The sequence below is a fragment of the Rhinoderma darwinii genome, chromosome 12, assembly GCF_050947455.1.
Source record: "Rhinoderma darwinii isolate aRhiDar2 chromosome 12, aRhiDar2.hap1, whole genome shotgun sequence".
Lineage (NCBI taxonomy): Eukaryota > Metazoa > Chordata > Amphibia > Anura > Rhinodermatidae > Rhinoderma > Rhinoderma darwinii.
In genome coordinates this window covers 8800685-8872773 of record NC_134698.1, presented here as the reverse complement: position 1 = coordinate 8872773, position 72089 = coordinate 8800685, and the positions used below count along the sequence as shown (strand labels likewise).

The following is a 72089-nucleotide window of genomic DNA, read 5'->3' as shown; positions in this document are numbered from 1 at the left end:
CACTGTGGTTGCCACTGTTATGGGGGATTTGTAGCTAGTTCTGTTACATGGGCATAAAAACCGCTTCTTATATTGCAATGTGACAAAGTTGCAGGCAGCTCCTGCATTCGTTTCTGATTGTCAATTACTGGGTCATGAAACTTTTTGCTTGTTTGCTTTCCGGGAAAGATTGGAAGTTAGAAGAAAAGAGTTCAGCGCCGAGAATTATAAACAGGAAACATCTCCCTGGGCTGGATTCAAGGGAGCTTCCTGGGTTATAGGACATAGAGGTAATTATTATATATAATGCACTGCAACAAACCTGCAGCTGTGTGAGCACCGCTAAGGACAATACATGTGTGATTTGATTGTGCAAAGACTTTTAACCCCTTAGTGACCAGCCCATTTTAGCCCTTAATGACCAAGCTATTTTATTCGTTTTTCTATAGTCGCATTCAAAGAGCTATAACCTTTTTATTTTTTCGTCTACATAGCTGTATGAGGGCTTGTTTTTTGCGGGATTAGTTGCACTTTTTAATAGCACCATTTTTGGGTACATATAATTTTTATATTAACTTTTATTAACCTTTTTGGGGGGGATTATAAAAAAAACTGAAATTCCGCCATTGTTCTATGCGTTTTTAAATTGACGCCGTTCACTGTGCGACGTAATTAACATGTCACCTTTATTCTATGGGTCGGTACGATTACGGCGATACCACATATGTAGAGGTTTTTTTATGTTTTACGACTTTTGCACAATAAAAACACTTTTGAACTAAAATTATTTGTTTTTGCATCGTCGCTTTCCAAGAGCCGTAACTTTTTTATTTTTCCATCAATGTAGTGATTTTTTGGGCTTGTTTTCTGCGGGACGAGACGTAGTTTTGAATGGTACTGTTTTGGGGTGCATGGGACTTATTCATTCATTTTCATTATGACTTTTTTGGGGGGCAATGGAAAAAAATTGCAATTTCGCCATGGTTTTTTTTCGTTTTTTTTTTACGGTGTTCACTTTGCGGTTTAAATGACATATTAACTTTATTAATGGAGTCATTACGGTCGCGGCGATACCACATATGTGTACTTTTTTTTTTTTTTTTACACTTTTACTAAATAAAACCACTTTTTATGGAAAAAAATTGTTTTATTTATTTTTTTACTGTACTTTTTATTAATAATCTTTATTTCACTTTGATTACTTATTTTATTAGTCCCACTAGGGGACTTTACTGTGCGATACTTCGTATACCAGAGCATTATTGCCTGTCAGTGTAAATCTGACAGGCAATCTGTTAGGACGTGCCTCCGGCGCGTCCTAACAGGCATATGTCCAGGGCAGACCTGGGGGCTTTTATCAGGCCCCCGGCTGCCATGACACCCCATCGGAGACCCGCGATTGCATTCGCGGGCCGCCGATGGGTGACAGAGGGAGCTCACTCCCTCTGTAAACAAAGTTAAATGCCGCGGTCGCTATTGACAGCGGCATTTAATGGGTTAAACGGCCGCGATCGAAGTAAACTTCGATCGCGGGCGTTGGAGCAGGAGCTCAGCTGTCATCAGACAGCAGAGCCCCGGCTCCTGCCTGCACGGGAGACCCGTGCAGGACTTAGACTAGGCTGACGTGAAAAGGCGTCAGCCTAGCCTAAAGCCCATTAGTGACCGACGTAAAAAGGCGTATTAGTGGTCACTAAGGGGTTAATATTTTATCTGGCCATTTATTAGTTATCCTAAGTGGCATCAGTAACGTATCTAAATAGAGGCAGGGCATGTGTCTGGGCTTGGTGGGAGTCCAGCACTAAACTGCGCCCCCTGTACTCCATGCCAATGTAATAGTGGCTACCTGCAGGTGCCACTAGAGGGAGCTCACTGCATCCAGATTTATACAGTTGCCTGAGTTCTGAGCTAGATGTATACATGTACATGCAAGTAGCTCCCCCTAGTGGTGAGTGAATCAAGACGGAAATCTATTATTTATGAAGTCAGATAAAAACAGAGCTCCCCTACACGGATTTATTATGAATTTTGGACCTAAATATATATTTTTTGAACATTAACTTAAATAAAAGACAGAGCCCTCAATTGGAGACAGGTTCATTCTAAGTTTTGTTATGAGGCCCCATGATTTCCTGTAAGCCCTCAATGGCGTATAAATTTGCGTTGCCACTGACCGTAACTTTACATAACCATTTTTTAAACACTTTATTTGACTTTGGGCTGTCGTACATGGCAAACCTGGAGGCCGTTGCTGGACCCCATAGCTACCCTGGTAACCCATCGGTACCCTGCGATCGCATCTTGGTTTAAACGTGAAATTTGAGTTATCTGTGATCCCGGCCATTGCAGCGGGGTTTCAGTTGTATGTCACTGGGATGACGTTTTATCCCATGTGACCGCTGCACTCTGTGATTGGCTGCAGCGGTCACATGGGATGAAATGTCATCCCAGGAGGCTGGCCTGGACGAAGAAGCACAAAATTTAGGGTAAGATTTTTGTTTTTCTAAATTGCGATTTTTGCGGTCGGAATCGCAGCTTTTCCCCAAAAGAAATCTCAACATGCTATTTGTTGCGGCTTTTACCTCCCTATTAAATTCAATGGGGAAAACCCACAACATAAAAGCAGCGATTCCGCAAATACAATGACTTCTGAGCATTTTTTTTTCCACTTATCAAAATTTGTTCAAATCTCATCCACTCTGCTGTTACCGTATTATGCTGCGATTTTCCGCAACTAAATCCGTAGCGGAAAATCCGCAGTATTTACGCTACGTGTGAACTGGCCCTTAATGACTTTCTTTCTTTTATGGCTTATTGACATGTCATAAAAGTCCTTCCACTTTAAGTTGTTAGAAATAATAAACTGGCAAATATTGATAGCAATATATTACTATTGCTATCATTATTATTATTATGTGACTGTTACCATGGAAACGTCCCCGAATACCTCTATTAATTGTATCAGTGAAATATGTTGTGTCTTTGAAGTATAATTCGTCCCACCAGGTTATCTCAGGGCGAAAGAGAGAAACCACACTTTCGCTTTTCCTTTCCCTTTAGAAGTTGTTTGTTTTCCTATAACTATTAAAACATGGCTCCCGCCCCGGCCTTGACTGATAGTCGACAAAACAAAACCATGAGGGATACGGCATACTACAGATACATACGTAGTGTTGATAATCCTGGAAAATTCCACAGCATTGTGGCCGATTACTACAAAATAAGACAGTCAGCCAAACAAAAACACGTCAGAGGCTGTTACCAGTGCCGATCAATCGGATTGTCTCGATTTTCCTAAAATTAATCCTCGTTTCTGATGTGGCCTGTGTGCAGTAATAACAGGATAATATACAATACATTGGTGACAACTTCATCATATGGCTACTGTAATGGCTACCATTAGTGGTTGTCACCCAGTATTGATTACCCTTTTAGGAAAACAAGAAAACCCCAAAACAGGTTAAGGGAACACAAAGTATAGAAAATACAGAAAGAAAAAAATCCCAATATTTTCTCTCTCAGTGTACTCCTCACTTTTCATCCTGTTCTGTCTCATACCAAAATTAAAACTGTGAGAAATGTATAAAGAATCCTTCTGTGTGTGTCCCATGAGATCAGTCAGTTCCCCCGTCTTTCTGTCAAAGCTCAGATCAGACCTGTCTCTGGATTTAAGGCAACTGGCTGCAGTAGGAGCCCACCCCCACTTCTCTGTTTGCCATAGTCCCTCTAACATTTCTACGAGAGCACAATGTAGTGAGGTCCCGGGATATAAACCCCTGACTGCAGTATGTGTAAAACCAGTATCAATTTTTATTGTTAATTTCAGCATAGGAATTGCTTGTAGAACTTTCTCTTTCCACATCGGACATCTACATTAGTTACTTTTCATTTCCTTATTTATTAATTAAATTTTTATTTAAAACTGCTCTACTGTTGAGGTTGATTACATTTTATGGGGAAAATGCAGTGCCAAATTCTCCATTAGGCACTACAGGCTGGTGCGTAGGAGAGGCTGCTCCTCGGGGGCAGGGCCAGATTACATTTCATGCAGAGGAAGTTGGTGCAGTAGTGTCCATTCCATACTTTTATACCTGTGATGTAGCCCTGTTGGCTCTTAGACAATAACATACATTTATTTAAAATAATAATATTTTTTTTTTTTTATATATACGTGTAAGGGGTGTGGCTAATTGTGTGATGTCACTAGTGGGAGGACCCATTCTGTTTACTGCCTCCTATATCCGGTACTGTTTGACATATTTTCTCTGTGCAGAGTTCATCCTCTAGGTGGTAATCCTGGAAGGTCCGCTTCTTTATTGCAGCCATTAGCCAGACCAGTATGGAACCCCTTTATAATGTACCTTCAGTTTTATATGGAAATGTCTATAATGTAGGACTCACCCAGTGATGTTTTTTATTAATATACTTTATAAACTTTTCCTGCCTTCTTCCTGGAATAATGAAGCAAGAGCCCCCCAGTGTACAGTATGAGAGACTCTGCTGCAAAACTCCTATTAGAATCTATAAAAGCCACAAAGCGAGACTCCTGTACTGATTCTAGCAGATCATATGGGGCTTTAGCAGCTAAATATATTGGTGGATACATTTGGAAAGAGGGATTGCTTTGTGAGACAACAATTTTCAATGATAATATTCTGTCTGCCTAAAGCCACCACTAGGGGAAGCATAGAGGTTTTCTGCAGATGAATTTATTTGTAAATTCAGTAGGATCGGTACAAATTCATATACGGTTGGCTCCCCCTAGTGGTGGCTAAAGGCATTTAGAATTGGATAATTTACCTCTATGGCTATACAGGGGATAAGGAGTTTAGGGAACCTGAACCATTGGAAGTGAGGATTATAACAAGTACCAGTGTGTGGATATATTGACAAAATAAAGGAGACGACACAAGGTTATAATTAAAATTATTTATTTCTAACAATTACTACTATCATTACTATTATTATATTATTCTTATTATTACTATTATTATATTACTATTATTATTACTATTATTATACTATTCTTACTATCATTACTATTATTATTATACTGTTATTTTTATTACTATTATTACTATTATTATTCTTTTTATTACTATCATTACTATCATTACTATTATTACTATTATTACTATTCTTATTATTACTATCATTACTCTAGTCCTATGCCCTACCATTAAAGCTGTTGATGCAGAAGAAGGCGAAAACCCCTGGTCACATTCTGCCAATTCGTGCCACAGGGGGAAAATTCCTTCTTGACCCCGGGAAAAGGCGATCGGTCCGAGAACCCTGGATCAAACTCGCTGCTAAATATTATAATTTACTTTACTATTATTGTAATGCTGATTCTGATGATACTATACTATTATAATTGCTATTCTCATTACTATTAATATTATTAGTTTTATTATTATACTAATGCTATTTCTAAATATTATTCTATTATAATGATATATTAATTACTGTTAAATTCTTATTGCTATTGTTACTTTTATTTCTATTTTATTTTGCTAAAACTATCAACTACTTCCCTAATCCTAAAGCTGTTGGTCCAGAAGAAGGCGAAAACCCCGGGCACATTCGGCCAATTCGTGTCACAGGGGGAAAATTCCTTCCTGACCCCGGGAAAAGGCGATCAGTCCAAGAACCCTGGATCAAACCCGCTGCTAAATATTATAAGTTATATTATTACTGCTATTTATTATTTTATACTATATTACTCTGCATGATATTATTATGAGAATCCTACACTATTGGTAATTATTTTTAGTTATTATTATTATTTTTTATACTTACCAGTTGTTGTTGTTGTGGCTGTTGATGGTATTACAGCTTGGATGGTGCCGCACCACACATCACCGGCACATTGGTCTGAGGAGGATGGTCCAGATGATGTTCCTCTTTCCTCGGAGGTTGCTGTGGATGTAGCGGAGGGGGGAATGCTGGCGGATCCTACATCTTCTTCCTGCCTGATGTTGAACTTTTCTCATCTTCATGGTGACTTTTTCTGTGGTTTCTTTTCCCTCTTCCACGATTTTCTCTTCCTCCTCCTCATTGTCTTCAACCTCCTCAGTGTCTACTTCCATGCTTTCCACTTCATCCTCACTGTTGTCTTCCTCCTCATGTTCTTCCTCCTCATCGTTGTCTTCCTCATGTCCATCTTCCTCCCGGTCCTCTGCCTCTTCTGGCTCTGTCTTGTCTACCTCCACCTTCAGATATTCGGTCAGCTGGCCATCCATCATTGGTGTAGTCTTGGGTTCTTCTTCGTCCCATGACCAAGGCAGGTATTTCCTCTGTGCTGCCCGGTTGGTCGGCATGAGGCGCTAAGAAAAATAAAGATTCAGTCAATTGTCTATTGAGACGTTCCTATAAAACCTTCACATCTATAGAGAGAACATGGAGGAATCTGTTATATAGAGAACACAATAGGCGGTATGATCAGTGACCTCCATCTTGAATATCGGTGACGGCAGGTATTGCGTGCAGAAGATGAGACGCTGAAGATCTCTCTCCTCTTCGGTCCTGGGGTAAGCTACAGAGAGAACTCAACCAGATAATGAGATCAGTCATAAAATGTCAAGAAAGTGTCAAATCTATAAAATGACAGTAAAATTCCTTTAATCCGCCATCAATGGGACCTGTTATGTGCTGGATTATCAGATATAACAAAAAAATACTTACTTAAGAAGGGTAAAAGTCCATAAACGCTTTCCTGACGGCGGTAGATGTCCTAAAGAGAAGAGAATCCAGTAAGTGGCCGCTCATCACTCATCAGGAATGGAGCAGAGGACAATAGGACAAGGGGTCAGATACCAAATGGGCAGCCGGTGATTTGTGGACTTGTTACCTGTCCGGGGCTCGTACTCAATAAGCGGCTACTTGTCTGAGTGGACAGCCGGCCACATGGACGTCTCCTGCTGGATCAGAGTCTGCTGCTACATGTCCATCACAGGGAAGGAAACAACAAGACAATGAAGACACTGACCTCCAGTGAAACTGCTGCCCGCTGCCATCCTGTACACGTCCTGAACTGCAAAATCACAAGCTGGGACCCAAAAAAGAGACTTAGTCACAGATCTGATAAAGACACGAACACTGCAGCTTTCTACATGTGTTGATTTATAACTCTCCTGCTCTACTGTATCTGGTTATTAACGGAGGAAAATATCCTGGTATTGAAGTGGTTAAACGTCTCCCATTGAACTAAATAATATATAAAACTCCTCAGCTCCCCCTATTGGTGACTGCAGGCGGACAGAATCGAATCATGTAACTCTATGTCTATGCAGGGGATTTGGAGCTTTGTATTCGAAAATCATAAAGAAATATTTGGTAATTGAATGACAGCCGCCCAGCTTCATGTTATTTTATAATGTCGAGGCTGTTTTGTTAAACGTAAGGTGAAAATACCAAATCCTCATCAGATTCCTAATAATGTGAGTGAAGGATCATGGGAGATGAGATAAATCAGCGTCAGTTATATGACATTGTGGGATGTGAGAACTCACCCACGTCCATCTTCACTCCTCGTTGTCTTGTAACTGTTTGAGGACCACTGACTGTTTTTTTTTACAAATTCAAATCCAGCGATCCCATTGGCTGCTGACCAGTGACAAAATTTAAAGGGACATGTCGCTCTTATATCAGTAGATCTCATGTAATATCTGTGTTATACTTCTGCCTATGACATGAGGCTGTGGGGATAATCTGCGGGGACCGCCTTATACTTCTCTTCACTGGGATTGACATTTCATATTCAATATCAGATCAGCACATTATATTATTACACTATCAATGTGCCATGAAGGATTTTATATCTATAATTACAGTGTTTTTTTAACCCCTCCCTGACTAGGTTTTGGGCCTCAATTATCATATACCGAGATTCTCATCCCATTACATGTTTATTCTACAGGATCATGAGGGGCAGATGGGGGGCAAACAAGCCCAAAGACCTTCAGTCCCGGGTGATTAGGGGTGTGGTGGGGTCAACCAGTATCAGAAGGGGCCCTATTTCTCTCTTTGCTATGGGGCCTCATCAGTTCTTCAAAAAACAAAGATATTTAAACTTTGTGCGTCAGTAGATGTAAATGATTTATGACGCATCCTCCTCCTCTGTGGTGCTGCGTAATACGGCTGATTTACCAGTCAGGAACATCAGGAACTTGGTAAAGCTGGGTGACAACCTCTGTAACCGGAGTAATGGCAGCCTTAACCCCTTCTGGTTTATCCGATATATATATAAGACAAAAAATAGGCAGCACTCCGTTCAGATAGAGGTGAAAAAAGAGGGTACTTTTATTGTCCCATAAACAGTGGCAACGTTTCAGCTCCTTCCACTGGAGCCTTTCTCAAGCTTGAGAAAGGCTCCAGTGGAAGGAGCTGAAACGTTGCCACTGTTTATGGGACAATAAAAGTACCCTCTTTTTTCACCTCTATCTGAACGGAGTGCTGCCTATTTTTTGTCTTATATACCATTGGGACTGTGGTCTTATCCCGTTGGCTTGCACCCATAGCATACCGGTGCGGCTGGATCCATTTGTTTTTATATATATATAGACGGCACACATCGGGTGGGAGAGAATGATGTCGGCAGTAAGATACACTTCAGTGTAACGAGCGGGATCCCGCTCAAGCGCGATCCCACTCGTTTAACCCCCGAGATGCCGTGGTCAATAGCGACCACGGTATATAAGTGTTTAGAAACAGGGGGCGGTCTCCTTTAACGTTGCAACGCCCCCCCCCCCCCCCCGCAACACCATCACGGGGTGCCGTTAGTTGGCATGGCAGCGGCAGGGCTTCATAGGAGACTGTTAGTATAAAGATATGCTGCAATACATTAGTATTGCAGTATATCATGCAAGCGATTCAACAGTCGCTGGTTCAAGTCCCCTAGGGGGATTCGTAAAAAAAAGTTAAATGCAGTAAAATAAAGTTTATATATATATGGAAAAGGTTTTTTTTAACTTTCTTTTTACTTTTAATATATATACATACACTACCGTTCAATAGTTTAGGGTCACTTAGAAATTTCCTTATTTTTGAAAGAAAAGCACAGTTTTTTTTCAATGAAGATAACATTAAATTAATCAGAAATACACTCTATACATTGTTAATGTGCTAAATGACTATTCTAGCTGCAAACGTCTGGTTTTTAATGCAATATCTACATAGGTGTATAGAGGCCCATTTCCAGCAACCATCACTCCAGTCTTCTAATGGTACATTGTGTTTGCTAACTGTGTTAGAAGGCTAATGGATGATTAGAAAACACTTGAAAACCCTTGTGCAATTATGTTAGCACCGCTGTAAACAGTTTTGCTGTTTAGAGGAGCTATAAAACTGACCTTCCTTTGAGCTAGTTGAGAATCTGGAGCATTACATTTGTGGGTTCGATTAAACTCTTAAAATGGCTAGAAAAAGAGAGCTTTCATGTGAAACTCGACAGTCTATTCTTGTTCTTAGAAATGAAGGCTATTCCATGCGAGAAATTTCCGAGAAACTGAAGATTTCCTACAACGGTGTGTACTACTCCCTTCAGAGGACAGCACAAACAGGCTCTAACCAGAGTAGAAAGAGAAGTGGGAGGCCCCGCTTCACAACTGAGCAACAAGACAAGTACATTACAGTCTCTAGTTTGAGAAATAGACGCCTCACAGGTCCTCAACTGGCAGCTTCATTAAATAGTACCCGCAAAACGCCAGTGTCAACGTCTACAGTGAAGAGGCGACTCCGGCATGCTGGCCTTCAGGGCAAAGTGGCAAAGAAAAAGCCATATCTGAGACTGGCTAATAAAAGGAAAAGATTAATATGGGCAAAAGCACACAGACATTGGACAGAGGAAGATTGGAAAAGAGTGTTATGGACAGACGAATCGAAGTTTGAGGTGTTTAGATCACACAGAAGAACATTTGTGAGACGGAGAACAACTGAAAAGATGCTGGAAGAGTGCCTGACGCCATCTGTCAAGCATGGTGGAGGTAATGTGAGGGTCTGGGGTTGCTTTGGTGCTGGTAAAGTGGGAGATTTGTACAAGGTGAAAGGGATTTTGAATAAGGAAGGCTATCACTCCATTTTGCAACGCCATGCCATACCCTGTGGACAGCGCTTGATTGGAGCCAATTTCATCCTACAACAGGACAATGACCCAAAGCACACCTCCAAATTATGCAAGAACTTTTTAGGGAAGAAGCCGGCAGCTGGTATTCTATCTGTAATGGAGTGGCCAGCGCAGTCACCAGATCTCAACCCCATAGAGCTGTTGTGGGAGCAGCTTGACCGTCTGGTACGCAAGAAGTGTCCATCAAGCCTATCCAACTTGTGGGAGGGGCTTCTGGAAGCATGGGGGGAAATGTCTCCCGATTACCTCAGCAAATTAACAGCTAGAATGCCAAAGGTCTGCAATGCTGGAATTGCTGCAAATGGAGCATTCCAAGACCAAAGCAAAGTCTGAAGGAGAAAATTATTATTTGTAATAAAAATCATTATTTCTAACCTTGTCAATGTCTTGACTATATTTTCTAGTCATTTTGCAACTCATTTGATAAATATAAGTGTGAGTTTTCATGGAAAACACAAAATTGTCTGGGTGACCCCAAACTTTTGAACGGTATATATTTATTAAAAGTTTTAAAAAAAAACAAAACTCCCATTTTCCCCCAATGAAAAAAAATGAAAAATTAACATAACTGGTATAGCCGTACCCGAAAAAGTCTGAATTGTTACAATATATCATTATTTAACCTGCACGCTGAACGCCGTAAAAAATGTAATCGCCAAATTCGCTGTTTTTTTTGGTCACACCATCAATAACAAGTGATCACAAATTCTCAGGTACCCCAAAATTAGTACCAATAGAATCTACAGCTCGCCCCGCTAAAATAAGCCCTCATACCGCTCAATCCATGGAAATTAAAAGTTATGGCTCTGAGAAATCGGCGACAAAACCCAAATTTTATTTTTAACAATCAGTTTTTTAGTAAAACATAAAAAAAATATTCATTTGGTATTGCTGTAATCGTATTGACTCGCAGAATAAAGGGAACATGTCGTTTTTACCGCAGGGTGAACACCGTAAAAACGAAATCCCTCCAAACATTGAGGAATAGCTGTGGTTTTTTTGCCCATTTCACCCACAAAGAATTTTTTTCAAGTTTCCCACTACATTATATGGTACAATAAATGGTGTTGTGAAAAACTTGTCCCGCATGCAACAATACGGTAATATAGACGGAAAAATAAAAAAGTTATGGCTTTTGGATGGTGGGGCGGAAAAAACGTATGTAAAAATCCAAAAAATAGCTTCCGAGGGAAGGGGTTAATGATGGACACGCAACTTTTTCATTCCCCTGAATGACAAGTCTGCCTACTTATATAGTCATCCAGTCCCTGCTCTTATATTTCTGCACAATCAGAAACGTGTGCCCTTCAGGATCCTTTGAAAGCTGGGTGACTTTCGGAAGGAAAGTGCTTTAAATAGAATCCTGTACGTTAATATATAGCAGATGTGATAATGGTCTCCTTATTTGTAGAGAACACGTTTCCCTCCTTCTTGTACTTCCCCTGTAAAACAACACAGGTGGGGGATGTGCACGTGCAGGGAGATCCGGCTCGATCTAGATCTTGGGTCAGTACATAAGGAGGAGGGGTAGATGAGCTATAGGAGCCGCCACATCCTATACATCCTATACATCCTCAGCACACAATGTTCTGTACGTTAACCCTCACACACACTTCCTATCACAGGACGACAAGGCCTGTATTACATGTGCACCAAAATATCACAAATGATCACAGTCAATCCTGATCATAGGAGTAAATGATAAACGATCAGACCTGAAATAACGATCACAGATTTATTTGCTTCAGTTCCGACCCACGTTCTTATATTTTTTACGATAGGGTTGCTGGTCATTAAAGGGACAATTGTGCGATGGTTGTAATGATTTTCCTTGCAGAAAACTGTCCCGGTCATTACTCTTACATATATGTATATTGCTGCTTGTGTATTCTCTCACATGATAATAGTTGGTGGACTCTGAAAACACCCGGGGGTATCATAGGGCACTTGTTAACCGGGGCAGGGGGTGATGTTGCTTACATAAGTGTTGGGTACTTAGTAGCTCCGCATGAAGAGTGGTGCACAAACTTTTTCCCCGTAGACATGTGATTGTCGTCCTTCACTTTCTCCGTATTTTCCATGTAGCTCAGACCAGCATGAAGGCTTCATCCAGAATTAACATTGAGTTTGCTGCTCCTCTCTTTTTCACCACATACATCTCATAACAGCTACAGATTTCCCCCATAACAGCCTTAATGTCCCTTATGCCAGCCACAATGCCCCAATGACTGCTACTATGCCCCTTATGCCAGCCACAATTCGCCAATGACAGCCACAATGTCCCAATGACAGTAACAATGCCCCTTATGCCAGCCACAATGTCCCTTATGACAGCCACAATGTCCCAATGACAGCCACAATATCCCAATGACAGCCACAATATCCCAATGACAGCCACAATGCCCCTTATGCCAGCACAATGACCCTTATGCCAGCCACAATCCCCCTTACACCAGCCACAATGCCCCAACGACACCCAAATTCTAACTTATCCCAGCCATAATGATAGCCACAATTCCCCAATGACAGCCACAATGTCCTTACACCAGTAGAAATGCCCCCACGATAGCCACAAAGTCCCCATGCCAGCCACAATGCCTCCTATGCTAGCCCCAGTGCCCCACCCCCTCTGTTACCTAAGCTCAGCCCATGCTTGCCTGCTGCTGGCGGCCTTCCCTTTACATCCGAGGCTCATGTCCGCACATCAGACACAGTAACGGACATCGGCACTGAAAAAACGGGGCCGAGACCTCACGGACGTGGCTGATTTCCCTGCTAGTTTTTATTTGTATACCTGTCCTAAAGACTCGAATACAATTGAAAGTGGCGATCAATGATCAGGACCGGAGCACCAGGCAAAAGATCGGTGATAGCAGCTAGGCTTTAAAGGGGCTGTCCACTGAGGACAATATCTATCCTAATGCATTATAAGGGCATATTGATATCACCATAGAGGGAGGGAAACTGCTTGGAGACCCCCTTTATTAGGCCTCATTCAGACAGCAGTAATTTGCTAAGTATTTGTAAAACTAAATAACATAAAAGGAGTACAAATCTTTGCATTATATATTTTTTATTATACTTCTGGTTTTGGCTTCCAAGTATGGATGCAAAATACTGACCTAATAATACATGTGAACGAGGCCTTATTACGTGTGGAGTGCTGCTCTGGAGAACTCCACATTATAGAAGAGGACGATGCATGTTGGGGATCTGGTATAAATTTTAGGGATATATATATATATATATATATATATATATATATACACACATACACACACACACACACACACTTTGCATGTTTGTGTCTTTCGTCCTAGTGATGTTACGTCCAATCTTCTATGACATTTTATCAACCCAGTTCCTAGAAGGAATTCCACTTAGTTCCTATCCCACATATAGACGACAAACATGTCTGCATAGCTGGAAGCCCTACAGTACGTGACGTGTGACTGCATATTTCCAGACACCCATTCACATGATAGAACATGTGTAGCATATTTTATACCCGAAGACGTGATTTCAAACACATAGGGGAAAGATAACAATATTCCTAGGCTAGTTTTCTGGCGTAGAGATGTCGCAAACCGCCCAAAAGTCGCAGGAATTGTGACTTTTGGGTTGTTTTTCCGCTCTCGTCAGAAACTGCCGAAATTTATAGTGGAAATCTGTTAAGAAGTGAGCGGTCCCTTCTTAGGGTATGTTCACACGCACTAATTACGGACGTAATTCGAGCGTTTTTGCCCCGAATTACGTCCGAAAATAGCGCCTCAATAGCGCTGACAAACATTTGCCCATTGAAAGCAATGGGCAGACGTTTGTCTGTTCACACGAGGCGTAATTTACGCGCCGCTGTCAAATGACGGCGCGTAAATAGACGCCCGCGTCAAAGAAGTGACCTGTCCAATGACTCCAATGAATAGCAGCGCCAATTACGTCCGTAATGGACGCGGCGTTCAAGCGCCTGCACATGCCGTTACGGCTGAAATTACGGGGATGTTTTCAGGCTGAAACATCCCCGTAATTTCATCCGTTACGGACGCCCTCGTGTGAACATACCCTTACTCTAGCTTGTTTGTTTTTTTCCGCCGTAGTGATCTGGAGCGCCCTTATAACAGCAGTCTGGCTGTGTAGTCTGGAGAGCCCCCTATAACAGCAGTCTGGCTGTGTAGTCTGGACCTCCCCTATAACAGCAGTCTGGCTGTGTAGTCTGGACTTCCCCTATAACTGCAGTCTGGCTGTGTAGTCTGGACCTCCCCCTATTACAGCAGTCTGGCTGTGTAGTCTGGACCTCCCCCTATTACAGCAGTCTGGCTGTGTAGTCTGGACCTCCCCTATAACTGCAGTCTGGCTGTGTAGTCTGGGCCTCCCCCTATAACAGCAGTCTAGCTGTGTAGTCTGGACCTCCCCCTATAACAGCATTCTGGCTATGTAGTCCGCAGTGCCCCCTATTACAGCAGTCTGGATGTGTAGTCCACAGTGCCCCCGTATAACATCAGTCTGGCTGTGTAGTCTGGAGTGCCCCCTATAACAGCAGTCTGGCTGTGTAGTCCGCAGTGCCCCCTATTACAGCAGTCTGGATGTGGAGTCCACAGTGCCCCCGTATAACATCAGTCTGGCTGTGTAGTCTGGAGTGCCCCCTATAACTGCAGTCTGGCTGTGTAGTCTGGAGTGCCCCCATATAACATCAGTCTGGCTGTGTAGTCTGGAGTGCCCGCTATAACAGCAGTCTGGCTGTGTAGCCTGGAGTGCCCCCTATGAGGGTATGTTCACACGCAGAGTCAAAAACATCTAAAAATACGGAGCTGTTTTCAAGAGAAAACAGCTCCTGATTTTCAGATGTTTTTTGTGCCACTCGCGATTTTCGCAGCGTTTCTTACGGCCGCTTTTGGCGCTTTTTTCAATAGAGTCTATGGAAAACGGCTCCAAAAACGTCCCAAGACGTGTCCTGCGTTCTGCTTCCGATTTTTTGGATGTTTTTCGGACGTTTACAGCCAGAAAAACGGCCGAAAATAGGCCGTGTAAAAATACCCTTACAGCAGTCTGGCTATGTAGTCTGGAGTGCCCCCTATAACTGAAGTCTGGCTGTGTAGTCTGGACCTCCCCCTATAACTGAAGTCTGGCTGTGTAGCCTGGACCTCCCCCTATAACAGCATTCTGGCTGTGTAGTCTGGACCTCCCACTATAACAGCATTCTGGCTGTGTAGTCTGGACCTCCCCCTATTACAGCATTCTGGCTGTGTAGTCTGGACCTCCCTCTATAACTGCAGTCTGGCTGTGTAGTCTGGACCTCCCCCTATAACAGCAGTCTGGCTGTGTAGTCTGGACCTCCCCCTATAACAGCAGTCTGGCTGTGTAGTCTGGACCTCCCCCTATAACAGCAGTCTGGCTGTGTAGTCCACAGTGCCCCCATATAACATCAGTCTGGCTGTGTAGTCTGGAGTGCCCCCTATAACAGCAGTCTGGCTGTGTAGTCTAGAGTGCCCCCTATAACAGCAGGCTTGCCATATATACTGAACTGCCTTCTACCACTCTAGAGGACAACCCATTGAAGTATTTCATCATATAGCATCCTATAGTTAGGGCACACATCACAAACTTATACTTAAGGCCTTATTCACACGAACGTGTCTGTTTTGCGCACGCAAAAAACGCTGCGTTTTGCGCACGCAAAAGTTCAGTGCGACATGTGTATATGGTGTGTGGCTGCATGATTTTCGTGTAGCCGGCATCATTATGACACTCCCTTTTTATGTGACGACACAGTAAAGAAGGAGGTGCTTTTATGTTTCCCTTCTCTTCTTTACCAGCTGTAGCGCGAATCACTCGCGTCACCCGGAAGTGCTTCCGTGTGCCGTGCGCGATTTGCACGCACCCATTGACTTCAATGGATGCGTGCCGCGCGAAACACGGGCAAGTATAGAACATGTCGTGAGTTTTACTCAGCGCACATACGCTGCGTGAAATTCATTGACAGTCTGAACGGCTCCATTCATTAACATAGGTCTGTGCGACGAGCGTGAAAATCACGCGCGTATCACGGACGTATAACACGTTCGTGTGAATAAGGCCTAAAGGTGTTCCACATGATTAAATAAACTTGGCTGCTTTCTTCCAAAAACAGTGCCCCACCTGTTCACAGGATGTGTGTGGTATTGCAGCTCAGCCTCATTCACGTCAATAAAGCTGTGCTGCAATACCCGGCACATCCCATAAGCAGGTGTGTCGCTGTTACGGGAAGAAAGCCGCCATGTTTTTTTCTGATCCTTTACAACCTTACAAAGTAGAGGATCTGTAACAATCTCATTTGATGAATTATTAATGAATATTTTATGTTTTGTTGCTAAATATCTGGTGATCTGAGAAAAGGTCGCAGTGGGGTGACCGGAGATTTGAACCATTAGCTACTCTCTGGCATCCTGCCAGCCCTGGACTTGGCACAGCCCTCAGCCCTGTAGTAGATCCATTGTGAGCGTGCGAGCGGAGCCGTATCAATGACATGTTTGTTGTTTTTCAGCCTGAAGCACAAGACGTTCCCTCTGCAGCGCAGATTACCTGAGCAAACTTTCTTTGTAGTCAGGGAAGGAGCGCCCTGACCATTCTCTATCTAAGGATCTGGATATGAGTCGTGCAATTCCTAGAAGACGCAACATATTTCAGGCCGATTACCCTGTGCCGCAGCTTTGTCATGGCACAAGAGTGACGCGGATCATTGTGTGTCCTAATATCACGTCCGGATATTCTTCTGCTGTACGTGGAAATTGTTTTTTTTCATTTCTCAAAAAGTTGGCGCAAAAATAGGGCAGCGCGTGGCCAATCAAATGCCAATTTATTTAGCAAAAACTTGGTAAAATGACTTTCATTCATATATGGTACTTGTGGACTTTGAAGCCACGATCTAAATTTGGTAGATCGGTCAGTATTATGAGAAAAAAATAAATGGTGGACTGTGTTGGGGCGCTTTTGCCATAGATCGATATACAGTGAAGGAAATAAGTATTTGATCCCTTGCTGATTTTGTACGTTTGCCCACTGTCAAAGACATGAACAGTCTAGAATTTTTAGGCTAGGTTAATTTTACCAGTGAGAGATAGATTATATAAAAAAGAAAAACAGAAAATCACATTGTCAAAATTCTATATATTTATTTGCATTGTGCACAGAGAAATAAGTATTTGATCCCCTACCAACCATTAAGAGTTCAGCCTCCTCCAGACCAGTAAGGGTATGTGCACACGAGGGAATTACGTCCGTAATTGACGGACGTATTTCGGCCGCAAGTACCGGACCGAACACAGTGCAGGGAGCCGGGCTCCTAGCATCATACTTATGTACGACGCTAGGAGTCCCTGCCTCGCTGCAGGACAACTGTCCCGTACTGTAATCATGTTTTCAGTACGGGACAGTTGTCCTGCAGCGAGGCAGGGACTCCTAGCGTCGTACATAAGTATGATGCTAGGAGCCCGGCTCCCTGCACTGTGTTCGGTCCGGGACTTGCGGCCGAAATACGTCCGTCAATTACGGACGTAATTCCCCCGTGTGCACATACCCTTACACGCTCCAAATCAACTTGGTGCCTGCATTAAAGACAGCTGTCTTACATGGTCACCTGTATAAAAGACTCCTGTCCACGGACTCAATGAATCAGTCTGACTCTAACCTCTACAACATGGGCAAGACCAAAGAGCTTTCTAAGGATGTCAGGGACAAGATCATAGACCTGCACAAGGCTGGAATGGGCTACAAAACCATAAGTAAGACGCTGGGTGAGAAGGAGACAACTGTTGGTGCAATAGTAAGAACATGGAAGACATACAAAATGACTGTCAATCGACATCGATCTGGGGCTCCATGCAAAATCTCACCTCGTGGGGTATCCTTGATCCTGAGGAAGGTGAGAGCTCAGCCGAAAACTACACGGGGGGAACTTGTTAATGATCTCAAGGCAGCTGGGACCACAGTCACCAAGAAAACCATTGGTAACACATTACGCCGTAATGGATTAAAATCCTGCAGTGCCCGCAAGGTCCCCCTGCTCAAGAAGGCACATGTACAGGCCCGTCTGAAGTTTGCAAATGAACATCTGGATGATTCTGAGAGTGATTGGGAGAAGGTGCTGTGGTCAGATGAGACTAAAATTGAGCCGTGTTTGGAGGAAGAGAAATGCTGCCTATGACCCAAAGAACACTGTCCCCACTGTCAAGCATGGAGGTGGAAACATTATGTTTTGGGGGTGTTGCTCTGCTAAGGGCACAGGACTACTTCACCGCATCAATGGGAGAATGGATGGAGCCATGTACTGTCAAATCCTGAGTGACAACCTCCTTCCCTCCACCAGGACATTAAAAATGGCTCGTGGCTGGGTCTTCCAGCACGACAATGACCCGAAACATACAGCCAAGGCAACAAAGGAGTGGCTCAAAAAGAAGCACATTAAGGTCATGGAGTGGCCTAGCCAGTCTCCAGACCTTAATCCCATCGAAAACTTATGGAGGGAGCTGAAGATCCGAGTTGCCAAGCGACAGCCTCGAAATCTTAATGATTTACAGATGATCTGCAAAGAGGAGTGGGCCAAAATTCCATCTAACATGTGTGCAAACCTCATCATCAACTACAAAAAACGTCTGACTGCTGTGCTTGCCAACAAGGGTTTTGCCACCAAGTATTAAGTCTTGTTTGCCAAAGGGATCAAATACTTATTTCTCTGTGCACAATGCAAATAAATATATATAATTTTGACAATGTGATTTTCTGTTGTTTTTTTATATAATCTATCTCTCACTGGTAAAATTGACCTAGCCTAAAAATTGTAGACTGTTCATGTCTTTGACAGTGGGCAAACTTACAAAATCAGCAAGGGATCAAATACTTATTTCCTTCACTGTATATGCCACACTATATTGAGCACCCAAGATTTATCCATACAACAGAGAGGCTGCCCCCACGAAGCATGGCATCATCGTCATATGACGCACCTCGGGGGTTGGCCGTGAGAAAAGTGAGATGCAGCGAGGAAGGCCCAGGAGGTAAGTGTTGGGCTGGGCCCTGGAGGAGTAAGGGCTGGCACACACTGATAAAAGAAACAAATAAGACGAATTTGCACCGGGTACTGTATTTCAACCTTTGGTGGTTGTGGGTGTGCTATGGGCGCACTCATGAAACTATTATACTGGGCTCACCACTGTGTAAAAACAGCCCTGGGGCAATTAATCTATAAAAAAAATAAACCGAAATTCAGCGCAATTAACAGACGTCATCTTGCGCATTTCGGTTTTTACAAATTTTTTCTTCCAATTTAAAACTGTATCTGCATCTTCAGGATGCAGATACAGTTAAATCCAGTGGTAGAGCAGGGAGCCGTAAAGTCCCTGCTCTACCATTCACTATGTACCGCCGGACGCGAGTCAGTGACGTCATCGCACCTGTCTGCGCCGCAGACCAGAGGGATCTCCTCCATTCGTCATTGGAACGGGGTTAGGTGAGTATATATATTATTATTATCAGACATTATTGGGGCTGTGTGGGGGCATTATACTGTGTGGGAGGCAGTTATATGGGGGGGATTATACTGTGTGGGAGGCAGTTATATGGGGGGGATTATACTGTGTGGAGGGCAGTTATATGGGGAGATTATACTGTGTGGAGGGCAGTTATGGGGGGAATTATACTGTGTGGAGGACAGTTATGGGGGCATTATACTGTGTGGAGGACAGTTATGGGGGCCATTATACTGTGTGGAGGACAGTTATGGGGGCATTATACTGTGTGGAGGGCAGTTATATGGGGAGATTATACTGTGTGGAGGGCAGTTATGGGGGGAATTATACTGTGTGGAGGACAGTTATGGGGGCCATTATACTGTGTGGAGGACAGTTATGGGGGCATTATACTGTGTGGAGGGCAGTTATAGGGGCATTATACTGTGTGGAGGACAGTTATGGGGCCATTATACTGTGTGGAGGACAGTTATGGGGGCATTATATACTGTGTGGAGGGCAGATATAGGGGCATTATACTGTGTGGAGGACAGTTATGGGGGGCATTATACTGTGTGGAGGACAGTTATGGGGGCATTATACTGTGTGGAGGACAGTTATGGGTGCATTTTGTAGGGCAGTATCAGTGGAAATATTATATACAGTAGTATACAACAGGCTCAGGGGATAAATATTAATTCAATGGCGTAGCATGCAAATAGGGGTGTGGCCTAAATAATCGTAATCGAGGTCACATGTTCACTTAATTGTGATTTTGATTTAGGTCATAAATCGCCCAGCGCTGCCTGGGGCCCACAATCTAAATTCCATTATACATGTATACCCAGTTAGCCTAAAGTAGGCCATGCAGATAAGAGAGCAGCCGACAACTATGTCCCCCGACCTCCCCATAAACACGTGGAACGGCTAAGCTCGCATGCTTATGTCTATGGGGAGAGGGACACAAGCCGCAGTCAGATACCTCTTGCAACGTCTTATCTCCCGGCAGAACAAAGGATTGAGTGTCTGGAAATCCATCATGACAATCCTCGCTTCCCCCGACATGTGCCATCAAAAAGCAGTCAGGGAGTTCCCTACACACATTAGATTGTGGGCGTCTATAAACTACCTGGGGGGACCCTGAAGAACAATGATGAGCAAGCTCCATGGTTAGATTGGAACTCGGGAACCCAGAGCTGGAAAGCAGTAGTGAAATTCATTGTGATCTATCCAGGCAGGGGTGACACAGAATGTCTTCCCTGCCAACCTGAGAGAGGAAAAATGAAATGGGAAGTGTAAAAATTAATAAAAGTAAAACAAATGAATACAATTATTGGAAGTACAATAAAACTGTGTGGATTACCCAGGAGATATGCAGACGGACCTGGGGGGCCCCAAAAGGCCACATAAGAACACACATGCATTATAAATGGTGCATGCTAGGTGAAGGGCCTCGTTTCAGATTTTGCATTGGCGCCGAGAAGCTTCACCAGTACATTTCCCATACCTATCACGAGGAAATTGTTCCTAGTGTACATTATTCTATATAATTGGGTCTTACAGCCTGCGCCAGCCACAAGTGCCCCCATAACAGCGATAGTCATAGTTGCCCCCATAACGGTGACAGCCCACAGATGCCCCCATCACAGCGGCAGAATCATACTAGCGACAGCCCACAAATTTCCTCCCCTACACCTCTCCTACCATTCCTGGTCCTCGGCTGCACCGCATCACCTGTCTCCTTGTGGAGCGCCCCCTTCAGATTCAGCATGTGTGCGCCAGGCTTACGCAGGAGTATGATGTCACAACGTAATGACATCACGCTCCCACGTAGACTCGATGAACGGCTTCTCAAACTTAAGGTGGAGTCATTTTTAAGGGGGATTGTCATCACACTGGAAGTAGGGAGATCGCCATAATATTACCTGCGCTGGTATTTATGAATGACCCCCTCCCCCATTAGTTAAAATCAAATAAATCTTTGAAGCTTTGCGTGTATTCTCTTGAATATATACAACTTGTCTAGTCCAGACTATTTTTCATATTTTGTTGAGTAGGACGCCATCTGCTGGACAATATTACATAAACACAATGGTTCAAGCCTGGGAAATCTTTAATAACAATGAATATAATTACACAAACTTCATGTTTTTTTTTTTTGTTTTGTTTTTTTTACTACATTAGGCTTTCTTGTGAGCGTTTAGTTTCAGAAATCTATGGCCAGGCTCAAAAACTTTATAGTAAGGTATAACTGGTGAGAATCCCAGCTCATTATCTGGAGATTAGCAAAAAGGATGTTTTTTTCCCCCAGAAACAGCGCCACTCTTATCAATGGGTTGTGTCTGGTATTGCATACTAGTGTATTAGACGGAGCTGCAATACCAGACATGGCCCATGGACAAGAGTGGCGCTGTTTCGGGGAAAAAAATCAGATCTTTTTTTTTTTTTTTAAATCTCAGACAACACCTTTAGGCTGGATTCACACATGCAGTTCTGATGCAGTTTTTGGAAGCAAAAAGAGAGACGTATAAGGCCTCCTGCACACGGGACGGAAATGCTGCGGCAGCAAAGTGGATGAGATATAACGAATCCCGTCCACACGCTGCAGCATTTCTGTCCTGTCATTTAGGCAGGTTTATGGATACTGAAGGGTCACAGAGATCATGTGATTGGGCCGCCATTACCGCTCCAGCAGGGCTTGTCACTCAGCTTTTCCAGAGTCCTGCAAATAAAATCTGCCTAGTTATCCAGGACCATGGGATGTATCACTGTATAACTGAGGGATTGGCAGTTCAGGCCTCCCAGAAAGTTGGGTGCGGAAGGTGCTCCTAAAATATGGCATGGAATAAAACTATTTCCACATCCTCCGATCCGATCCTGTAATGAAGGAAGATAATAAAAGGACTCACAGTCCATAAATAAGAACCGTTCCCCGCACTGTGTATGAGGGAGACACAGCGGGAACAGATTTAAAAGAGACTAAAAAGATAAAAGTTTTGTATAAAATGGTCCATTAAAAATCCCTTAAAATCGTCCTGAGCTGTGGAGGAACTCCGACCCCATTGGTCCATTACAGAGAAGGTGGGGGAGGGGGTTCAGTATGTGGCTTCATCTATATTGTCATCACTGTCTCCTCCAAACTCTTCACCGTTATCGAAATAGGACATGATGTAATCCGTCTCCTGCCAGGAAAGAAGTGAGGGGTGAGAGAGGGAACTCTGCCAGGGACATACACACTGAACGGACAACAACTCCCATTCTCCTTATTAAAAGTGCTTCCCTTTGTGATCCCGCCTCTCCAGTGATGTTTCGCCCCTAGTGGCGATTAGCTGCCACAGTCATTATAAATGACCCATCATAGCGGCCGTAATACCAGACAAGCCATTTAACCCCTTAACGACGCCCACTGTCTTTGATGGCGGCCGGTGCGGGTCCTTAGTCTACAGCGACGTCTTTTAGCTTTGGCTTATGAACGCTCATGCTCTAAGCAGCTCCTGAACAGAGCAGCCTGCTGAATACAGCTGTGATCGGAGGAAACTCCGATCCCAGCTGTTTAACCCTTTGATTGCCGCGATCTTGGATCGGGGCGATCAAAGGGTTAAACAGCTGGGATCGGAGTTTCCTCCGATCCCAGCTGTATTCATGATTAAAGGTGACTCCCTTCTTTGATCGCTTCACCAAAAAACAATTGATACGATCAAAAACCGGGGGAAACCTCTGCATTCATCCCTGGGGTCCTAGAAAGGACCCCAGGGCGGTCTGTTATGTAAGCCTGCTGTTAGGGCACACAATGTCATAGTGACACAGTGTAATGTATTAGTGTACAGGAGTAAGATAATACATTATAAGTATAGGATAAAGTTGTTAATAAGTTTTCCCTTCATGAGAGTAAAAAAAATAATTAAAAAAAAAAAAAAAAAAAAAGGGAGTATAAAATATTGTATAAAATATACTTTATTGCCCATACAAGATATAAAAACAAAAACCTACACATATTAGGTATCTACATGACCGTAATAACCTGATGAATTTATTTAACAAGTTATTTAGTGTGAACGGGAAAAAAAAAAATATGCTGCAAATCACTTCTTTCTATCTTCATCCCGCAAAAATAAATACAGTAAATTTTTTGTACACCCCCAAACTGCGCAGGAAAAAAAAAATACAATTCACCTGCATAAAACAAAACCTCATACAGCCACGTTAATGAAAAAATAAAAAAAAGTTATGGCTGCTGAATGGGCGGGGCATGACACAGGGACTCCCTGTGTCATGCTCCGCCCCCTCAGGCCCTGCACTAGGATAAGAGTGTATTAGTCTACCTGGAGTAATCCAGGTAGACTACACTAATCATTGAATAATATGCAACTTTCTAATACACTGTGTTTCAATTACGTCCCGTTTTCAAGATCTCTGCTTGCTGTCAGTGAACGGAGACATTAACTGTTTACCTGATAATCCGTAATCTCACAGTAGAAGATTTACAAAGCCTTACATCTCACAGCTGAGGGTCCGCTACTCTCCATTCAGGCTAGACAATCCTCTGTGAGCTACACACATCGGCGGCACAACTCTCTCTACTGTCCTGAGGGTTTGCTAGGATGTAGGAAAGAGCCATCAGCTCAGACGACTGCCTAAACCTGATACGCTGTAGCAAGCTCAGCTGAATGAACAGACTAGGTCAGTACTGGGTTTTAAGCCTTTAAATGTTCCCATTCACTGACAGCAAACAGAGATCTTAAAAAAAGGCAAGACATGGCAAAACAAAGTATATCAGAAAGCCGCAGAACTTTCATTATTTAATAATAAATCCCTATTGACATAAGACAGTAGAGCCCCTTTAAAAAAAAAAAGTCTAGCTCTTTAATAAGATGTTCTGCAGCAGCAGGGGCTGTATTGCGCAGTACGCTGTGACTAAACAGAACACACACCTCGGCTGCTGCAGACCTTCTTTGTTGAAAACGATGAGGACGTTTTAGATCAATCTCCAGTGAACAAGAAGCTCCCACTTTACTCTTTAAAAAGATGTTCTGCAGCAGCCGAGGTGTTAAAATGAATGATAAGACTATTAGGAGTCACCTTGGAGTTCTGAGACCTGGGCTATTATATGGTCACACAACTCCTTCTTCATTTACAGGGGGGAGGGGGAGGTATTATCCCGTATATAATGTACAGTAGTCGATTATAATATAGAACATCCATTACCTCCTCATGCTCCTCTTCATCATACTCTTCCTCCTCTTCCTTCTCTTCTTCCTCTTCCTTCTTTTCTTCCTCCTCCTCAGAGCTGACCTCCTCTTCCTTTTTCTCGAGGTTCTGAAAGATACAAAGCGTCTCAATGTTTAAACCGGAACTACAACTCTCAGCCAGTCAGTAATGATGAGGGTGAGGGTGACCACGCTACTAAAGAGTGTTTACCATATAATATATTCTATTCATCCGTTTCTGGGAAAGCTGTGTGTCATCCCACTCTCCTAGGGATCGGCCTAGTTATGCAGCAATAGAGAGGGGGTTATATCACTGCATCACCAGACGCATTTGCCGTTCAGAGGTCCGGCAAAGCTGGGTGACAACCACCGAGAAAACTGTAATGTCGGTCTCATTAGTGATAGGACTTACATTTGCTGTCAATTTGTCCTTTTACGCCCCCATTATGTACAGATGTAGCAGAGCTTAATTTGTTACGCTGATGGCTGCATTACCTGTATCGTGATAAGTCTCTGAGGTGATGTCACCTAACTTAGCTCTGCTACATCCGAACACAAGGTCAGCATCTATCTATCTATCCTATAGGAGTGACGTTTCATACACTTTTTCTATGACCGTCCAATAATCCAGAAGGATGGAAAATCCGCCACGTCCGCCCGTTGTGAGTCTACACACCCTGTCATGGCAGATAGTGATTGCTGCTGGAGCGGCGCTGCCTGTCAGTGACAGAGAACAATTACATGTATAGGTATTGTCTGAGGTGACGATGACTAGTCTAGTAATACAGCAATCATGGCTGCCTGGTGGGGGGGGGGCGGGAGAGGAATCTGAGGAGAATGTGACAGGAAAAATGCTGCTAATTCTCGCTTCATCGTTCCCACGCTTATCGCAGCAGTTCAGGGTCTGTGTGTAAGACTCAGAGAGAGCGGGAATGTTGGCGTACACAACTTTACGCTACACGGAGGTGAGAGGTGCATGCTGGGTACTGACTGCAGATGAAATAAGGGTCATGGAGGCATCTGATCCCTATTACTTGCCGTGCAGAGAAGCTGATGCAATGATTATTTACAGTATATAAGACTCTCCTGAAATACTCTGTGCTGCTGGGGCATTGATTGTCTGTCTGAGACCTCCCACTTACGTAATTATCCTCCTCACATTATTTTACTGCTCCTGTCACCTGCAGCTCTGTCCTCACCAACATAATCATATGAATGGACCGGCTGTAACACACTCCTCTCCTGAAATACTCTGTGCTGCTGAGATACCCTGGCTCCTTCTACGATCTCTCTGTGATCTCCCGCTTGTCGCTATTCTCCTCTTCACATCATGTCTGTCACATCCAGCCCGGTCCTCGGTAATGATGTGTATAGGTCACTGCCTCCCCCAAGATCAGCACACTCCTCTCCTAAAATACTCTGTGCTGCTGATTTACCCTGCTCCTTCCGCTATTTCCCTGTGATCTTCCTCTTGTCCCTATTGTCCTTTTTCACATGGAACCCTGTCCTCAGTAGTCACGTGTATAGGTTTGCTGCACCCAAAAGATCAGCACACCCCTCTACTGAAATACTCTGTGCTGCTGAGATACACTGCTCCTCCTACGATCTCTCTGTGATTTCCTACTTGTCTCCATTCTCCTCTTCACATCATGTCTGTCTCATCCAGCCCTGCCCTCAGTAATCACATGTATAGGTCACTGCCTCCCACAAGCTCAGCATACTCATCTCCTGAAATACTCTGTGCTGCTGAGATATCCTATCCTTCTATTATATCTCTATTCTCCTCTTCACATCATGTCAGTCACATCCAGCCATGACTTCAGTAGTCACGTGTGTAGGTCGCTGCCTCCCACAAGCGCAGCACACTCCTCTCCTGAAATACTCTGTGCTGCTGAGATATCCTGCTATCCTTCTATTATATCTCTATTCTCCTCCTCACATCATGTCTGACACATCCAGCCCTGTCCTTAGTAGTCACGTTTGTAGGTCGCTGCCTTCCACAAGATCAGCCCACCCCTTCCTTAAATACTCTGTGCTGCTGATATACCGAGATCCGTCTACTATCTCTTTGTGATCGCCCTCTTGTTTATGTTCCCCTCTTCACATCAAGCCCGGTCCTCAATAATCACGTGTACAGGTCACTGCTTCCCACAAGATCTCCTGAAATACTCTGTCCTGCTTTAAACCATTCAGTGCACCGCGCATTGCATTTTCATGATAACGGTTTTCTTGGAAGGGTCCACGTGGGTCCCCACACTGTGACAAATATGGAGGACATGGCGTTTCCGCTGACGTAGCTGAACGTTTATAAATCTAGAGTGCATCAATCATCGGGAGTGTCCGCCATCATCAGAGAGGTCCGCGGAACCTTCTCCAGGGACTACGAGGTCATTTGTTTGGGACTATCAGGATTTCTGGATCATCAGGTGCCAGATAAAGAAGAGCAGAGGCCGCGTAAAAGTCAACCTACCTCCAACTTCTTAATGATTTCCTCCTTATCCAGCGGGACCCTCTGCTTGTGTTTTGGGAGAATGATGGTGGACTCTGCAGAGAAAGCGAAAGGGAGTCAAGATTCTGAAAAATATTCATATGGAGGGTAAGGAAGAAGTAAAGGCTAGAAATCGCCAATGGTCTTACCATAATTTGCCACTAGAGGGCGACAGACTCAAATGGTTACAGCTCCTTTGTTATCGGCCGTTCTAGACACTATTTTCCATTTGCTGTGCAATTGAATGCAAACTATTGTTCTCTGTTATCAGCCGTTTCAGGCTGATTGTAGCATTACAGACCAGATCTTGTTGGTGGAAACCCCAGATATCAGATATAACGGACGAAGCTTTATTGTAGATTCCCTTTTCCCCAATAGCTGCATTAATTTTGTTTTGCAGGGTCTTCTGGGCTGGCTATAGGAGGGGGGTCCCAACTGGAGGGGGCATATGGATAGGGGTTGTCCTGATCAGGGATTTTTCAAAAAACATAATGTGCTGATGAACTTGTATATTAAATTCCTTAACCACTTGACGCATTATCACGTACATGTACGTGATAAGCATCGTAGGCAAGTATGGAGGGTGCCCACAGGCTGAGCGCGCCCAATACGCAGCGGGTGTCAGCTGTTTTACAGCTGACACTCGGGACGAACGGTCGGGAACAACGATTGCGCTCTTCCTGGTCATTTAACCCCTTAAATGCTGCGGTCAATCACGAAGTGTTGAAAAGAGGGGGCGGCCCCCTCCGACAGGTCATCGGCGCCCCCACACCGCGATCGGGGGCGCCGGTGATTGTAATGGCAGCCGGGGGCCTAATGAAGGCCCCCAGGTCTGCCTTTTGTCTGCCTCTGTTAAGCCGTGTCTCCGGTAGGGCTTAACAGGGGCCTGTGAAAATGACGATATACTGCAATACATTAGTATTGCAGTACATTGTACCAGCAATCTAACGATTGCTGGTTCAAGTCCCCCAGGGGGACTAATAAAATGTGTAAAAAAAAAGTTAAATAAAGTTATTAGTAGTAAGAAAAAATAATGTTGTTTTTTTAAAAGTAGTAAATATATATATATATAAAATAAAAACGATATATATTTGGTATCACCGTAATCGTATTGAGCCGCAGAATAAAGTTAAGTTGTCATTTTAAGTGTACGATGAAATCTGTAAAAACGAAAAACAAAAAAACAATGTAGGGATTAGTTTTTTCCACTTTCAGCCCACAAATAATTTTGTTTTCCGTTTCCCAGTACATTACATGGAAAGTACAGCTCCTCCCGCAAACAATAAGCCCTCACGTCGCTCTATTGATGGAAAAATAAAAAAGTTATGGCTCTTGGAACGCGGGATGTGAAAAACGAAAACATGAAAAATGGCTCAGTCCTTAACCCCTTAATGACCGCCGATAAGCCTTTTCACGGCGGTCATTAATGGGCTTTATTCTACAGCGCCGCCATTCCACGGCGCTGCATTAGAATAAAGTAAACAGAGCAGGGAGCCGTCAAATCTCCCTGCTCTCAGCTACCAGAGGCAGCTGAGGGCTGGGGGCGTCCCTGCTCGACCGGGTGAGATCGATATTAGTATCGATCTCACCCGTTTAACCCCTCCGATGCGGCACTCATTAGCGTGCACTGCATCTGAGTGGTTTTGGAGAGAGGGAGGGAGCTCCCTCTCATCCCACCGACACCCGGCGATACGATCGCCGAGTGTCTGTGTCTCCGATGGCAGCCGGGGGTCTAATAAAGGCCCCCAGGTCTGCCTGGAGTGAATGCCTGCTAGATCATGCCGGAGGCATAAACGGACAGGCAGTAATACACATTATTATAGCGATCGGAGGATCGCATAGTGAAGTCCCCTAGTGGGACTAGTAAAAAAGAAAAAAAAAAGTTGAATAAAGTTAATAAAAAAAAATTAAAAACCCACTTTTTCCCCTTACAAAAATGCTTTACTATTAAAAAAAACCACAATAAAGCAAAAAAGTTACACATATTTGGTATCGCCGCGTCCGTAACGACCCCGACTATAAAGCGGTTACATTATTTAACCTGCACTGTGAACGGCGTAAAAAATAAAATAAAAAAACTATGGAAGAATTGCTGTTTTCTGTTAATCCGGACTTAAAAAAATGTGATAAAAAGTGATCAAAAAGTCACATCTACTGTCAAATGGTACCAATAAAAACTACAAGTCGTCCCGCAAAAAACAAGACCTTATACAACTATGTTGACGCAAAAATAAAAAAGTTATAGCTCTTCGAATGTGACAATTGAAAAATTGAAAAAATGGCTTGGCCATTAGGGCCCAGAATGCAATGTGGGGGAAGGGGTTAATTAAAGAGTAAATAAACTTTCACAAAACTTTGGATGTGTCATAGAGACATATTAAAAGTTTTGATGGGTGGGGGTCCGGGTTCTGGGTGCGGAGTCACATAGAACGTCTAGGAGCCGTCTTCAGCCTAACAAGGAGCGCCGATCAGAGCCGAAGGTACAGGGTGCTCAACTGAGTGTTTCTGCACCTTTGTTTTAGCAACGATGGGGGTCTCCACTGATGAAAACTTTTGCAAAAGAGCTTTTACTTTTTAAAGGGGACACAACTTTTATGGATTAGGCCTCAAATACGGCAATATGCATGTAATGTAAAGCATGAGGGAAAATACACTTACTCTCTTTCTGTATCTTCCTCACTTTGATCTTCAGCTCACGAGGCAAAAGTTTCCAATCTGGAAAAGACATTAACATTAAATGAAGATAACAGGCCAGGTTTCTGCAAAAATGCATCTTTGATGTCATTTTGTATTCATGGAGGCCTTCCCCATGGTCCTATTTATCAGGGCCCCCTCAATGGCACAATTTCTGGGGGCACTCCATATGGCACTATCCAATGCATGGGGGCACTCCGGATTGAAACCATTTATGTGTAGTCCTATAGGTGGAAACCTTTCATAGGACGCCTTCTGGATGGAACCATGTATAGGGAGCTATGTGGATGGCACCATTCATGGAGAATCCCTCCGGATGGCAGTATTCATGGGGGCCCTCTGTATTATCTCATGGAGAAGCCCACCGGATGAAGCCATTCATTGTGAGCCCTCAGGATGGTTCCATTCATTAAGGGAGCTCTTTGGATGGCGCTATTCCTGAAGGAACCCCAGGATGGTGCCATTCATGGGGAGCCCTGAGGAGGGTGCCACATTTGGAGGGCCCTCATGATTGTGGCATTGATGTAGGGCCCTCAGCATGGTGCCATTCATGTAGGGCCCTCAGAATGGTGCCATTCTTGTAGGGTCATCAGCATGGTGCCATTCTTGTAGGGCCCTCAGCATGGTGCCATTCTTGTAGGGCCCTCAGCATGGTGCCATTCTTGTAGGGCCCTCAGCATGGTGCCATTCTTGTAGGGCCCTCAGCATGGTGCCATTCTTGTAGGGCCCTCAGCATGGTGCCATTCTTGTAGGGCCCTCAGCATGGTGCCATTCTTGTAGGGCCCTCAGCATGGTGCCATTCTTGTAGGGCCCTCAGCATGGTGCCATTCTTGTAGGGCCCTCAGCATGGTGCCATTCTTGTAGGGCCCTCAGCATGGTGCCATTCTTGTAGGGCCCTCAGCATGGTGCCATTCTTGTAGGGCCCTCAGCATGGTGCCATTCTTGTAGGGCCCTCAGCATGGTGCCATTCTTGTAGGGCCCTCAGCATGGTGCCATTCTTGTAGGGCCCTCAGCATGGTGCCATTCTTGTAGGGCCCTCAGCATGGTGCCATTCATGGAGGGCCCTTTTAGATGGTGCCATTCATGAAGGGCCCTTTTCGATGGTGCCATTCTTGGGGAGCTTTTGGCATGGTGCAATTCATAGGGATCCCTCAGGAGGGTGCCACTCTTGTAGGGCCCCTCATGATACCTGCTTCCAAATATCCTATAGATTATAATAGAGAGTGAATTTGCGGCACTTCAGGATCAGTTTGCGATCCAGAAGTCAGACATTTATGGCTAATCAAATGAACAAGCAATAAAAGTGTTTTCATAGGAAAGCCCCTTTAAATCCACAATCACTAGCTATCCTGAGCGATGCGCCATACACAGAATATATCATCTATCACCCCATTATATCACCGCGCCACGGTTATTACTTCTTTTTATTGGGTTGCAGTAATAGCCCTGACCTAATAATGGAGTAGATCAGCGAGCCTACAGATCTTTCCCTTCCTGAACACAATAGAGCAGCGAGATCTTACCGGGGTTCCAGTCAATGGCATTGTCAACAGGTCCAGACGTCTGATATTTATCAGAGTATCGTTCCACATCTGAGCAGGAGAAAAAAAAAAAAGAAGAGGATAAAAATAGAGGCAGCGCCGCGTGCGTCACCGACAGGCAAAATCAATAGAAAAACGTAGACAGTGAGGGCAGCAGCCGTCGACCAATCAGAGGTGACTGAGCCTCAGCCTGCGGGTAGTCGCTGGTGCAACGTGTGGCACAAAACAGGAACCGTCTTTATATATAAAGCCATGCACGGACGCGGTCTCGTTACCTCACTATATGACAATGCATTGACCCGAGGTAATAAATCCTGCACAGACAGATGGCGTGACGGGCTCCCGCTAATTAATCTCCTCTGCCGGGCACTGGGTTATGAAGACGACGTGAGACGCATCAGCTGGAGACTAATCTCTCGCTACAACCAAACAATAAAATGACGGGGACGACTATCCGACAGCACATGATAAACATGGCTGCTGCTGGAAGTACAATACAATTCCTTTAATCTGGCATCTGATAATCTAGAACATTTTATTTCTGGCAAAAAAATTCAAAATTTTATATACTTTTCTAAAACTATCTGATAATCCAGAAAAAATTGATAATTCGGAATACCTCAAATTAAAGGAATTTTACTGTGCTAGGGGAACTAAATCGTTTTCCTTAACCCCTTGCTGACTGGGTTATATACGATAAGGTCCAATAATTGACGATCATGCACAGAATAAGAGGTAAATACATAGGAACTCCACAGACCATGAAACAAAGTGATTTCATGTGGATTTAGTATTTATTTTGTGGAATTTCCTTTTGAAGTCGCTGTATCCTTTAATATACTCTTTTATAACTATCCAATAATCTGGAAACATGTATAATATAGCTATTAAAACTGGTGCACAGACAAAATGGAGTAGTTGCCCATGGCAACCAATCAGGAAGCTACTTTCATTTTCCAAAGGGCCTCTGAAAAATGAAAGGAGGAATCCGATTGGTTGCCATGGGCAACTGTTCCCCTCTCACTTTGTACCAGTTCTGATACATCCCCCTATGTATATACCAATCAGCTTCCAGCTTTAATTTTCCAGAGGCCATTTGTAGAATGAAAGCAGTGATCTGATTGGTTGCTATGGGCAACTGCTCAATTTTGTCTGCACTAGTCTTGCTGAATCCCTCCAATAGTGTAGGAATAATTAAAGGGGTAGTAAACGACTGTCATATATATACTTGATAAGACTATAATGCTGCATCTTTAGCTGTATCCTCTGCCCCCCAACTCCACATACTGTAGAAATCTTTACCACCTCTAGGAGGCGATCTTTATATTGCTGCGTTTGACTCCTATGAGCCTGAATAGAAGCCATATACAGATTGCCCCTAGTGGTGTGGATGTATGGATGGACATCTTTATCTGAAGCTCACTAGTATGAAAGTGCTGGCGGCAAATATCAATATGGACCATCATCCCTTCACTGGTGTAGTGGGTCAAATTATCAGGTCTCCACATGAGCATGGATGCCAACCACTCCCTTTGGCACCTGTTGCTAAGCAACCCCGACAATGGGGAAATTAGAGTTAATTGCAGGCGGCCATTATCATCCCCCAAATCGCCCATTATCGTGCCCATTCAGTGTAGGCACCTTAATAGCTCACCGAAAGTGTTGAGAAAAGGGGCGCTGCCTCCGCCGGAACGATATATTTAGCATAATTTATGCCAGAAACTCGTGTCAGTTGTGGTACAAATCTACACCTGATCATGGCAGACGTAGATTTGCATTTCTGTTGCACGGACAGCCAAAGATGCGCCAAATTTATTAAGAGGTGTGCACCTCTTAATAAATTTGGCGCATTTCCCAACTATGTAAATTAGTTTAAGACTGGCGTTTAAAAGTGTGTGGACAGTGGATAATCTTTCAACCTGCCGGCCCTGTAAAAACTTACAGTAAAGCGATGTAACAAGATGGTAGCCATAAAACCTATCTCTATGGATATAGTCAAATTCATCTAATACGGCATCCAAGGGACCCACATTTTGCTGGATTAGAGACCGTACGGATTACCAGACGGACAGAAAGTAGTCCCGAAAAATGAGAGATCCTAAAAACCAGAGAGAGATGCTGCCGGCGAATATAGGATCATATTTCGGCATGGACGCGTCGGGTCTGCCACAGCTGAACTTACACAGCCGCTCTCTGTTAAGGCACCTAGATGGTCCCGAGCGAGGGACCCCCCCTCTATGTAGTCCATATGCCCAGTTAGGGCATTCGGACAGGGGTTCTTGTTCTGAGACAACTTCTTTATTTTATTTTTTTAATTTAAAGGGTTTATTTTTGCATTTTTACTTTAATATCACCAAAATAATAAAATGATGAGGGACCAGAAAAGGCCCATTCAATGCGTGACGTCAGACCAGCACCATTTCAGGGCATTTTCCTCCAAAAACAAATAGATGTCAATATCATATGTCCATTCACACTAAAGGATACCCGAGAGATTACGTGTAAGGCCCCATTCACATCACGTTATTGCTCTACGTTTATCGTGTCGTCTGCAAAGCTCCCGACGTACACGATAAACGTGTTTACGGGGCTCCTTTACCCAGACGGAGAGAAAAAGAGTGTCCTATTGCTGGTATAATTTTTTTTGAATGAAGACTACTACTCTATTTCATCCTGAGGGTTCCTACAAAAAAAAAAAGAACGTATACCACAGGTTACCCGTTTGTCAACATGGGAGCCTATGGGTGAGGGATCCCACTGTATGCCATCCGTTACAGGTATACGCTAAACATATACCTCGGGGAGCTCCCGACATCACTGTCCATATATAGACAGTGACGTCAGTAGCAGTGTCGGAGTCCCCAGGCAGAGTGTTACCTGATGCTCTGCCCCGGGGACTCCGGGGCTAGGGAAACTCCTGACATCACTGTCCATGTATGGACAGTGACTTCAGGAGTTTTCCCAGGGCCAGTCCCCGAGTGACATAGCCCACTACATGCCATACAGTGGGATACGTTTTGGCCTTTCGGGAGACTTCCCAACGCATACCTCAGAGGGAATGTCAAAACGTGACGTGAATGGGGCCTAAATTGCAGCTATACGAGCCTGAGTGAGACAATCCCTTTATTCACTGCATAATCAAAAGTTCTTCTAATACTTTGTGTTAGACTTCATCCCCACCTGCGTCAGAGGAACATGATCAGAACTGGGTTTTCTCCCCCATCTGGATGCAAAGAATGTTCCCATTCACTGGCAGCAAGCAGAGCTTTTAAACACAAATTATTTTAGAAAGCAAGCGTACCTTTTTTGGGCGCTGCGGGTTTGATGTAATAAGGAAGGCTCTTCATGGCTCCTCTCAGTTCCTGTTTTAAGGCCAGCATATATTCAATCTCCTCACCCGTCTGTAGCGGCACTGGCTTGAAGTCTAAGGCCTGGTACAGGAAGACAATGTATACATGGGCACGAAGAAAAGATGTAGAGACGCTATGGCATCGTGGAAATCACGATAAGGGATTGTCGGGAGCAGACACCATCTTGTAATATGTCCTTAGTGGGTACGCTGACCCAACAGTGGGGAACCCGTTATCAGGAACCAGTACATTATAGGGCTGTATCAAGCAGGGGATCTGTCCCCTTGTTTAGCTCTACAGGATGTTTTTTTTCATCCGTAGCATTTATTTCGGGGTCCAATCCAAGTTTCAGGACCTTCCACAATCAGCTTTACTCCAGGGGACCCCGAAAATTAGATGAGGTTGTCAAAAAACCACAATCTCTTTTAAGGGTTTTGCTGTTTTACGTAACTAAAGCTTAATCATTGTATAATGAAAAGTTCTGCAACTTTCTAATAGGTTTACGTTTCCAAGATCTCTGTTTGCTGTTAATGAATGGGAACACAATCAGCATGGAATCCAGCTTGTTAAAGGGGTATTCCCAGAATCGACAAATTATCACCTATCCATAATACAGCCGATAATTGCCTGATCGCTGGGTCCCCCACCGATCACGACAACAGGGGTCCCAAACCCCCACTCCTCTGCACTGCAACCCTCACAGTGAGGAGGAGCTTGAATGGAGCTTCGGTGGGGCATGCGTCTGCCGCTCTATTCAATGGCTGTCTCAGTTCTATAGACTTTGAATGGAGTGCTCGAACACTGCTCCATTCAATGTCCTCCCCACTGCGGTAGAGCAGTGAGTAGTAACAGGGGGGGGGGGGGGGGGTTCAGGACCTCCGTTCTTACGATTAGTGGGGGTCCCAGCAATCAGACAATGATCACCTATCCTGTAAAAGGTGATTCTGGGTCAACGCCTTAGGCCGAATTCAGACGACCGTAGCATACATCGGTGTGACGGCAATTAAAACAATGGCCGTCACACGAACGCATGTATTTCAATAGCGCCATTCACGCGGCCGTTGTTTCAACGGACCGTGTGAAGGGTCCATTGAAGAATAGAACATGTCCTATTTTGTAGCGTTTTCACGGATTCCTCGATAGACTCAAGTCTATGGGGATCCGTGAAAACAGGACCCGCACGGGGGCAACTCGGACGTGAAAAACAGCCGTTTTTCACGTCCGAGTTTCCCCGTGTTCGCCTGAATTCGGCCTTAAAGTTCATAGACTATTGTCTAGACCGGTGTTCTCAATATTTTAAGTATCTTCTACTCAAATAAATTACCTAAATTCCCCTCAAGGCTATGATCATACACTTTGCTGCACCTTTTAAAAAATACAACATGAGGACAGTGCGAGTACCCCCGGGGTACATGTAATACAGGTTAAGAGCCCAGAGTCTATACTATAAAGAGATAGAGACATAGCAGACTATAAGTATTAGGTCTGTAAAGTTTTTTTAGTCTCCGGATCTAAATAAGAATGTTTCCATTCACTGACAGCAAAGATCTCGAAAATGGCGATACATTGAAATACAAATTTTTCATTATAAAATGAACTTTATTTATATAAAACAAGAAGAACAATTCTAAATAAGTCTATGCAAGGATCCTATCATGCTTTCTGTCATGTTCGACACTCGATTTCCGAGTCACGACAAGAATCCAATACAGAAAAGTAATGACTAGTAAGGTCAGAGGAGCTCCTGAAGGGAAGTGGCAACCACTATGGGTGACATAAAATAGCGACCGCAGCAGTGGTCACGCTCTGAGTCCCTGGACTGTTACCTGAAGAATGAAATGTGGTATTACAAGGCCGGGTTCCCACAGGACGGATACTCTGTGTAAAAACCACGCGCCGTATCAGACCTGGAACCTGCAGTACATTCCGTCCGAAAACGGAATTATCGGACGGAATTTCCGCTGCTCATACATACGTAGGTTGTTCTAATAGAGACGCGTCCCTCCATCGCAGTCCAGTCCGGCCTCCCTGGATGACGCTGCAGCCCATGTGACCACTGCACTGGTCTTTCCTCTAAAACGTCCATATACTTATGAGGTATATGAAAATTACATGTCCTGATAGGACCACCCCTTTAGTCAAAGGCATTGTATAGGATCACAAAAACATGGCTGCTCAGCCCGCGATTCTGCTCCATATTTCACATTGCCAGCTATGACATAACCCTACGTCAAATGTCAGTAAGTAGTTAAGTAAATACAGCTGAGCTGCAATACCCCAAACAACCTGTGGACAGGTGTGGCGCTGTTTCTGAAAGAAAGCAGTCATGTTTTTCTCATCCTGGACAAACCCTTTAAGAGTGTAGCTCCAAGTTAGACCTAAAATTTAATAGGAAAAAACAAAACAAAAACATCACTTACAGGAAACAGAGGGGGAGGCTGAAGGGTGGGTGGAGGCAACGTTTCACCCCTTCCAATGCCAATGGCCTGAACATTAAATGTCATCTGGCCCCGGGCCCCACCTCTCCCCCGTCCTGCCATCTTTTCAGCTCCACTTGACAAAAAACATAGACCTGTGTGAAAAACAGAGACGTTAGGGTTCACTCCTACAAATCGTGGAAGTTCAACTAGTAGTTATGGAGGGGGTCCTATACTTTAAATTATGTCCACCATGGTGGGTATATAGCTGGGTCCCCCCAAATTTGTCCTATACATGTTTCCCTCTGCCGTAAAGGGAATGTGTCATCACAGACAACCCCTTCCAGATAGCAGCCAACACGGGTCCAGCTACTGGCACCCCCAACAAACAGCCAGGAGAAGCTGTAGTATTTTACGGTCGTTCAGATGCAGGGTGTCTCTCCGTTCTGGCTCACAGAGGACGTTCCCAAGCGATTTACCCCCCACTATGACATTCATATGAGGTGAATGTGATAAGATGACGCTAGACAGGGAGCGTCGCTATACATGGAAACATTGAGAAGAACTTAGCGCTACGACCGTCATTTCTAAGGATCGATCAGGGTCCAGGGAGGTAGATGCCCACCGATCAGTAAATGACGGCATATCCTAGCAATATGCCGTCACTTACTACAATCAGAAAACCCTGTTAATAGCAGAAATAGCGTTCGAAAAATCCCTGTGAGTGATTGAAGTGGACAACTGAGAACAGACGGATGGCAGAGTGGTCTTGCGGGTGACAACTAGGCTCTGCCATCATGGCTTATAACCTTAGGCTGCGTGACTTTAAATCCCCTCTTGGCCACCGTAGACCTTTTTTATGTCTATAGGGGCATTCACACAAAGCTGGGGGAGGGGCTAAACTAGTGTAACCCTCTTGTATCCCAATCAGCTCAACGGCTGATTTAACCCCTTCCCGCACCTAGACGCGCCATTACGTCTGGGTAATGTATAGAGCGCGCTCATGCGCTATAGTCGCATTCAAAGAGCTATAACTTTTTTATTTTTCCGTCGACATACTTGTTTTTTTGCGGGAGTAGATGTACTTTTTAATGCCACCATTTTGGGGTACATATCATTTTTTTATTAACTTTTTTTGGGGGGGGGAATAGAAAAAAAACCTGAAATTCCGCCCTTGTTCTATGCGTTTTAAATTGACGCCGTTCACGGTGCGGCATAAATAACACGTTACCTTTATTCTATGGGTCGGTACGATTACGGCGATACCACATATGTGGAGGTTTTTTATGTTTTACGACTTTTGCACAATAAAAACACTTTTGAACTAAAATTATTAGTTTTTGCATCGTCACTTTCCAAGAGCCGTCATTTTTTTATTTTTCTGTCAATGTAGTGATTTTTTGGGCTTGTTTTTCGCGGGACGAGACGTAGTTTTGATTGGTACTGTTTTGGGGTGCATGGGACTTATTGATTAACTTTTATTATGACTTTCGCCATGGCTTTTTTTTTTTTTTTACGGCGTTCACCTTGCGGTTTAATTTACATATTAACTTTATTGTTTGGGTCATTACGGTCGTGGCGATACCACATATGTGTACTTTTATTTTTTTTTTTTTACTTTTACTAAAGAAAACCACTTTTTATGGAAAAAATTGTTTTTATTTTTTTACTGTAATTTTTATTTTACATGACTTATTTATTTTTTTAGTCCCACTAGGGGACTTTATACTGTACGATCTTCAGATCGCTGCTATAATGCTTTGGTATACTTAGTATACCAAAGCATTATTGCCTGTCAGTGTAAATCTGACAGGCAATCTATTCATGTGCCCAGGGCAGACCTGGGGGCTTTTATCAGGCCCCCGGCTGCCATTGCACCCCATTGGAGGCCCGCGATTGTATTTACGGGCCGCCGATGGGTGAGAGAGGGAGCCTCCGTAAACAAGTTACATTGACATCGCTATTGACTGCGGCATTTAACGGGTTAAACGGCCGCGATCAAAGTAAACTTTGATCGCGGCTGTTGGAGCAGGAGCTCAGCTGTCATCAGACAGCCGAGCCCCGGCTCCAGACTGCATGGGGGGCTTAGGCTGGGCCGCCGTAAAAAGGCGACGGCCTAGCCGAAGGCCCCTTAGTGACTGCCGTGAAAAGGCGTATTGGTGATTACTAAGGAGTTAAATGTTACCAATAGAAACTACAACTCCTCCCGTAAAAAATAAGCCCTCACACCGCTGTATTTCGCCATACTTGGATACATTTATGGTATATTTATTCGCTATCTTATTGGATCCCCACTAATCCAGAGTACAGGGGTGTCTGATCCCCGGCCCCCGGCCACACACTTGCGATTAGTTTCCATTTTAATCAATGAGTTTCCATAGACTTTGACGGTCACCCATCCATTCATCTCCTTCTAACCTGATTCTATATAATGGGGGTCCCACCACTATATGATACATGTTTTAGGTCTTTGGCTATACATTACAGCAGGAGTCAGCACCCTTCTGCACTCCAGCTGTTGTGAAACTACAATTCCCAGCATGCTTTGACAGCCTTTGGCTGGAATAATAAAGCATTCGGCTGTCATGGAATGCTAGGAGTTGTAGTTTCACAACAGCTGGAGTGCTGAAGGTTGCTGACCCCTGCATTACAGGTGTAGAAATCTTTAGATCTATAAAGAGCACATAGTAATAAGTACAAGGCACGCTGGGACTTGTAGTCTTATTGTGTTCCTTTAGTATAATAAATACATATGTATATGAAATGTCTGGTAATTTATTCACAACTATCCCTGCTCTCTATACAATGACATATCAATGACAAGCAGTTACGGCTCCCTGCGCTATGTATCGCTTCATCTTTACCTTATAGCATACTTCCCCACACGTGAAACGCAGGAATCTCGGCGCCGACTGATGACGTCATCGTGGTATTGGATTATTTTTTCATTTACATTTTTTTTTTATGCGAATGATTATTTGTCTGTCTAGCTGCCAATTAGGTACTGCACAGCCAACCAGCAGCAAGCCCGGGGGCGGGACGATAGCAAGAGCTACAGGGGAGCAGGTGGTTTCTATGGTGACGGGAGAGCTATATTAGGAGGGGGTGGGGTCTGGACGGGTCATTATGCTGCACACGAATAGGGAAATAATGAAGGCTCTAGGGGCAGCTGCTGGGCCATAGGAGGGGTCTGGTCATGTGACTGCTGCGCAATCTTCCGTGTGTAGCCGCGTCTTCCATGTGGCTGGCACATTATGAGGGCGTCTGTGGCTGGCACATTGTTATGAGGGCGTCTAGCTGGCACATTGTTATGAGGGCATCTGTGGCTGGCACATTGTTATGAGGGCATCTGTAGCTGGCACATTGTTATGAGGGCATCTGTGGCTGGCACATTGTTATAAGGCATCTGTGGCTAGCACATTATGAGGGCGTCTGGCTGGCACATTGTTATAAGGCATCTGTGGCTGGCACATTATGAGGGCGTCTGTGGTTGGCACATTGTTATAAGGCATCTGTGGCTGGCACATTGTTATAAGGCATCTGTGGCTAGCACATTATGAGGGCGTCTGGCTGGCACATTGTTATAAGGCATCTGTGGCTGGCACATTATGAGGGCGTCTGTGGCTGGCACATTGTTATAAGGCATCTGTGGCTGGCACATTGTTATAAGGCATCTGTAGCTCGCACATTGTTATGAGGGCGTCTAGCTGGCACATTGTTATGAGGGCATCTGTGGCTGGCACATTGTTATGAGGGCATCTGTGGCTGGCACATTGTTATGAGGGCATCTGTGGCTGGCACATTGTTATGAGGGCGTCTGTGGCTGGCACATTGTTATGAGGGTATCTGGCTGGCACATTGTTATGAGGGCGTCTGTGGCTGGCACATTGTTATAAAGGAATAAGCGGCTGGCACATTGTTTGAGGCATCTATGGCTGGCACATTATTATTGAGGCATGTACGGCTGGTTGAGTTTTTGGGGTACTTGCGGCTGTTATCGTCTTATAGAGTCTTCTGTGGCTGGCACACCCGTTGGGCTACAAGCGGAAAAAAAAATTGCTTGCTCTGTATATGGAAAATTTGGGGTTATGCAAAAATGGTGGCAGGGTCAACGTACGACTAGGGGCATCAATTACGTCTGATACTCCGGAATTTCTGATAACCGGGCAGATCGAAATTTAGCTGCATCTGAATATTGAAACGAAATATTATTTTTGAATTTCTGGCCCATTGGGCTTTACAATTTCTTATTTCCTGCCCTTCACCCCCTGGACCTAAAGACGGGGTTAGAAGAGCCCCAAAATTAGTTGTTTAACAATTAATGGGGTCAAACCCCCCTTTTAGGGTTTAAGGCACTGGCCATTTAGGTTTTCATACCCCACATGCGTCCCAGACGCCCAGTGGGACAGTTTTGGATTATCATCGCTGCGCTGCTTCCCCGAAATACTGTGGCTGGCACTATGATTGACTCTGTTATGGGGGTACTATGGGACTATTGCTTTCATACGTGCCACAGAACATCTAAACTGGTCACACGAGCTTCCCTCCCATTCAATTTGCCACAACTTTATTAAGTAATGTACAAAATATGTTGGCTGTGTCATAAATACAATGACTATTTCTGTCACCCTGGTCGGACCCCGCAGCGTCACCTGGATCAGGATGTTCAGTCCGGACCGTCACTCAAAACATCAATGGCGGAAACCCCGAAATCTATCACCTTGTTTCTCCTGTGTGCAAAAATACCCCCATTGTGGCCCTAATACGCTGCCTGGACACACTGCAGGGCCCAAAAGGAAGGGAGCACCCGGTGGATTTCAGGACACATTTTGCTTGAAAATGTTTTAGGCCCCACTGCACATTTGGAAAGACATTGAGCGCCAGAACGATAGAAACTCCCCATAAATGACCCCATTTAGAAAACTAGACCCCTCAAGGTATTTATCTAGGGGTGTAGTGAGTATTTTGACCCCGCAGTTCTTTGCTGAATTTAATAAGATAGCGTAAAAAATAAAATTTCGATTTTTCTTCACAAATGTGTCATTTGTCGGATTTATTTTTCGTACACAGTACATGAAACGGAGAAAATGCACCCCGACATTTATTGCGCTGCTTCTACTGTTTTCACAAATACCCCCTCTTAGGACGTAATCCATTGCCTGGCCGCATGGTGGGGCCCAGGAACCCCTGGAATGGTTTTCAGGACATAATTTTAGCTTGAATGACTTATAGGCCCCACTCTGTCTTTACAAAGGATTTGAGCTGGCAGAACGATGTAACACCCCCAAAAGTAACCCCATTTTGAAAACTACACCCCTAAGGTATTCATCTAGGGGTGAAGTGAGTAGTTAAAGGCCACGTTTTGTTGCAGGAATTAATGCAAAGGTAGTGTGAAAAATAAAATAGAGTTTTTTTTTTTTTTTTCACAAATACTTCATTTACAGGACAAGGTATTCATCTAGGGGTGTAGTGAGAATTAGTATTTTTTGGTGGGGGGTCTTTCCCTGATGATATTCATCTAGGAATATAGTGGCAATTATTATTTTTTATTTTGCAGGTTTTCTTGTATTCCAATTTATATGTGGGCTGTAGTGTAATAAAAGGTGAAGGTAAAAAAAATCTAAATTTAGAAAAATGACAAAGTGCATAAGGGCTATAAAAAATATTTTAAATCAAATTATAAATTTAGGGTTGTATGGTACACCCGGAAACATTCCCTAATGCAGAGCTCTGGTTGGTCTGGGCAGGTGTCGCATTGGTAACTGGTTTCCCTCCTTATGCCGTTTTTAGAACATACGCGACATCTCTTTTGGGGGTCTGCTTTTTTTTTTGTCAGTAGGGGGCACTTCGGATGGAAAAGGTTGTTCTGGGACAATTCTTTTGCTTGACTTGATGATGCCACCCCTCCCCTCCCCTCCCCTGGGCCTGCTCTCCAAATATAAGATTTTTTTTTATCACCTTTTCTTAATATTCAAGGTCAGATCCCTGGTTTCCCGCCTTTCTAACAATCACAAATGAATTGTATAGGGACACTTGGATGAGGTGAACGGACAGTTTTTTGTACCATATCCTGGATTTTGGTTGACCAGGGACTTTGGCAGGTCTTTTTGATTGCGGCATAGGGTGCCACAGGCCATGGCTTTTTTTCTCGGACAGGCACCTGAAGAGGGGTATGCTGGAATAGAAATTGTCCACATATGAGTGGTAGCCCTTATCGAAAAAGAGGGTGCAAAAGGTCCCATACAATTTTCCCACTGATGTTGAGTGAAGGGGGGCATTCTGGAGGGACAATTTGGGAGTCTTTTCCTTCATACACCCTAAATTTGTAATTGTAGCCCGAGTCACTCTCACATAATTTATACATTTTTAACCTGAATCGGGCCCTCTTATTTGGCAAATATTGCCTGAAGTGAAGCCGGCCTTTTAAAAAGAACCAGGGACTCATCCATGGCAATATTTTTTTCGGGGGTATATGTCTGTGAAAACTTGCCATTTAAATAATTTAAAAGTGGCCTAATTTTAAAAAGCCGGTCATGGCTGGGTCACTGTGGGGAGGGCAAAGGGTGTTATCCACGAAATGAAGGAAGGCAGTATGGTCTCAAAGCGCTGCCTCGTCATTACCTCTCTGTACATAAGTGTGTCGTACAGGACATCAGATGTCCAATAAGACTGAATTGTGGGTTTCTCAACCAAACCCATGTACAATAGGAGGTCCCGAAATGTTAAAATGTCTGCCGCAGCTACTGGGCGCCATACGCTATTTTTGGCGGAATAAGAGGTGGGGTGACCGGCAATAAAGTGAGCAGTGTATAAATTGGTCTGCTCAACCATCAGGAGTAATAATTCCTCTGAGGGAAATATTTTAAAAAAAAAGTCCTCCTCCCTAAACGAGTTGGATGCCCCTCACAGAATTACATTCTGGAACACGCGTAATATGACTCCGTGGGCACCAAACGAGGATCAATGGCACTAGTGCCAGATGGACAATCGTGCCTGCGGCTCCTTGGCTGTGGCTCCTCGTCACTGGTGCTAGTGGACGATGACAAAACTAAAAATTGGTCATCAGTCTCACTTGCACTTCTACCTAATTGCCCTCCCAACTAACGCCCTACAATTAACACTACCTAATGCCCTAAGTCTAACGCTAACTAAACGATACACTATTATTATTTTTTGAGATTTTTTTTTTATATATAAAGGCTAAAACTACCACACTATAAACCTAACGCTAATAAATGTTCCCTAACACTAGCCCTAACTAACTATTTCTAACGAATTGCCCCCCTAACTAACGCCCTACACTTAACGCTACCCAATGCCCTACGCCTAATGCTACTCTCTCTCTCTGTTTATATATATATATATATATATATATATATATATATATATATATATATATATATAAAAGTACAAAGGAGGGTGGAGGGTAGTAAATGGGGTACTGGGGGTGATCAAAAGGCTTTTCTGTTTCACTTTTCTAGAAATAAAGCACACAGCTCCGATCTCTTCAAAAATCTGACAGGAATGAGGGGAACGGAGCTGTTTGCCTTGCCTCCCTGCCTTTACATGCTGTGATTGGTCAGTCCGATTTGACTGACCTATCACAGCGATCGCCGTACGGGAACCACTGTGATTGGTCTCCTGACGGCTCCCTGTCACGATCAGCTGTCTACGACAGCTGTTGCCAGGGATTTATCACGGTGTTTGCACACAGTCACAGTTAAAGTAAATGACAGATATATCCGTCGCTCTGCGCGAAGTAACACTTGCCGGCGATTGATATATCCGTCGCTCGTCACTAAGGAGTTAAGGGAAACCACCTTAACATTCACTGGTTTCCTGCTGAGCTTGTGCTTATACTCCGCAGCCAGTCCGAAAAGTAGAGCTGCAATGTACAGCATGAGGGACAGCGCAGCAGCTGGACCAGTGATGTGGCCGGAGGTGGATTTCTGACTTCGTCAGACTCCCATTAGACATGCGGCTAAACTGATTATATATGCCCTAATGGAGCAAAGTTAAACCGTTATATCAGGGCAACCCCATGTCATATGCCCTACCATAAACGTGAGTCCCTCACTTGGCACCACCCTCTATTAGCCAGAGCAGAGAGCCACTTCACAGAGTGACAGTCCCTCTGCGGAACCATTCATTTACCCTTTCACCTATGACAGCACCCCTGGAGAGACATCACATTCACTGGACAGGAAGCCTGATGATATACGTAAAAAAGGACATACCTCTACACACCCAGTAGGGTTTTCTCTCCTCTGAAAGGGATTGTCCTGTGGTCAAGTCACTCTCTCCAGGTAGCAAACCCTCTAGCAGGTACTCACCTTTGTTCCTAGGGGTATTCTGAAGGTGTAAGGGAGCAACCTTAAAGCCCAATTCATACGACCGTGTTCGGTCCGTGATGTACGGACCGCATGTCGCACACATTTCCTGGGCCGGACACCGTACAGGGAGCCGGGCTCCTAGCATCATAGTTATTTATGATGCCAGGTGTCCCTGCCTCCCCGCGAAACTACTGTCCTGTGCTGAAAACATGATTACAGTATGGGACAGTTTTCCGGCAGTGAGGCAGGGACTCCTAGCATCATACATAACTATGATGCTAGGAGCCCGGCTCCCTGCACTGTGTTCGGTCCGGGAAATACTGCCGACATACGGACCGAACACGCTCATGTGTCGGAGGTCTGAGGCTGGTCTCTCCCTCCTCTCTTGGTCACCACTTCCCGCTACGAAGGTGGTAAGGTCGGGTCGGGTCTCCTCTGGGGGAAGAGGCTTCTGGGGTCAGGCCTGACTCCAGTTTGCTGTTTTCAGAGCCAGGACTCCTGGCCCAGCGTCTCGCCGGCGTACTTCAGCGACTACTTCCGGTCGCGCATAAGTCCCAGGAAGATCCTCCAGTCCGGTACTTTGAACGGCATTGGATCTTCTAGGAAACGTGGTAGGACAAGCAACTTTTTTTCATTATTAATCTTGTTCTTCCTTTGTATATTACATGTTTCTTAGGTCAGAGAGAGTTCCAGGAAAAATTTGGACAAAACTCGTAACCGAGAACGTGCTTTGTGTAACGGGAAGCTAGCGGCTTCATATCAGAAACATTATTGCCAGCTATGTTCAGATAGAGTCCACTAGCCTTGCCACTAGCGTCAAGGATATGGTACGAACTGAGGTTAGGAATGCCCTTAAATCCTCTAAAAAGAAGCATGACCTTCCTAGTACCTCGTCCGATTAGAGAACACAGGGCCTCAGTGTATCTGACTCTTCCAGTAAAGAGGTGGATATATTTGAGGAAGAAGGTGAGCTAGGCTCCTTTGAAAATTCCTCTGATGAAGATAGGGGTGGAAAGAACCTGTTTCCAGCTGAGAACGTGGATCAGCTCCTTACAGCTGTTCGAGCCACTATGAACATCGATGACCCCAAAGAACCCCGGTCCGTCTAGGACATTATGTTTGAGGACCTGGGTCTAGGAAACAGAGAACTTTCCCTATCCATAAAAACGTGGCCGGCCCCATTTAAAAGGGAGTGGAAGAACCCTGATAGGAAATTAAGTTAGTACAGCAAAAAGGTGAGGGGATGGCGGCGCTCCTCCGAGACTATTATGAGGTGGTGAAGTGTAGATCGCCGGCTGCCACCCACTGCAGTCCCTTGGTGCTAAATCCTTAGTACCTGGGACAAGGTGAGAGTCAGAAGGTGAAGAGAAAAAAAGCTGTGTAATTACGGGTATCGGCGCCAGGCTGAAGAGGATCAGGAACGTTGCTGATCCTCTTCAGCCTGGCGCCGATACCCGTAATTACAATGCTTTTTTTCTCTTCACCTTCTGACTGATAGGAAATTAGGCATTCCCAAGATTCTAAAGACCAAAAGTATCCTTTTGAGGAAGAAGCATGGACTGGGATAGTTTCCACAGGCTGGATGCCACAGTAGCAAAGATATCCAGAAAGAACACCTTGCCCTTTGAAGATCTGGGTTCTCCAATGGATAGGAATGCAGACTATTATTGAAAAAGGACTTGGGAAGCCCTTGCAGTGGCCTTTAAACCCGGTATTGCGGCCACATGCATGGCCAGGTCCCTAAAGATATAGATGGCTCAACTAGAGCTTCATCTTAGAGAAAAGACTTCTAGGGATCAGACACTGGCTTCCCTCCCGGTTTTGTTTAAAGCTGCAGATTTTTTTAGCTGATGCCTCCGTAGACTCTGTTCGTCTATCAGCTAGTTCAGCAGCTCTGTCTAACTCAGCCAGAAGGGAGCGAGGTATTTCAGGAAGCTGTCCTTGGCTTAATTACCTTCAGGGTCAGTGGGATCCTCAGACCTCCACAAGATCTTCCAACTACAGGGAACTGGAGGCAGTACTTCAAGCCATAAAAGGCACCATACCTATAGCCTCGGGGAAGAAGGTAAAAAAAATTTCAGACAATGCGACCACAGTGGTGTATATAAATCATCAGGGAGGTACAAGGTCAGGACTTCTGATGGAATTATCCACAAGGATTTTTTCTCTAGCAGAGCTTCATCTATTGTCCCTTTCTGCAGTCCAAAGAGAAAAGGGCAATCAGGTAGCGGACTTTTTAAGCAGAAAAGAGTTGCTACAATCAGAATCGGTTCCGGATGATAGTTACCAGGTGCGGGGGATCCATCCATAGATCTTTTTGCTACCAGAGAGAACAGGAAAGTGTTCAGATTCTTCTCCCTAGACCCCAGGGACAATCCTGTAGCAGTAGATACTCTCTCCTCTAGTGTCAGGGACTGTGTTATGCTTTTCCCCCCTCTCTCTCTACTACCAAGAGTATTAGGGGAAGACAGGGCCTCGTCAATTTAATCTCTCCATTTTGGTCAAAAAAACCATGGTTCACGTGGCTGAGAAAGCTGTCCTTCGCTCAACCATGGATTCTCCCAGACAGAACAGATCTCCTGTCCCAGGGCCCAGTGGTTCATCCCAGCATTACCAGGCTGCGCTTACAGCATGGAGACTGAGAGGGTGATTCTCAGAAAGAGAGATATTTTAGAATCTGTCATTTCCACATTATTGACAAGTAGGAAACCGGTTACCTCAAATATATATTTAAGGGTCTGGAAAGCTTTTCTCTCCTTCACAGGAATTGATATAAATCCCTAAACAGATCCTGATATACCCTTGATTCTAGATTTCTCCAGGCCGGGCTGGACAAAAAATTCAAGCTTAATGCGCTAAAGGTACAAATTTCTGCTCTAAGCTCATTTTTATTACTTCAGGTTAGTGGAACACCCCTGGATCAGGAGGTTCCTGATAGTGGCCTCCAGGATAAGACTTCAAATAAGATCTTCAGTCCCACCCTGGGACTTAAACTTTGTACTTACTGCCATGATGGGTTCATCCTTTTGAACCTCTAGACTCCCTGTCCATCAAGTTTCTCACTCTAAAGATGACCTTTTTACTAGCAGATTCCACCGCCCGTAGAGCAAGTCAAATTCAAGCCTTCTCTCCTTAAACTTTGGGGTTGGAGGATAGGGTAATTATGGAGACTTTACCAGGTTTCTTACTGAAGGTGATTTCCTCTTTCCATCAAGATCAAGAAATTATTCTTTCCCCCTTCTGTGACTCCCCAAAAAATCCAAAGGAGCAGGAGTTTAATTGCTTAGATGTGAGGAGGTGCTTAGTCCACTACCTAGAGGTCACAAAGGACTGGAGGTCTTCAGAGAATCTTTTTATTCATTTTCCGAGTCCAAATAGAGGTTCTGCTACTAGCAGGCCGACATTAGCAAGGTGGATTAAACAGGCCATACGCTTAGCTTATGTGGGCCAGAACATTAATCCCCCAGAACTCTTTGGAGCTCATTCTACTAGAGGCGTATCCACTTTTTGGGCAGAAAAACCTTGTAAAGTAGCTTAGAGAGACTAAAAAGTTCATGAAGTTCATTAAAAAAAAGTGTTTAAAATACACATATATGGTATCGCCGTAACCGTAACGACTCGTCTATTAAAGTTGTCGTTATTTAAACCACATGGCGAAGGGCGTAAAAAAATTCCTGCAAAAACAGCAGAATTTTTTTTTTATTTCACCCCCCCAAAAAAAAATAAAAAATGCAATAATTTATATGTACCCCAAAATGGTCGTATAAACTGAAAAAAAATAGTCCTCGAACAGCTACATAGACAAAAAAACTTTTTTTTTCACGATTATCGTGCAAAAGTAGTAAAACATGAAAAAAGATAAAATTTTGGTATCACTGTAATCGTACCAACCCATAAAATAAAGGTAACGTGTTATTTATTGTGCACGGCGCAACATTTATAACACAAAAAAACAATGGCGGAATTGTTGTTTTTTTTTTTCCATTTCCCCAGAAGTTATTAAAAGTTAATCCAATATGCCGTCGAAAAATCCAATTCATATAAAAAAACAAGCCAGCTACGGCAATAGAGACTGTTCCATCAGAACACCAGGGGTTCCAGCAGCCAGACCCAGCAGCCGAGCATGTATGGAAGCGTCAATGTGTCCGGTGCACCAGCAACCACTATAGTCCCTACATGCTGCTGATGGGCGCCCCCTCCTCCTGCACTATAATTGTACCTGTGTCGCAAGGACACAGGTACAATTAGAAGCAATGAATGACCGGGTACGTTCCGTGCCCGGCCATTCAGCGCCTTTCCACGAATGAAGCGACTGGTACCTTTTGTACCAGTGACGCTTCTGTCGATGAAAGGCGCTGACTGACTGACAGAGAAAGTCATCCTGCCCAGCCAATCAGCGCCTTTCATAGACGCTGTGTTCAACCCCCTGGAGACCTGCGCAGAAGAGAGCAGAAGAGAGCAGGTCTCCATGGCTGCCGGACGGCGTGGGAGCGGGAATAAGGTGAGTTTGAAATATTTTTTTTAAAAATGGTAATAGAAGTGTGGCTGTATCTGCGGGGGGGGGGGGGGGACACTTTATCTACGGGGGGTGTCTATCTACAGGGGGACTATATCTACAGGGCTGGGCTATATACAGGGGGACTATATCTGCTGGGCTATATGCAGGGGGACTATATACAGGGGGACTATATCTACAGGGCTGGGCTATATACAGGGGGACTATATCTACAGGGCTGGGCTATATACAGGGGGACTATATCTACAGGTTCTTGGGGGGACTATATCTACAGGTTCTTGTTCTGGGGCTGTACATATGTACCGAGCTTGGTTCTGGTGTTGTGTATAGAACCATATTGCTTGTGAAATGTACAAATAATTTTATGCTCGCGTTACATAAAAAGAAATGACACGTCGATTGGTAGAGAAAACAAACACGGCGAGGGGGAAGGAGATGTCGGGAAAGAGGTTGGGGGGCGGGGCGCCAAACTGAATCTTTGCCCCGGGTGCTGGAGAACCTAGCTACGCCTCTGCTTGGGAGCCCCAACAATCACCCATTGCTAGATAAGCCATCAATGTCTGGTATTGCAGCTCCTCTCCATTGAAGTGAATGTTGACAAGTGGGGCACTGTTTTTGGAAGAAAGCAGCCATGTTTTTCTAATCTTGGAAAAACCCTTTAACGCTACTAGTATCATAGCGCACACAGGTCATATCAATAAGGACTGCACTATTGTGTGCTTCAAATGAGGATGACTTCTGCTGAAACTCATGAGTCCTGTATTGCTGGGTCTCCATATTACGTCAAAGAGGATCTTTTTGTGGGCCAATCTGACCCTCTAAGTCAGGGGTCTCAAACACGCGGTCTGCACGCGGCCCCTGGGGCTGTCATCTGCGGCCCGCGGGACACAGAGCCGCTAGTATAGGCTCTGCTCCGAGACTCTGGAGTTCCCTGACATCGCTGTCCACATATGAACAGCGATGTCTGGGGCTTCCCCAGAGCCGGAGTCCCGTGCAGAGCGCTAGTACAGGCTCTGCTCCTGGACTCTGTGGAATTCCCTGACATCGCTGTCCATATATGGACAGTGTGTCAGGGTCTTCCCCAGAGCGGAGTCCCGGGCAGAGCGCTAGTATCGGCTCTGCTCCGGGACTCTGTAGAATTCCCTGACATCGGTGTCCATGTTTGGACACACGATGTCTGGGGCTTCCCAAGAGCCGGAGTCTCGGGCAGAGCGCTAGTATAGGCTCTGCTCTGGGACTCTGGGGAAGCTTCTGACATCGCTGTTCATACATCGACAATGATGTCAGGGGCTTCCCTAGCTCCAGCTCTGGGCAAGCCCCTGATGTCACTGTGAAAGCATCCGCGGAGGGCACTGTGGCAGCATCCACAGTGGGCACTGTGGCAGCATCCACAGAGGGCACTGTGGCAGCATCCGCGGAGGGCACTGTGGCAGCATCCGCAGAGGGCACTGGCAGCATCTACGGAGGACACTGTGGCAGCATCTACAGAGGGCACTGTGGCAGTATGTACAGAGGACACTGGCATTATCTAGGGTTGTGTTGCATTATCTACAGAGGGCACTGTGGCATTATCTAGGGGTGTGTTGCATTATCTACAGAGGACTCTGTGGCAGCATCTACAGAGGACTCTGTGGCAGCATCTATAGAGGGCACTGCGGCAGCATCCACAGAGGGCACTGTGGCAGCATCCACAGAGGGCAATGCGGCACTATCTAAAAAGGGGCTGCCCAATCATGACATGTGTGTCTGTCAAACGCTGCTAACTGAGCCGCCGGACTGCATTTAGCGACACTTAAACTGGAAAACTGGATTGTTGAAATAAGCACGTGGAGAAATATCTCAAATTTTAAACCTAGTGTTATTATAGTAATGTAGTGTTATAGTAGTTCAAATAACTAATTGATTAACAATAATTTTGTATTGTATCAAATTTGAAAGTAATGCGGCCCGTCAACTTCCCATTTTTTCTATATGCGGCCCACTAACCCGGCCGAGTTTGAGACCCCTGCTCTAAGTAATGATTCTTTATATGGGCAATTGGTGACAACAGGCTTTAAAGTTCTGTTTGTAGTACTTTGTTAAAATTCCAATGATCCGATATTGGATTAGCAGATACCAAACCAATAATTAAACGGAATTTAATAATTAAACGCCTATCTTTCAGGGCCATAACCCACTCAGAATTTCGCTTTACTTCCGTATTCGAATAATGAACCCTACGAAATCCGGTTTCATTGGGTGATTTTGACTTAAAATGGGTTTTGGAATTCTTGAACGCCAGATCAGCGGAATTTTTAGACCACTACCAGCCAATTTACCTCCAACATGTGGGCCAAGATACACAAATCAGACCAGGCTGCAGCGTCATATGGTCAGGCCCATCCTTTGTCTGATGCCCTCTTGTTCTAGTCCTTCTACATTGTAAAGGGGAATTCGTGTTCGGGTTGCAAAGTGGCCTCTTCTTCCCTTTTATATGTTCTCCTCATGATGTAGGAATCAAAAGATGAGCCGACTCTACCATCTCAAGTCTTCAATGAGAGCTTCGGAAAAATGCAGCAAATTGGCACTTTAGGTTTGTCTGATAACAGCCGTTGCGGAAAGCTTGAAAAGAAGTCATTACTTTTTTAACTGTATTGCTGAGAATAACGTCTTGTTAATAATAAAAAAAATAAATCGCTCCATAAGGAGCATGAAAAAAGAATCATTTTTAGACCGTGCAATTTCTTGAACCCTGTTGGAATTTATCTAAAAATTGCAGAACAATTTTTTTTCTATACAGTTCCATATAATCAATACTACAAATTACATTTTTGGAATAAAATGATGCATAAAGCGTAAATGCCACAAGTTATTTCTCTTTTTCAGTGTCCGATAAAAGCATAAAACATGTTTATAAGAGAATTGGATATAAGCCTAAATAGCAAATCTTGTCCGTATTTCATTTCTCCACTACTTACTTTTGTGCACCCTACTGACACTTTGACTCTTCCATCCTTCTAATATTAAAACCATCAAGTAACACTGTCTTTTTAACAAACTGTTACCGCAGGTGACACTGACATGTTATCCTTCACCAATAAAAAAGCGGTAAGTCAAGGAAAGGAAGATCAGTGAAAAAACAAAACATGAGTTACCAATACTTAATTTCACAACATTAAACATATAGAGATAATGAGATTTCTTACATCCGAGCAAGACCTGGTAGATCACCAAAACTGTTACCACCAGATAAAAAGTTCATCTTTGAGATAGGAGAAACTCAACATCTCGTCTTGCTGTAGAACTGAGAAAAATCCACAAATTTGATGTCCATCCTTCCATGGTGAGAAGGTAACTCAACTTTATGGGTCTGAACGCATGTGTAGCTATCAAGAAATAGGACACGTAGACAAAAAATGAAGAAGAACATGTACACTACAGCACCAAGACTGATCATCTGAGGTGTGGCTGGACTGATGGGTCTAAACCTGAGATCTTAGGAAGGAGCAGTTGACCGCATGTCCATCTCCACCAAGTAATAAATACTCTTCCATGTCTACAAATAACATACCACAGAAGGATAATGACCCTCGAAGTTTAAGACAAACTCGTCAAACAAGTTGCTGTCGGCTTCGAGCCGTTGACCTGCCTCCCCGGGACCCAGTCCTTGACATAGTTGAGTGTGTTAGGAATTACTTGGATTGTGAGAACTAGACTATGCACTCGACGTCTAAGACTAAACTTTGAAGGTGTTTACAAAAAACATGGACAAATATCTCTACACATTCTTACCATTTGAGGGAAGGGAGAGGGTGTTACATGGTTATAAAAAATAAAACACCCCGCCAACCCCATCCATTTCCCTAGTCGTGGCCCAACTATCTTAAACAACAGAGATTGTGCGGAGTTTTTATTCTGCTGCTCGGTCTGCGGGTCGGACTCCTAGTCATCAAACATTGATGTTCAATCCAATGCATAGGCCATGAAGGTTTTAGCTCCGGAAAAACCCTTTAAGGAAGTATTTCCTATATTCGGTTATGTACGACAATCCACATTGCACCTGCAGCTAAATGTTTTTTCCTTTTTGAGCTGAGATTGTGAAGGACCAATGAAAATTCATTTGTAGAGGATAAATCGTAACACAAAATACATCTGTCTATTAAGTTGTCCTTGGCGTGATGACCTTGGCATCAATAGAAAAGATCTTTTTGAATGGGTTTTATTGAATAATGGTGTTTTTAAGCTCTGTGTGCAGATGACTAAACACATCGGTTTCCATTGGAGTATAATGTGTCCAGATGACGAGTGTTCTGTACTTACGCACTACTAGGTAAGTCGTATTTGTGGGTGGATGGAGAACTGCATACAAGACGACAAAATAGCCAGGGTTGCGTGATGCTTATCTATTCATTGAGATCAATGTAAAAAATACAGGCCATGGCCCCCGTACCTCTCCATAGGGTCGTTCTGATCTGTGCAGAGAGTTTCTTTGTGAGTTTAGCTCCTGGGGACTACACACCAATAACTGCACAGAGGATATTAAATGTCATGTAAACATAAAAAAAGACCCAAAAAATCAATTCTCAGGTGACAGGGACCAACATCCATCTCCCTCTCTTGTTTGTGGGGGAACGAATTTCTGGTGGTGACGGAGTTCAATAGTCTGTCTCGTATTGTTTGTTATTTATCTTGGTACCATCGCTTCACCCAATTGGCCCATATTTTAATCAGCAGGAGACTTCATAAGGCTTGGTCTCCACTGTAACATGAAGTCACCTTTGTAAAATTGTGGCATTACCGTGACTCGAGCAACTTCAGATTTTCTCATGGCACAAAGTTGTGAAAGAAACTTACAGGACCATGTTGGAGAAGTGTTAAGCGGCAATTTTTGAAAAAGAAAATTGTAAATGACTCTAAATATTACTGTAAATATTGGATGTGTGGACCATGTCTTTTTGGAATGTAGCCCATGGACCAAATTGCCCAGTCTTGAAGTCTCCTGCCTAATGGACATCCTCTCGAATATAATTCGGTAACGGTACTTCAAGGACTACATTGATGCATCGCTCTCTTTTTTTTTATAATTTCAATTTTTTATTAGTTTCCAAAGTCATATAAAATAGCAACTTTCAGAAAATGATACAATTCCGAAAAAGATGAGGGGGTACTCACAGGAACTCAAAATAATAAATCTCAATGTATCACTTATATACAACAGTGCGTACATAGCAGAAAATAAAATAAAGAAAAAAACACATTCAACATTTGAAACATTGCTCACATATACACTCTGAAGATACAATACAATACAATACAATACAATACAATACATCACTACAAATATCAACACCTTTGCAGATGACCGTGATCCTAAAAAAAAAAGACCTCTAATAGGACCCTATAGACCCCAGACCAAAGGATAATCAACATCCCCAATCTGACGAATGTGACACCTGTAAATTTTTTATGGAGTAGAATTGCTTATATGAGGGCCCTGGGAGGTGTAATATGAAACCCATGGATCCCATCTATTATCAAACTGAGTAATGGATTTAACCAACAGTCCTTCCATGTTATGTGCGAATTGTACATGTTGACATGATTCTTTGGCAGTTAAAGGAGAATTGGACTTCCAAGTTCTCGCAATCATGGATCTGGCCACAAGTATAATATCACTGTTCGCACCTCCACATCAAATTCTGACCTGCCAATAAAACACAATGCTAATGTAGGTTGTATGTGAACGCAGAGACCAGTAACAGACTTTATAAGACCCGCCATTGCCTGCCAAAAAGAGTAAAATAGGGGGCAATCCCACCAGACGTGTCTGTATGTGCCTATCAAGCCGCAGCCTCTCCAGAAAGAATGTGGATAAGTAGGGTTCATTTTAGAAATGTACGCGAGGGTAAGGTACCAGCGCAACATAATCTTAAAGGACGTCTCCCAATAACTTTCACTCTTGGATATTCCCTTAAGAACCTTGATGGCAGTATACCATTCTTCCGAATTGATAGTAACGTTTAGATCTTGTTCCCATTTAAGAATATGAGGGGTCATTTATCAATTGTGGTTGCAGTAACAATTTATAAAACAATGACATCCCTCGAAGAGCAGGCCTAAGTGATGAAAAGAACTGGTATATAACCGTTGGGAATGTTGGTGAGTGAATTGAAGTTTTGTGTGGTGTATGACGGATTTGGAGGAACTTATAAAAGTCTCTTGCAGGAAGAGAATAAGTACGGGAAATATGTTCAAAAGTGTGTAGGGAATCTCCAGAGTATAAAATGTGCACTTTCAATGTCCACCCACCGTTTTTTGCGTGAATTGTTCCACCAAAATTTTGTTTGATCCAAAATAGCCGCCAAGTAATATTTTTTCAAATCCGTAACTCCCATACCGCCTTTGGTCCAGGGTCTAATCATGGTGCTAAATCTAATTCTAGGTTTCCGCCCTGCCGATATGAACTCTAAGAAAATGTTCTACAATTTTGCAAAATAAGCGTTGGTCACCGACACAATCACAGTCCGAAATACATACAAAATGGAAGGTAAAAGTAACATCTTAACAATAGCCACTCTAGTGACCCAGGTAAATAGTGGTTTATTAAATTTCTGTACTAATTGAGACATCTTAGACAACAAGGGTATATAGTTACACCCGAAGAAATCTTTACTGGAGCTTAGAGAAATACCCAAATAAGTAATACACTTATCTTGACAATGGTAAGGAAAACTCGCCTCCAACGAGGATTTAGTTAAAGGAGCTATGCCTACATTCAGGATTTGCGACTTAGAAGGGTTAATTTTATAGTATGATGCATTCCCAAAATTAGTAATGATTTGTTGGACAGCCGGAATGGAAACATTAGGGTCTGTTATAGAAAGTATTACATCATCTGCATATAAGCCTATGGTATGTGAGGAGGTGCCTACTGATATACCGTGAACATTACTATTGGTCCTGATATGTTCTGCAAAAGGTTCCATTACTAAGTCGAAGATAGTAGGGGACAATGTGTTACGCCAGTCAATCTGACCCCCGTTTTTGCTAACCTACAGACAGTAGCAGAGGGGCAGAGGAAGTGGAGTTTCATGACTACAGGATCAGACTACACAGGGTAGTCTGTAACCATGGAGACACAGGTTTGTATAGGAGCTGTATACACACAGCAGTAGGGCATTTTTAATCAAGAGATTAGTAGAGGAGATCTCCACTTTTGATATTAATTTAAAATAGATTATCCCTCCATGCTCAGGTGTACACCACCTATTGAATTGTAGAAGTGATAGGAAAAGGGGAAAGGAGGAAAAGGAGCGTGGAGGGTTAAAGTCGCCTTCAATTAAGGTCTATTGATACCGACTGGAACAAGAGCAGAAAGATTGTGTTGTGCAATGTCCCCTATTATTATTGCCACGTTGTAAAGTATTGATTGTTACAATGTGTCATTACGACTTTTATCTAATTCACCAAGGTGGAAATTTTGTTTTTGGTTTAATCACTTTGGTGAGAAATAGAAGAGGTAGTGCTGCAAGGATGATTAGTATATGTAAAATTCCTTGCATACGCACCCCGCAAGAGGTTATATTCAGATTATGTGAGCAACTGCGTATTGCTTGATTGCGTTTATGGTGTTATTCCAATTGGTTAGTTGGTTATACTGTTGTGCAATACGTTTTATGTACAACGCTATTGCTTTAATCCCAGTTGGATATACACCTTATTCAGCAATATGAGCACTATCGTTATGAACTGCCAATTCCTAGTATATACTGTATTACATTCAGGCGGCCGTGCACATAGGTAGACAGGCTCTGTTTGATTTGTAAGTATTACTAGATAAATTCAATTGTGAGATTTGCTGGTTTTTTACGTCAGCAAATACTCAGAATGTAAGCTATCAGAGCCACGGCAGCTCGGTGGCCTATGATGATATTACCACCACGTTCATTCGTTCCCCTTTTGTACGGAGCGAGCTCGCAGTTCAACAACCTGTAGTGCTGTAGGATGTAAGCTGTCAGAGCCACGGCAGCTCAGGAGCCTGTGATGGAATTACCACCACGTTCGTTCATTCCCCTTTCGTGCGGAGCGAACTGACAGCTCAACACCCTGTAGTGCTATTGCCACTACCTCCGTTCGTTCCGAATTTGCAGTGGACGAACTGATTGCGGTAAGATTAGATTTTAAAATTTTTCATTTGCTAATCTTGCCCTCTATAGTCGAAAATCTTTCCCTATTGCCAGGGTCGGTATGATCCCGACGCGCGTTTCACTGATCAAAGTCAGCTTCTTCCGGGGGCCACTGCAAATTCGGAACGAACGGAGGTAGTGGCAATAGCACTACAGGGTGTTGAGCTGTCAGTTCGCTCCGCACGAAAGGGGAATGAACGAACGTGGTGGTAATACCATCACAGGCTCCTGAGCTGCCGTGGCTCTGACAGCTTACATCCTACAGCACTACAGGTTGTTGAACTGCGAGCTCGCTCCGTACAAAAGGGGAACGAATGAACGTGGTGGTAATATCATCATAGGCCACCGAGCTGCCGTGGCTCTGATAGCTTACATTCTGAGTATTTGCTGACGTAAAAAACCAGCAAATCTCATAATTGAATTTATCTAGTAATACTTACAAATCAAACAGAGCCTGTCTACCTATGTGCACGGCCGCCTGAATGTAATACAGTATATACTAGGAATTGGCAGTTCATAACGATAGTGCTCATATTGCTGAATAAGGTGTATATCCAACTGGGATTAAAGCAATAGCGTTGTACATAAAACGTATTGCACAACAGTATAACCAACTAACCAATTGGAATAACACCATAAACGCAATCAAGCAATACGCAGTTGCTCACATAATCTGAATATAACCTCTTGCGGGGTGCGTATGCAAGGAATTTTACATATACTAATCATCCTTGCAGCACTACCTCTTCTATTTCTCACCAAAGTGATTAAACCAAAAACAAAATTTCCACCTTGGTGAATTAGATAAAAGTCGTAATGACACATTGTAACAATCAATACTTTACAACGTGGCAATAATAATAGGGGACATTGCACAACACAATCTTTCTGCTCTTGTTCCAGTCGGTATCAATAGACCATTTTTAATCAAGACTATTTGCAAAGTTCCTTCATTTAAATTTTTTATACATTGGTGTAATAGAAATGGTTGCAATGTTGGATATACCCTTTACGTTTTGACAACCCTGTCTCATAGTGCTGGTCTCCCTTATCACAAAAGTAAGTGGGTGTCCATTGCATTCACTCAGAGGCCTGAGGTATCGCAGTGTTGGAAACCAATTAACCAATTTTATTATTTTTTGATTTTTTTGATTTTTTTTTCCAGAAACCAATAAATGTCCAATCCAATCTTTGTTTTTGCTGAAAGTCTTTCGGCCCCTAGTTCCAGGAGATCTTGTCTTTAGCTAGTAGAAGGTCCCCAAGCCCTAATAGGCCATTTGACCCCTTTTAATTTATGATTTTGTATCTTATGATTTGCCAAAGGATGTATTGAGATTTCGATGTACCAAATGTAAGGTCAGACCACAACCCGTGCAGTAACCATCAACTATGTTCTACATAGAGAAATCTGAAATAATCAATAATCTTCACAATCAATAATGATCACAAAACCTCAGACTGTTTCTCTCCTCTGCTGTCTTGCCTGTGAGGCCCTTCCAGTACTGTAAGAGTTAAAAACACCTACTGCAGATGCTCAGTCAGGTAAGCTCACGCTGGCATTTTTCATGGTGGGTTTCACAACTCCGTCTGTTCTCTCCTGCATGTTTTCAGCTTCTATTTTAGTATCCAGAGAGCTGAGTGGGAGGCAGGCGCTGCTAAAAATGTGAAAGGCCTGCTCTATTCTTACGCAGATAGAACAAAATGACACATATATACAGTACATCTACTCCGGCAGACTCTCCTCGTTGCAGCAGGAACGCATTTGTTCAAAGTTAGTACTTAAAAGGTACTCAGTTCGTAAAAATAACCACTTGTGTGCCCACACGGGGCCGTCTGGCTAACGAGAGCGGGTCATATTAACAAGAAAGTGTACTTACATAGCCACTCACTAGACAAGCTTCACACACCGGTAAACTTTTCTATTCTGCGGCACTGTATAAGGAATGGGTTCATTTGCATTGGTCCCTTGCACCATCACAGAACAAAAACTGGGTCAATAATTGGACAAAAAGATACATAAGCAAAACAAAATATCACCGAGCCGCCGCGCTATTAACAAGACAGGGAGTAGAAAAAAAACGGATACTCACCCTGGCGCAGGTGAAATCTAGAAGTTCTCATCTCCGTTCCAAAATGAATGACCAATTAACCGGGATTTAGTCCAAAGGTAATTTATTTGCACAAAAGATCAACGTGTTTCGAGGCAGGACTCTGATGAAGAGGCCAGTCCGGCATCGAAACACGTTCCTTTGTGCAAAACAATTACCTTTGGACTAAATCCTTGTTAACTGGTCGTTCATTCCGAAAGGCAGATAAGAACCTCTAGATTTCAGCTGCTCCAAGGTGACTATCCAGTTTTTTTCTACTCCCTATCTCCTGATATCTCCGGACGTCTCACGGTCCAGACCGGAATCCAGGCTGCTACCAATCTAGATCTACAGCCCACCCGGGCATATTATATACTGCTTCATTGGACGTTGTGCTCCTAGCACAACTCTATCAGGTCAGCATAATTGACCACACGCTATTACACCTAGTACCGGTGTTGTTTGATGCACTATGATCGAAAAAGTGAAGTGATCAAGTAACCTGGCCCTATATAGGTTAACTAACAGAGCACTCACCCTGAAAGGGATGACCCCGTTTCCCTTAGTACTCTCTCAGAATTCCCTAACAAAATGATCTTGTGTGCTTGCCATCTAGTTTGACTACTAAGGCCTCTTGCACACGACCGTTGTGCCACTCGGCCGTTTTTGACGGCATCCGAGTGGCACCCGATTCACTTTTGACAGGTGAATCGGGTCAGTGAAAAATGGTCGGACGGCACACTTGGTCGTGTGCATGAGCCGTAAGGATTAACATCATAGACGTAGCACTCAGTCAAAACAAGAGGTATTTACCGGCCATTCATGGATTGGTATTGGGTATTCCCCTTCATATTTACGTCCAGAATCAAAAAATGTTATCGGCAAGTGGCAAACTCTGTATGTTCCCACCAAACTCAATTGGGGATCATTTCCTGCAAGAAAACGTTCACGCTCTGACTACACCCTCAACACATACCATAGTATATGCAACACTTTTCCACTGAAGCATTGTAGGTTGTAGATAAGCCCCACTTTGCGCCTGGTACCAAAAAAACAAGTTTGAATATGTTGCAACCACTCTAACCTATGACAGCAGATGCATCTTTCTTAAGATGCCCCAAGAAACTCTCGGCCCAACACAATGCATTGTTTACGGACTTCAAAAGGAGCGCAATTCATCATCTCACACATGGTCACACAACAAAGTCACCATTGAACCTTGGCTTATGTGCTGGGGTTGCTTAGCCGATAGAGATCCTTAATCTACAGACAGCTACAAGAATACAAATAGAGGGAGGTTACTGTTAAAAATAAAATTGTTAGGTGGCCTTTGTCGATTCACTCATGTACTGTGGTCATCCAAGCCTTAAAGATGCATGGAATATGTGGTCCACGTCTGGGCCACCTCTATTTTCTAATTATACCACTGAACATGTTGCTTGAGATATTCCTAGTAAATAATACAGAATACAGTCCCTGGTATTAAGTGGGAAATTAAGTCCTATTCCCAGTATTCAGTGCTAAATCTAGACCCTAGTTCTGGGTGATAGGTGGTTAATCATAAACTATCAGTAGTATTATGGGTGTGCAGTCCTAAGTGGTCAGTGGGTAATCAAGAATCGAGTTTCTAGTGTTCAGTGGTCAATCCAGAAAGTGGTCCTTGGTGTCTAGCGATATATGTAGATTTTCATCCCTGGTGTCCAGTGATAAAACCAGACCCTAGTCCGTGGTGATCAGTGGTTAATCATAAATGATCAGTGGTATTATAGGTGTGCATTTCTAAGTGGTCAGTGGGTAATTAAGAGTCCAGTTTCTAGTGTTCAGTGGTCAATCCAGAACGTGGTCCATGGTGTTAAGTGGGAAATCTGGATATGGGTCCCTGGTGTCCAGTGTTAAATCCAGAACCTGGTCCCTGGTGATCAGTGGTACACTGAGTGCGCAGTTCCCGGTGGTTAGTGGATAAATACAAATCTAGTTTCCATTGTTCAGTGCTAAATCCAGGACCCACTCCTTAGTGTTTAGTAGTAAATCTAGATTTAGATTTCTGATGTTTAATGATAAATCCAAAAACTTGTCTACCGTGATTAGTGGTATATTCTGTGCACAGTCCCTGGTGGTGTCTTCAGAGCAGTAGAAGACATATTTGAGTCAATATATCAATTTACTTAGCATCTAATATGTCAAAGAATATGCTTCTTAAAACATGTTGCATATTTATAAAATATATTGTGGCATCTCTCCCCAAAATACCGCCTTTTTTCTAAGACCTATGCCTTTCTTGTCCCGAAATGTTCTCTTTTTGCAAAAAGTTGGTCTTCGTGATCTTCCTCTTTTTAGAGACATACTAGTATTTGTTGAAGAAAAGCTTTTCTAAGATGTAGTAAAGATTTTTTCCTGTGGTCATACTGGGTGTTTAATGTCATACGTCGGCATGAGTGCAAGGCTCCTACTGTGTGCAGATATGTTCAGTAGAAGAGTATACCTGGGACCGGTAGTCAAGTGAAATCAATATATATGCTGTGGATATCACTGGTAAAGTAAGTGTGATATTGGGGTCCCAAACTATAGGATTAAAAATGTCCGCTTCCTCCTCGGAAACAGCTCCATCTGCCCTCCCGTCAGCACTTTTTGATTGGAATTAGTTGTAGTAATTTAGATAGTCTCCAAAGCTTTTTCCCGGTTCTGGTAACCTTGTTACATGTTTTTGGATACATCAGGTATCTTTATAGCTTTGGAAGACATGTCTCAGATCACACAGTTCTGCTCCAGATCATTATCACATATTTTGCCTGTCTATAAAAGCCTGTCAATGACCTAAGACCCTGCTATTGCTTTGGGTTGTCCATACGTTTTCTGCTTGGCCCCACAACCTTGAGTTTAAGGTGAGCTATGTGATGCAACAGAATGCAATGAAACCACATGCCATTTTTCATGAAATGTCACACTGGTAGGTGTAGAACTAGCTAGTCCTTTCTTTTTGAAGATCTAACAAGCTTCACCATATTTTGGATCAAAATGGGTCTACCCTCTCCGTTCCCATCTTTGGTATTAGAGAAGGTTGGCATGTACCTCTGGCCATTACCACCTCATTTGTTTGCTAACGTTGCTGTGAGATAGGACTAGACTCCTTTTCTCATGGGTCCCCTTAGCAGCTTCGGGAGGTTTTCTATATGGTATGTAGATAATTCAGCCTCTTGAACTGATGAGGAACAACAACTCAGAAATCGTGCTTGAAACAAATGGGTGTCTCGTTCGACTGATCACCCGAGTCATGTTTCAAAGCTCTTGGACATTGATTTACAGCGTTGCCACCTATACAGCTGCTAGATAGACCATTTTCCTTCTTTCAGGAAGAGAGCTATTTTGCATACCTTTGCATGTATTTGCATAATATTTCCCAGGGAGCATTGCCCTAAACAATCCCTACCAACTGGATCTCCACAAGGAGAATCAGTATCTTTCATGGGTCAATAGTAAATAATAAAACTCTGGAAATCTAGCCCCTGAGGGCCCTGCTAATTTGTTATCCAATAAAGAGAGAGCTTGAAATGCCATTTTAATAATAAGAAGTCTTGGATGGAGGGGGGCAATAACAAACATCAAGAAAGGAGAGCATGTGGTAAAGGTATTAGGGGTGGATTAGGTCAAGTGCTTTGTGGTGCAAGGACCATTGGTCTTTGGCGCTATGTGGTATTGTAGTTGTTTTATAATTATGTTTTTTGTTTTAACGTTAAATAATCTAAAAAAAATGATAATCCGACATGGTGCCAATCCCAAATTATTTTATATGGTACGAAATTTAGCTTTTGGGTTGTTATTTATACCTGAGCTAAAAATATTCTCTCTGCTTCAATCTATTTTACGGAGCGGGTTGTATTCGCATAATGCAATTCTCAGATCTATTTTTGGTGTAACCAACCTAAACATGCCGGTCCCGTTCTTCCGACTGGTAACAATCTAGGAAATGTTTTTGATGTGTATCTCTCCTTGATATCAAATTGATGCAGGAATGGTTGAGGACGGAATCTGGGTCAGACTTTCTAGATAAGGCAAACTTGCCGACACCAGCTGTGAGTAAGGCAGCGTACTAAATGATCACTGCCCAACTGAAAAATACTTGCTGCCCTTTAAAAAAGCCTTGGGGCAAAAGATGCGTCTCTCTCATTACAGCAAGTTCCTTTATAAAATTATCCAGACATTAACATTTTATCGGTTTCTCCTTAGAATCGGTCTCTCTTTTAACGTCATCACGCAAGCTTGACATTCCCAATTCCTTCTTAAATATGTATTATTCATAGCTTTATTCCTTACACCAACGCCCACGCCACCAGACTTACCCTTATAAGAAGTACCTTCACCTGCATCAAGTTGTAGGCCCAGCTCCAGACCTTGGCCTTGCCTAGAAGATACAGCCTAGCGCTCCACACCTCCTCTTGGATCTGAGTCCATGCCACCTCCCAAGTGGGCACTCAACCTCATCGCTCACCCCAAACTCTTAGTAAAAATCCTAAAAAGTTTGTGCTCCAACCTGGGCCGCTACTTTACTACTTCTCTATTAGTGTGATCTTCAAAAACAAGATATCTTCTTGAGGAACAAATATTTAAATGACTAAGAAGTGCTTGTAATTACATCTTTTTGGTTTGAGTAAATTATTAATTTCCTCTCGAGTGTCCACCAGTAAGTTCTATCCAGTGCAAAGCAGAATGGAGAAGCTTGTCTCCTACAATTGCATCCCATGCCTGATGGCAATTTAGCCGAGTGCCCTTGATGATGTCACTCACATTTCAAGTGCCATTGAAAGATCATCAGAACAGAAAGATAAGTATGTAGCCTCTTTTCATTATTCCACCCTCGGATGACATCTACAACACAGTGGCCAAAGCGCAAACCAAGCAGAATATGATCTATGGGATGAAGCGGTAATACTCCGATCTTATTATCGGGGACTCGTCTATTATATTATATTCTTTTACTGCTTTTTATATTGCATACTAAATTCTAGGGGTTTTCATACTAGTTGTTTTTAAACTGCATCCAGAAACAGAGGGCTTCGTCTGTGGTACGGTCTGGTGCCATGGGCTTGTTTATGACCCTTCTCTCCCTTGTATTGCATGGGTTTACACCCATACTCAGAAAATCTACCTTAGTTGATTACTTGCCTAGCATTCATATTTCTGGGATTTAGGAAATATTATTATGAGCCCTACTAATGGGCAGGGCCCATGGGCAGCCTTGGTGGTATGCCACCTGTGGTGGGCATCACTTGTTTCTATTGAAAGGGGCACCACTGGCCCCTTATAGCCTGGCTTGCACCCCAATTCCACACTTGGTGCCGTAACCTATAGGAAGGCAGCTGTAATTGATTAAGATACAGACCTTGGTTTTTGGATTGGGCAGTGTTATTTGGGTGCTGTATGGTACAGTTACGTATACACTCTTTATTGCATTATTCGGGCACTATAAGGTATAATTACAAGGTACTGCACAGGGCACCAGCCAACATTAGGCGAGACCTGACAGAGCCCAAAGGGAATGAATATGCCCAGAACAATGATAATGTGGTGCATTTAGGGTATATTCAGATATTCGGGTTTAACCTCTTAGGTGGCAGAAGCACCCCTCTGACAATACTGCCCAGATGCCAATGTAACCTGCTGCACCATCTATAAATATTTCACTGGTCACTACCCAGTAGTTGTCCGTTACACCTGATGTACTTCCATGATGTAGTTTTACTCCAGACCTTAGCCCTTGAGCCACCTTAACCCTGAGACCTCATCATTTATTCTTTTTTGTATTCTCTCCTCCGACATTCATTAAATATACATCCACAATAATTCATACAAACAGATACTAGAAGCCCTAACATGGTGGAGAGACAGAGGCCATCAACCAAGAGTTTTTGGACTGGTAACATGGCTCCTTCTCCTACTTTACAAATCAACCATTGATGGATCAAGACATATTTTTTTGCTTTAGTTGCCCTGCGGTCTCAACCGTGGCAAAGAATCAGTTTGCTGCCCTAGTCCTATATTTAAATACCCTGGCCAATGTAGACTGGCTTGTTGGCGTCCTCCCTGGCACCTGGGGCAAATGCCCCCTTGGTCCAAAAGCTATTGAAACCTTATGTATCCCCCTCTTCTCTGGCCGTTCATATTCTGGAAAGACCTTGATCACCACCGGCAGTAACATTGCTCCTTATTTACCCACCTCTTCTTGTTTTTGCTTCAGGACTCCGTATTTTTGAGCCACCTTTACCCTGAGGACCCAGCTTTTACACCCTTTTTTTTTCCATTTCTTCCCTTAGCATACATGTATCAAAAATCCTTTTTAACCAAGATCGGAAAGGACAAGAATAAAATCCAAAAATATCTCTGCTTTCATTATATACCCTGTTATAAAAAATAACGTCTCTTTTTTTCCCCCTTTATATCTTACGTTTGATTTCACATATTCATGATTTATATAATCTCTGAGCAGGGTGTTTTTTTTATATCCCACTTCATCGGTGTGTGCGTGCGTGCGCAACAGCTCCGCCTAACATGCTGATGCATATGAACCCGATTTAGTTATACCGGCTGACGCAATGCTGAAATACGAATCAAAAAATAGAAAGTGTGAGGGTATGAGGATGGGAAAAAATACAAGGCTGAGTCTTTTTTTTTTTTTTTTTTTTTATCCCTCCTCATACATCAGTGCTGCTCGGGATATAGAAAGTAGTATGTATTGGGAAATGTGAGCGCAGAGCCAACAATACAATCCGCCAGCGTGTTACCATGGCGACTGCAGAATTAATGTACAATGGATCAGACAGGGTTCAAAGCAGACACACGGAGCTTATGTGTGAACTGAAATCATGTCTATTAAAGCATTTCTCCCTTTTATAGTATATATTGTACGCCGTAATGCGCTCTGTAAAGGAACGGCCATACGACTTTCAGTGAATAAATGAGGGCAATAGGCATCATTATGGGTATGCAGACAAAGCCGTGCTAAAATAACGCTTCTATTTCCAATACCCGAGTGTTATATTATCCTTTAATAGCAGAATATGGGAAAATATGAACGAGCTGACATGGATATGGTCACCACGATTCAAAGCTGAGGTGAGGAAAACTTTTATGAACCCTTTGGTGTGAGCTGAATGTTATTTAAGCTTAAAGGAGTTGTACAATTTAAAAAGAAATAAAATAATGGCTTTCTTACAAAAATAGCGCCACATCTGTTCACTGGTTGTGTGTGGTATTGCAGCTCAGCTCCTTTCACTTCAATGGAGCTGAGCTGCAATACCCAACATAACCTATGGACAGGAGTGGCGCTGTTTCTGCAAGAAAGCAGCCATGTTTTTCTAATCTTGTACAACTCCCTTTATAATAGAATCTGTCATTAGATATTTATCTTTAAATTGGGGCATCTAATAATAGTAAAATATAGGAGGCAACATCCCCAACCTCAAGTTTATTATCAACGTGAAGCGGAATCATGTGATCGCCTACATGGTACCCAAACAGGGAACCTTTCTCGGGTGATTGCCCAAGAAACATTAAAGTAGATCTCGTAAAGAAAAACATTTTGAAGTAACCTACTAGGGAATTCCGAGTTATTAGTGGGGGGGAGGGGGGTCCGCTGTTTAGGATCCTCATTTCTTGGGCAGAGTGGAGAAAGGTTGTAAAGAGCGTCTCTTGCTCGGGAGGACCGGTCCTGTCCTATATTACACAGACAACCCATTGATATGAATGGACAATGTGTAATGCTTAATTTCCCCTGCGGTGGCGCTGCAGGGAAATGAACCACTTACTGCCAAGTTTCCCCACAGATTAGAGCTAATCATCTGGATCCCAGCAGTGAGTCCCTTAACTTTCAGCTTATTGTAGAGGGACCCTTCTAACATGTAGGGATTGTCACCCGTGTAGGAGACCAAGATGACAACTATTAAAAGAGTTCATACAAGAAGAGATGCTTTTTGGGGAGAAAGTTGATTGTGAAGGCGGCCTATATATATATATATATATATGTGTCTGTGTCAGGCACTACACATCCCTTCTTCTTGACACCATAATCCACAAATGGGTTATACAAATCTATATTGTGCATACCCATTAGACTAATGTTGGCCAAATATGCAGATTTTGTCAGGATCTGCCGACCATCTAATGTGTACGGGGGCCTCCCGACTTTTCCCTGACGGCAGACTTCGGGGAGTAGAAGGATCAGGCCATTTTATTTCAGCATCCCAAATCCTTTTCTTCTCGGGAGACAAGCCGTCGTATTCTTTCCCCATTCAGAATACATGAGTGTGCATGTATATGGGGGGATCGGGAGGAATAGCTGTCGGCTAAATGAACGTTCGGCCGACAACTGTCTAATGTGTATGGCCAGCCTAAGAGAGTAGAAAAACTTGTCTGCTTTTATCTAAAAACAGTGCCACTCTTGTCTATGGGCTGTGTCCGGTATTGCGGCTTAGCTCCGTTGCCATAAAAAGACTACAGACATAACCATGGACAAGAGTGGTGCTCTTTTTGGAAGAAACAGTCTTCTTTTTCTAATCTAACAACCCCTTTAAGCATCAACATTCAAAAAGTTATGTGTCAGAATTTTATATGAAAGGGACTAAATCTTTGTGTTTGTGGAGAATTTTACACCCTTTGATTGACAACATCGGATCACTGGGGTGGGGGTGATCATAGTTGCAGTTGGATTACTATATAGTGGACATTTTTTTAAATAATACAACCCTTTGAAAATTGAAAAAATTCCTACCACAAGAGCTTACCATCTAAATGAATAGATTTTCACCTTTTAATTTTTTAGCTCAGGTTCATGTACCAAAGAAGGTCAAAGAAAAGCCTAATCCTTCTCCCATCTATGGGGTCCTTCCCTGTAAAAAAATTTAAAAAGTGTGAACTACATACGAGGTGTGTGAATTCAACCATCATAAACAGGTTCTGCACCGGCACCGGCCACATTCCGGGAAATCCATCATCAATTTTTGAATAATTGTGTCAATAAAAAAAAAAATTTGGGTTCGGAAAATACAAAAAAATCTAATTTCATCAATTTCCTTCTAGATATCTCTGCAAGATGTGCAGCCAAGGAGTTAATGAACAGAACTGTGGCAGGAACCAGCATCCCGTATAGCAGGCGGAGCATGGTTGGACGATGCAGGGCCCCGGACTCTGGATAGTGGTGCAGTGTTATGCCTCAGTGTATTTTAATGGAATATCTACTTCTGCTCTATGGGAAAGAAGCTAAAAATAGCATCCGTGGGTCTCTCAGGGCTGTTCATTCTGTGACAGTGACTTGCAGGCACCAGATCGTATGCAGCCTGCAACAGGGGGGGGGACATAGGATTATTCTCAGTGACACATCCATACACTGGATTTCTTTAAAGCAATACATATATTTATCCAGCAATTTTTTGTATTTTTTATTTTTGCAATTTTTTCAAAAATTAAAAATAGAAGAATTTTTTTTTTCTCTCTTTATTCTTCTACAGAGGGGAAGTCTATTCTTTTTCCTTTCCAGACATGAATTTGCAATGGGAATATACAGGGAACCTTCAAGCCAAAGGAGATGGTGTATGGGGCGAAGCTGTGTTCCTTGCAAGCTTTGATCTAGCAGGGAGAGAAGCTTACCAGGTGAGCCACTAACCCTATGTAACCATCCATGTGTGTTCGCAGGGATGCATGCCAACATCATTCCCGGCACAGATGCTGGAGCGGGTACTACGGGAGGTATTGCTTACTATTGTCTAAAAAAAAAAAAATCCCTTTTGCTTCTATTGCATTCCATTAGTGTTTATTTTATTTATTAACCCTGATTTATTTGTCCTTTTTTTTATTGTCATTTTATTGCTATGTGAATTTTTATTTTTTTTATATTTAAAAAAATTATTAGTATTTTTTTTAATTCCCACAGATTACAGCTTATTGGGCTGTAAGATCTGGACGGAAAGATGGGTGAGACACAAATATGGAATCATAGAATAGGGGGATGTGAAAAAATATGTGGCGCCACCCTGTTTATTTTTAGACTCATGAAAAGGCGTTTCAGAAATCGCTCAAAATGGGTTAATCTGAAAGGCCATGAAAACCTGATTACAATGCATTGAGGCACCTAGGCGTTTACAACTAGCTTATACTAGCCCGGAACCGTGTTTTCTATTTTAAGAAGCGTATTTTTGCCGTTGCTAAAAAAAAATTGGTAATTTTTGATTATTTCAATTAGTGCCAATTTAATGTTGATTTTTTTTTTTGTCCGATGACTTTTTTTTTCCTAACTTTTTTTCTAAAATTGTAAAAAATGATATTTAAATATACATTTAAAATAATAAAATAATAATAATTGTGTTAATTATATTTATTATTATTATTTTTTGCTATTATTTTTATTATTATTTTTATTATTATTTTTATTATAGCTTTATTTTTAGAATCTGAATAATGAGATTTTTTTAACGTATCACCGGAGAGACGGACAGGCCCCTTTTGGATGTATAATTATCTATATACACTAATTAAACTCTACCAGCCCACCCCTTGTGTTTATTTTCAAAGATCTCCAAGCGCTGCAGCATATATTGCAGAGTACGAAAGAACCGATAATTCTGGAATGTTGCTAAAAATATACCATGCCCAGAAAAAAATCGAAACTCCATGGGATTTGAGGCGCAGATGATCATAATTTCAATTATATAATAATAATATAATAATAATCCTAATTAATGATAATTCAATTATAACGGCCTCGTTCACTTCCCCAGTCTGAACCGTAAGCGTCTGCGGGAAAAAACTAGAATTTGCATAACACAGTGGTATAAAGAATGATTTGAATTGGTAATATGATGGCGTTTGAGTGGTTACACTCCTGTTCTTTGTAAGCGATAGCAATATCAAAACACCCCCTTGCACAGTAAGCGGCAGCTCTCTGTAGCCTGACGCTCACATATTCATCTGTTAGGGCTTTGAACTCATAAAATACATAAAAAATGAGATGATGGGTAATCAAAAGCAAGAATTTACCATCGACGATAATGTAAAATGATGGAGTTTTATTGCAGGCGCCGGCTGGTTGGGCTCTGCAGGACCAAGATTACTATCAAAGAGTCGGGTCTATAGACGACCCAAGAAAGTGAAGCTCCACCTTAACAGCTGTTTTAAATAATATAATGGGAAATTACATACATATTAACTCCCCTGTATATAATGATTTATACCCGTGGGACCATCCAGGTAATAAATTATAGGGCTATGGGTGCCCTCTCATATTAGGAACCTGCCGGAAGCAAGAGCAAAGGCGTAACTAAAGGGGTTGCCCAAAGGTCCCTCGGGCACTAATGCTATATATGGCTTGTAATGGCTGTAGGTTGTAAGTTTCATAGGACCCAGGGTCTTCAAATTACGCCTCTGAACTATAGATTGACCACAGATATCCCTACAAGTTTTTTTTTTGGAACACTATTGCAGCTTAATAGAGCATTTCCAATGCTGACATTATAATGAGCTTTTGCTTTTTTGCTTTTTAGGTAGTTGCATAATATATTCTTTAACGCTGCCCCAAAGCATAAGCTTTGAGTTCAATATCGCGAATTGTCAAAATGTGGACTAAATTAAAATACAGAATTGGGGTCCATGCACGCGGCAAAGCAGAATACACTACCCTGTATGGCGATACATGGAGTCCCTATCAGTCCTTATTACGGGCCTGTAGGTACTT

General features: G+C 43.3%; 2 protein-coding genes across 3 annotated transcripts in view; one reads left to right on the top strand and one right to left on the bottom strand.

Moving 5' to 3' along the window:
* Positions 1-21670: 21670 nt before the first annotated feature.
* POLR3GL (RNA polymerase III subunit GL) lies at positions 21671-40279 on the bottom strand. 2 transcript variants are annotated; one of them, XM_075844850.1, is made up of 8 exons: positions 40137-40279; positions 37276-37427; positions 34807-34936; positions 31488-31556; positions 29929-29985; positions 27253-27326; positions 24781-24891; positions 21671-22757 (listed from the first exon to the last, which is right to left on the bottom strand). In XM_075844850.1, the coding sequence occupies exons 2-8, from the start codon at positions 37393-37395 to the stop codon at positions 22671-22673; spliced, it is 648 nt and encodes a 215-aa protein (XP_075700965.1). In that variant the 5' UTR covers positions 37396-37427; positions 40137-40279; the 3' UTR covers positions 21671-22670. The 2 variants fall into 2 exon arrangements, with proteins under 2 accessions (XP_075700965.1, XP_075700966.1); XM_075844851.1 differs by lacking the exons at positions 34807-34936; positions 37276-37427; positions 40137-40279 and adding an exon at positions 32929-33136.
* Positions 40280-67274: 26995 nt separating this feature from the next.
* Positions 67275-72089, top strand: part of ANKRD34A (ankyrin repeat domain 34A) — a 20088-nt gene continuing 15273 nt past the window's right edge. The window contains exons 1-2 of the mRNA XM_075844950.1: positions 67275-67480; positions 69443-70012. The gene's annotated coding sequence lies outside the window, so the exon portion shown is untranslated. The remainder of the gene's footprint in view (positions 67481-69442; positions 70013-72089) is intronic.

Excerpts from the sequence above, each read along its gene's own strand:
- POLR3GL (XM_075844850.1), bottom strand. The coding sequence starts at position 37,395 with ATGGCAGGACGGGGGAGAGGTGGGGCCCGGGGCCAGATGACATTTAAT. Across the intron at positions 31,557-34,806 it reads ACCCGCAGCGCCCAAAAAAG|ATGTGGAACGATACTCTGAT; the intron begins GTACGCTTGCTT and ends TCTCCTGCTCAG. Across the intron at positions 24,892-27,252 it reads AAATCATTAAGAAGTTGGAG|AACCTCGAGAAAAAGGAAGA; the intron begins GTAGGTTGACTT and ends TGTATCTTTCAG.